Below are 72,089 nucleotides of genomic sequence, written 5' to 3'. Positions count from 1 at the left end.
TTCTACTCCATTCAAATATCTATAATTAAGACTAGTTTTCAAATATATTTCCATTTGATCACATTTGTTCTTGCTTTGACTTTTCTAAAATTTGGCAAGCAAAATCAACAAGATAATTTATTCATCATTATACACAAAAATATCTTACCATTCCTTTAAGGAATCATTTTAATCATTCACCAGAATTTACTTAATACTGAGCAATTCTTTGGATGTGCTTCTTTCTGGATAGGTCAAAATCACATCACACATCACAATCTCCAAATAATCATATTGAAAACGAAATACACAATCAACCAAGATATTAGAAGATAATCATATATTAAAAGTAATAAACTTCTCACCAGCATGCTCTTAGAAATATGAACATCTTCATTCACAGTTGCAGAAGCGGCATGGTGGGAGGCACGAGAGCGTTATCAGCGCGGAGACAACGCGGTGCGCAGCTTGCTGGTCATGGCGGCGTGGTGACGACGCGTTGCGCAGTGACGCTCGCTCACGATGGGGTTGGGTCACGGTGGGGTGTGCTCGCTCACGGTGGGGTTGGGTCGCAGTGGTGCGCACTCACTCACAGTTGGGTGCGCTCGCTCAAGGTAGGGTTGGCTTGCGGTGGCGCTCGCTCATGGTGGGGTGCGCTCGCTCACGGTAGGGTTGGCTCGCAGTGGCATGCCCTTGCGAAGGGGTTGGCTCGCGGTGGCGTGTTGGCGATGGGGTTGGCTCACGGTGTCGCAGCATCGCCGATCTGCTGGCTCGCGGTGTCGCAGCGTCGCCGTTCTGCTGGCTCGCGGAGAAGAAGTTGGTGTGGCAGCGAGATATGTCGCGGCGGTGAGTGAGAGGGCAGCGCAAACTCGTGAGAGGAATAGTGAGAGGGAAACTGCAGCGATGGTGAGTGAAAAAAGAAAATCAGAGTGTGGAATGTGAGTGAGGAAAAAGAGAGGGCCCGAGAACTTACAATCACACTAACATATAAGGACGGTTCCAAGGAGAACCGTCTTTGTAAGCTGACGCGCCACACATATAAGGACGGTTCTAGGCAGAACCGTCTTTGTAAACACTCACGGGATACATATAAACACGGTTCTAAAGAGAACCGTCGTGGTAAATGTCAAAAAAATGAAAAAAATAACAAAAATGTCACCGCCTCCCTTATAACGACTGTTTTTTACGAACCGTCTTTATAAGCAGTTGTCAATTACGTATTTTGCAGTAGTAATTTTAGATTCTAAATTAGTCTTTAAGAGATTAATAAAGACTAATTTAGAAAATAGAATAGTTAGTAACTAAAACTTTGGTAGTTAATAATTATAAACCAATCTAAAAATTACTTTATAAATTTTTATTAATAATAAAAACTAATTTAGATATTAATAATTTTTAAGTTCATAAGATAACATTTAATTTAGTCTAACTATTTAATTTTTTCTATAAAATTAATTTTTATTTAAAAAATTTATTATAATATTTGCAACAAGATAGGTTATGTTATAATTAAAAAGTAATTTATTTTCCAGAAATGATTATAAAATATTTATAACGTGTTCACCTCCTATTAACAATTAATAAATGCAATTAATAAATTCAGTTAAATGTGTATTTACCTAATCCCAGAATGTTCAGAAAACACTACAAGAAAAATCCAATTTATCTACGGACAAAATCCGTAGGTAAATCAACATTACCTACGGATTACCCACGGAAAAAAATCCGTATGTAATGTTGGCGTCGGTAATTTACCTACGGATATTAGGTCCGTGGGTAACGAAAACAGCATTACCCACCCCAAGTGCAGTCCGTAGGTAATGTTAATATACTTTATTTTTAAAATTTTAATTATTATTTGAATCTTTTTTTTATTTTCAATTATTATTATTGATAATTATTATATATGTTATGGCAATTATAATTAATGTTAGAACTAAACTGCAGCAGGAGGGACTCGAAGCCAAGTCCCTTGAGATATGTCCATAGAAGCTTTAACCACTACACCAGTCAAGTTTTGTTGTCATGTTGTGATTATTATTATTTTTATAAGTATGATTATCAATATTAATATAATTAATAAAATAAAAATTAATAAAATTCTTCATATATTAAATATCATTATTATTATTAATTATTATTAATATTGTTTAATATTATTAAATATTATTAATATTATTAAATATTACTAATATTATTAATATTATTAAATATTATTAAATATTATTAATATTATTAAATATTATTAATATTATTAAATATTACTAATATTATTAATTATTATTAATATTATTAAATATTATTAAATATTATTAATATTATTAATAATTATTAATATTATTAAATATTATTAATATTATTAATAATTATTAATATTATTAAATATTATTAATATTATTAATAATTATTAATATTATTAAATATTATTAATATTATTAAATATTATTAATATTATTAATATTATTAATATTATTAAATATTATTAAATATTATTAAATATTATTAAATATTATTAAATATTATTAAATATTATTAAATATTATTAAATATTATTAAATATTATTAATATTATTTAATATTATTAAATATTAGTAATATTATTAAATATTAGTAATATTATTAATATTATTAAATATTATTAATATTATAAAATATTATTAATATTAATATTATTTATATTATTAATATAATACTATTTATATTATTTAAATTATTATATTAATATTAATAATAGGTATAAATTAGTTATTGGTATTATTATTTATGAATATGAATTATGTTTTTATAATTTTTCATATTATATTAATGTTTTTAATATTATGTATATAATTATTATGATAATAGTTGGTAGGTAATAGAGATCAGTGGGTGATAGTTCGTAGGTAATAGAGATTTGTGAGTAATAGTTGGTAGGTAATAGAGATCCGTAGGTAAAAGTTGGTAGGTAATAAGATCCGTAGGTAATAGTTGGTAGGTAATGTTGAATTTACCTACGGATTCAAAATTCGTGGGTAATAGTTCGTAGGTAATGCTGAATTTACCTACGGATTCAGAATATGTAGGTAATGTCCGTAGGTAATGTTGTTCGTAGGTAATATCCGTAGGTAATGCTGAATTTACCTACGGACTCAGATCCGTGGGTAAAAATCCGTAGATAATACTGATTTTTTTTGTAGTGAAAACGTTACTCCATCCTTCAGTTACAATCTACATCACAGTTAAGAGGAAAAATATTTTTTTTTTCAAATTTAGTTGTTTTTTTTTTTCAAATTTAGTTGTTTTTAAAGTTGTCTTCTAAAAGTTAAGAATTTTTCTTTCAAAAAAGTTTGTTAATAAAGTAGTATAAACTATTTTGCTATCCATATTCTACACATTAAAAGAAGTAAATATATTTTTTTTATCAGAAATAAATATATTCATTAAGAATATTGAATATGCTCAACCTATACAAAAGTAATATAGAGCATAGATCTACTGTCTTCGAGTTATATATGTTCTCCCCCTTACTACCAAATCAGGATAACATATCTTTTTAGTTTGTTTAACAGTAACATATCTTTTTCATGTGATGGTAGATGATTGTTGTTACTTGAGGTGTCAGCTTAGCTGAGATGTCAAGTTGCATAGTGATGCCTAACACGAAAACTTTATAAAAATAAAAATAAAAATATATGATATGAAGTTCTCCTCTTAAACTTCCTTCCACACTGAATTTGTTTTTACCTTCCGAATGAATGGAAATAATATACACTACAGATAAAAAAAAACTTTTATAGGATATAAATAAGTTTAAACCTCCCCTTATAAATTAGTTTTTAATTACAAAAAGTAAACTAAATTTAAAATTTATATAAAGATACATATTAATTGAAAATAAAGATTTTTTATAATATATAAATAAATTTAAATATTATTTTATAGATTAATTTTATAAAATTAAATTAAATTTAAATTTTATGTTCTTGTTGGTTGACTCTGATGACAATCTCTAACTCCGTCTATCTCTTCACGAATCCATGCTATCTCTAGCTGCTCTTGAACGTAGCTCCGTTGAAACAGAGAGGACCCTACCTGTTGATTGCACTCCAACGGTCAAGTCAGTAGAAGGCTTATAAGAATTTAAGAAGTAGTAAATTCCAGTCTTAGAAACAACGTACCTTTACCTCAAGCCCATTTTCTGGCTTACCTCTTATAACAACTTTCCATCACGTATGAAGGATTTCCTTAATTATACGAAAAATGGCTTACTCATACAACTAGGGCCCAATCACATGGCCCATTATACTATCCCAATAGCCGAGCTGACCTGCCTGTGCCATGCACCGAGGTCCGACCACCGAGTGCTGAGTTATGAGTGCTCTGGTCCAGTACACAACCCCCCAAGCTCGAGCTGAGCTTGCTTCAGCGAAGAGGCTACTCGCGTGCACTGGTGGCTTACGTGTCAATCTCGCAATGGGCAGACATGGGACAACGCACAAAGCATTTTTGAGGTGAGATTTCACCATACTTAACTGGGAGCGTACACGTGACCTCTTCATCGACGGTGGAAAAGCGTTGTCGCTTGTTTTTCCCTCATTTGTTGAAGTTATCGTTCGAAAACCCTTGCCTCTTACTGTTTCATTTCTTTCACTTTCACGAAGCTTTCGCGCCCTTCAAACTCTTCGCAGCTCCTTCCACAACCTGGGAAACCTCCTTGCCCCCAACTGCTCCTCAAACCTAGGTATTTTTTCTTACCCGAACCATTACCTTGTTGTTCACATGATAACCTGCTTGGAATACCTGTTGTGATCTTACTGCTTGGGTTAGGTCATTTTTGGATTTATCTGCCTATGCATATGCTCATCGTTATCTTTGCTAATAATTTTGCTTGAATCTGAAATGCAACTTTAAGTGTGATTTTCTTTGTGTGGATGTATGCTTGAATGTGTGTCTGCATTTACTTGTTGTTTTTATTAGAATTAATGACTTAAACAAGAGGGGGGGAGTGAATTGTTTATCAAAGATTTTCACAAAGATTGAATAAGAATGAAGCTCTAACACAATTCACAGATTAAGCAATCAATTTTAACCCTTTGATCTGATAACTCATCCATATCTATTTTATAAAGATTTCCTCGTCTATTGGTCACAAATATTTTGGTTCCATCATTGTGATAGCTTGTTGAATGGTCTTTATCAAAGGCAACACTATTTCCATTGTGAGACACTCACAAAAGCTAGACAAAGAGAGAGCTGGGACCCAAATGAAGAATTTTGGTAGCATTTCATTAGTCTAATCCAAGATGAATTACAAGAGGATTAACACTTTTACTTATAGTGCTAAGTGGAGCCAAAGTTAAGAAATTTATCCTAAAAACTCTTAACTCACATGGTGACAAGTGGTTTCCTCTTATTGGACTAAATCCTCTCAAATTAGAGGTTGACAATTGGTCTTTCTCTATTGGTTGAAAATCCTCTTAATTAAGGAGATCTCATGTGGATGTTCATGCCATTCTTTCCACGCCTAGTTAGAATCGTCATGCCTTCCATGTCTCAAGGTGATGCTTCATGCTTGCTAGTGTTGGACATCAAGGGTCCAAGCTGTGTTTGATGAAATCTAAGGAAGTCTAGATAGTTTTTGTTTTAGGGTTTAGGGTTTATGAGATATATCTTTTGCTTTATGAGATGATGGTTCCAAGGAAAAGGTTTTTAAAATGATTAAAATGTTTTTGAATTTATTTATAAAAAGCCTTTATGAAAAGTTAAAGTTTTAATATGTTCTTTTCATTAATTAATTGATTGAATGTTTTAAACCTAATCTTTTGAATAATTAGTTGATTGAAAACACTTATGAAATATGTTCAATATGTTAAAACTGTATTTTGATATGTGTAAAATGATTAAATTTTCATTTTAAGGTTCTAACATTTGAGAAAAATTGTTTCTACACTGGTTAGCTTGCTTTAAGTGAAATCAACTGGTGCATTCGTGCTTTAACATATTGTTCTTTGAAAGTTGTTTTTTGAAAGATATTTTAAATGTATTTGAATCTACAAAAAGGATATTTTAGTTTTCAAAAGAATAGTAGAGGTCATTTTTCGTATTCAAACCTGTGAGATGTGTTTCTTAGTTTTCTGTATCAGGTGTTTTCATTTCTTTGTACTTGTTTTTAATTTTTTACATTGTATTACAATGCAATATATAGTTTCTTGGATGTTGTAAAGTGTAACAGGGTGTTATAGGAGTATAATCAATTCTTGTAGGGTTCAAGAACTACTTTCTTATTCGTTCTTTATAAAGCAGTGTTTGTTTTAGTGATAACCACTTGAATGTGAAGTGGTAACTGAATGTAACTCTTGGAAAAAGAGTGAACTAGTATAAAAACACTTTTGTTTTTTGTTCTTAATATTTATGCACTTTCATTTGTTGCATGTCTGTTGTTTTTTTTATTTTGAACCAATTTTTTTTTTGAAAAAGAACAGTTAAAATTTTCTCTGCCAATTACTGGTAAAATTTACATCAATTGTTTTTGAAAAATAATTTTGTGTATTTTTGTTTGTGTTGTCTGTCAATTTACATTTACATTTACTTGTTCCTTCACTATTATTCCACCATCATGATTAATCCATTCAAGTTTATAAGGCTTTGGATAGGGTTTAGTAGTTAGGGATAACTTTTCCACCAACCTAGAATTACACAAGTTCTAACAAGAGCCACTATCCACAATTATTGAACAAATATTCTGAAAGATTTTACAGCGTGCGTGGAAAAGATTTTCTTGTTGTGACTATTTTAGTTCAATTGGTTGGTTTCTAAGAAGCCTTCTGACCAATAACAACTCTCCCTCACAAGGAGGAGTTTCCACTTTAGTTACTAGAACTTCATCTTCATTGGGTGAAGATTTCAATTCATCATGGCTTTCAATGTCCTAGTATTTTGAAACCATAATTCTCTTGTTAGAACACTCAAAGCATAATGTCCTCTTTCAAGACAACAAAAACACTGTATGTCTCGAATTCTAGTTACCTTGAGGAACTTTCTTTATTTTTATGATCCTTTTCTATTTATCTTTCCCTATCTTTCCCTCATGACCCATCATACCTAGATTCGGAGGTGTAACCCTCCCTCTCAGACACTCTCCTAGAATAGGATGTGTTAGGAGTCCTCTATATCCTAACACGCAATTGAACTAATTCATTCAAATAATTAAATGGAAACAATTTAACCATATCCTGGATCTCAAGGTTCATGCTACTATGGAATCTAGCAATGGTTATTCTAGGCTCTTCTCTTATCATGGTAGGAGGGCACATGGCGTTTCCTAAGGCCAAACCTAGTTCTTTCCAGTATCTAATTTGAGGGTTATGATACCGTAAGGTCTTTCACTAAATACGTCACCCAATACATAGTTGGTCTCTGAAAGCTAAGTGTAGGCAGGGACACTTTCCTTTCATGATCAACCTGGTGGCACTCAAAGATTTTCCCAACCTTCATTTCCTAATCTAAATATTCTTCTACATTTTCTCGACTATAGAAAGGGGGGAAGTCTACCCTTAGTTCCTTAGGGAAAGTGTTATTTATGGGTCTATGATGGCGTCTTGGGGGTGGTTGATAGTAATCTTATTTGTGGTAACTACTATACACTCCCTCACTTTGAGACTTGGAGTCATGATTATATTTTCTTCTATGACTACTCCTCATCTCTTCTGCCCTTGCCCTTGTCTTGATTTTTCATAAACTGATTAAACATATCCTTCATTTCATCAATCTTTTTATCCATGTTTTCTATTATTATTCTTGCCTCCTCTCTACAACCATGTTCCTCCTTTAGATCCCTATTACTTCCTTGAACTCTTGATGAATGAGAATGATCACGCATTTTGAATATAAAATGAAAAATTTTTCACAAAAAAATTAATTGAAAAATGAATGATAAATTTTTTCACAAATATGTTTTCAAGTTGGAAATTTCCTTCAAGGTTAAAAATCAACATTTTTATGACTTCACTCATAGAAAAGAGTGGTGACTCATTGGGACCGCTTAAGAATCAATGTATGTCCTAGCTAGAGATTCTTGAAATAGTTTTAATAAATTTTCCTCAAAGAAACTTTAAAAATAATTTTCCCTAGTAGTGTGTAGGCAAGAGTCTAAGGGACGAAAATAAGTTCAACTAAAAAATTTGAGAGACACCGTAGGTATCACGAAGACTTAGAAAATATTAAAGAAAAATAAGAAATTAATAAAAAAAAGTAAAGCAAGAAAGTAAATGAAGAAAGCTAAACGATTCCCATGTGAAAGTGCAAGTGACACTTTCAACCTCTTGACACACTTTCACTACTACTGTAAATTTCTATTACGAAATTCTTAATGGGATTGCTTTGAGAGCTTTTCCCAAAATAGGCCAATATTTAATATTTGAACACAAAGGTTTTGTGATACACAATCAATGTACAATGAAATCTTTTTAATACCTCAACTTGTCAATTTTCCTCCAATGTGTTTAAACTTTAATCTTCAACTTTCACTTGTTGTCCCCTCTATGTGCACTTCTTTTCAGGTCTTATCCATATATCATCAATTAGAAGTTAGCTCCAAATCATCATAACCAAAAATTTCATACAATTTGAACTCACCTTAATAGGTCAACAAATAAAATCAACAAAAAGCACAACTTAAATTTCTAAACTCAAATGAATTTGAATTGGAAACTGCAAAAGTAATTTGAAAAACACAAAACAAGAAATTAAAGTTGGAAAAATAGTAAGCACTCAAATTAGGAAATCTAAGAATAACGCTATAGTAGACTACAAAACAAAAAATCTAGAATTAATTTTGACTAGTACGTGGCTGTTATAATTTTTTTCAGATATAATTCAGCTTTGAAATTTTAAACACTTCAAGATAAAATCAATTTGAAAACATCGCGAAATTTTCAGTTTAATTAACTTCTAGACAAAATAATTGACAAATCATGCATGCGTAGTTAAGAAGGCAGATTTCTCTTTCTCATATTGATGTTTATGCCCAATGTTGTGTATTAAAATGATAGCTAAATTATATAGGGTATGGATAGTTATAGCAGTTTCTAAAGTAAGGGATGAATGGATGAGGAGTATGTAAGCTTTATGTTAGTCTAAACCGAGAACAGATTATTTTTCACATGTTATGGTATTTTTCCAAACTTCTTTTCAGCCTGGATAGCTAGAAATACATTATCCTGTTTTGCAGACTTCAACTATCATATTTCCTCGAGAGACTGAAAATTATTAGACTATAACAACACTTATCACGAAATCCTCAGAATTTGTATGAAAATTTTCAGTTTTGGAGAGGAGGACTGCAACCAATACTATGAATGGAAATCTTTAAATAGGAGAAGTCTGATTATATGAAAAACATGATTCTTTATATGGATCGGTTCAAAATTTAATTTTGTTTTTGGTTACTTATGGATGGGTTAAGACAAGCTTTTGTGTTTTCTATTTATTTCATTATTTTGTACTGATTAAAAAAATTATACATATATATTTATATCATATAATATTACAATACAATACAATGTTATCAGATTTAAATAAATTTAATTTTTTAAACTAATAATAATAATAATAATAATGTTCTCGACGAAGGGGGCTCCACCTTTTGATCACATTCCGACGATCAAGTCAATGAGATTATTTAAACTATAAAATCTGTATCAGTGTAGAGTTCTCAGAAAAGCTTACCTTTACTCAGGGTCTCAAACCCTTTTTATAGACGTTCCTTCCAAAATTTTCATCAATAAGAATATAATTTCAACAACAAGAATATGATCTTTTCGTTAATGTGCACACCTTTAGTGTTAAGATACAATGCAACATTATTCCTAACGAATTTTATTTATATAAAAAATATATACACGCTTAACTACTTCAGTTATTAACGACATGGTTTTGTATTTAATTGTCTTTCAATATGGACTACCAATTATCTAGGTCGACCTCATGACATGTCATTGGGCCCATATTGGCCCTAGGCCGAGCTTGGTATTTCTCACATGGACTGTCTAACCAAGCTACTAACCTTAAGTGCTTGGGTTGAGAATCCGAGCACGTTCGACCAGTACACAAGCCCCCCAGGCTCAAGCCGAGCTTGACAAGGCGAAAAGGCTTACCTGCACCGACGACATATATGACGCTTCTCACAGGGGGTAGCTGGGCGCGGGTACTGAAGCGCTTCGTGAAAAGACACTTCACATTACTAAACATGGATCGTACACATGACACATGCATCAACAATGGGAAAGTCCTATTATTTCACCTTCCTTTTTAAAATATACGTTTCCCTTTCTCTTCACAATCACCATCGTATTCTGGCTTTTCTTCCCTTCAAAAAAACTTCTCCTTCCCTTCTTCACACCACCACACACCGCCGTCTCTCACCGGAAAACCAGGTATGCTTTATCCACTTATCTTCACTGAGTGCTTTAACGTTCATTTCTTTAATTGCGTCTTAAGAAATATATCTTATCTTACATTGATTCAATTCACTCAACATATGCCTTGCCCTGAACTATGTTCGTATTCTATCTTTATTTATGCTTTAGTTTTCTTTTAGGATGGGTTATAGTTTTGTGTATCCCTAAGCTAAAAAGGAACTTCTTAAAGAGACCTCTTACTATACCTCTGGTTTACAAATTAGGGAATCAGGGGGTTGTCTGAGCAAAACACATGAAAGTTTATTAAAGTCATAGAGTGTAGGGAAGGGAAGCCTATATGTAGCGATGACTCATCAGATTCTGATGGTCCATTTTGTTTTTTCTACACTACGTTCTTTAAAAAGGTCTCACTTCGTCTTCCCTTGTCCATTTTCGGAAAAGAGTTATTAATTGAGTTGAACATAGCACCCACCCAGCTACATCTGAATAAATGGACATTCATCTGAGATTTTATAATTTTGTGTTCCCAGCTCGACATTTTGTTGTATGTGTTGGTCTTCCTATATTTTTTCGAAGCTAAACACTTAGGTTGCCAACTATGGGTTTCTCTAAATGTTGTTCCTAGGAGAGGTTTGCTTACTCTTTTCCAGTCATCCTACAAAAATTTATATGGACGACTTATCAAAGTCTAAGCCTCGACAGGAGATATGTCCCTATTGGATGGCTTTCCTTTGTATTGGACACCCAATCCCCGGTTCCAGAGTGCTCCACACTTGGAAGATCTGCCCCCAAGGTACCAAGGAATTGGTGAATTTTTGGTGAATCTAAAAGTCATCTTTGATACTCCGACACTGTTGACTAAAGAATATCTCCTTGATGCTCTCAAAGCCTATATTGGTACATCTTTTTTCTCACCCTTGAAGGGAAAAGTTAATCCATGACCTCTAAATATATATATTTTTTTGCAGATAACATGCTTTTCAATATTAGCAAGGCTGAGTTGGCCGAGCTCACCAGGAAAATGAGGGCAGCTGCGACCTTGCACAAGGATTCTTTGCCGTAAAAGAGAAAAGCTCTAGTTGGTGTTGCTCAAATCCAATCTGACCAGGACGAGCATACCACCTCAAGCTTTGTCTTCAAGAGGAAGAGACCAGAAACAACTCCTCCTACCGAACATTCCCATTCGGATGGCCGAGCCCCCAATCACGAGGTCATCACCATCCAAGAGTGCGAGGCTGAAAGCTCGCGATGAAAAAGCTTATAGGACCCTAATTTTGACGTCCCAGCTCAAGACAAGTCATTCTTTTTGCCTAGCAAGGATAAGGCTAGACTAATGGCTCATGACGAAGATCACCTTCGTCACGATGCCTAAAAGCTCCTCAAACAGGCATTTGCTCTAACTTGTCTAGTCAACATCAAGGTAAAAGATAAAAAAAGAGTTGAGGACCAAAGGATCAAGGAGAACATGGACTTCATCAGGAAGTGGAACGCCTCCAGGCTGAGGTTAATCGTTTGGGTGGACTTCAACGAGAAGTTGCGCGCCTTCGAACCGAAGCTAATTGGTTATTAAGACTGATGAACATATATTTATTCACACTTAATAGCTTTAATCATAGATTATTGGACTATAATAATAAATAAATTTGTTGTTTTAATTAATATTCATATAATTGGGTTTATTTGGGCCTTAACTATTATTTTTGGTAATTTTGTGTTTTTAGGATAAATGATCTGAAGTTTTCTACCTTTATGAATAGGCCAAATATGCAAAAGTCCAAGGTTCTTCTTTGAATCGAAACAGAAAACAAATTCTGAGGAGAAAGAGAAAATAAAAGCTACAAGATCCCAAAAACAGAATTGGAAGCAAATCTTCTACAAAATAAAAAGAATTATAGAAAGTTGGAAACTGTTTACAAAATCTAAACTACAATATTTTCCCAAATATCATTGGAGCAGAAAAGCCTATAAAAAGACACAAGCCTCAAGGAGAAAAGGGGAGAGCTTCATAGGGTTTTCTTAGTTTCTTTTCTTCTTTGTAATTCTTTTGCCTCTGCATGGAAAGTTAAACCTTTTGGTTGATTCCTTTTTTATTCCCTATTGAGTTATGAAGTTTTGATCAATAAAAGTTTTCATTTTTCAATTCTTTATAGTAGTTGTTTTTATTGTCTAATCTCCTGGGAAACTAGTTTTTGTGAGAGGTTGTACTTGAACGCATGATTGAGAGTCTTCCTTATCTTAAACTTTGGTTTCTTAGTTAGTTTGTATTGTTCTAATTAATTTCTTAGCTGCATGATTCAAGAGAGAGGAGATAAGCATTCTCATAAAGTATACACATCGAACAAAGTGGGTATTGATTAAACTGGTAGACGTATGATTTATTGGTGAGCTTCAATTAAATTAGGTTTGGCGTATGTTCAATCTAGTTTAGCTCTGCTGAGGATTGAGAAAGGAATAATCTTTAGAGAACCTGTGAGGAATTCATTGGTGGAAGAACTTGGGAGTCAATCTGCATTCTTTACTGATTTAAATCATCATTTATATTTTCCTGCTTAACGATCACAACCCCTTTTACTTTACCATTATTTCTAATTTTCATTGATTTCATATAGGTTTTGAATTCTATTCATTGAAATCACTATTGGATTCGTTGGGAAATGACTTGGGGTCATCTGACCACTTTTATACTATCATCTCTCTAGCATTAGGAAAATCTACATTAGAATCATCTTAATTTGAGAGCAAAACGACAGCTATCAAAGACCCAAGATAGACTAAGTTCAACCGAAGAGAATAACAAATTTTCAAACGAGATTGAAGACCTAAAGAAAGAGTTGATTCGCAAGGAGAGAGATTTTACCAAGGCCACTGACTTTTTCATAAATGATGTCGCCCAATCCTACCTTGTCGGATTCGAAATTGCTTTGGAGTAGGCAACAGTCATCCATCCCACCATAGACTTCTCAGAGCTAGACCCAGGCAAGACCGTGGACGATGGAAAACTAGTGGGGGACTTTTAATTCGACTTTTATGGACTATATCTACTTTTGTTTGTCGAACTTACTGGACACTTTAACTCTTCATTGATGTTCATTTAGCGTTTTGAAACTTAAACAATTATAAACATGTTATTTACTTTGAAATCAAAGATTTTAACTATAGGGCATGAATATGTATCCGAACACTTTGCCATATAAGATGATTTTTCACTTAAACACAACGTGTCTAGCATGTTACTACATGGTTAGCCCATATGGAGTTGTAGTGTCTGAACATGCGAATTGAAAAAAATGTTTTTTTAATCAAGCTGACCTCACATCCCGAACACAACAGGATTAACATAACAGGTTTTGTTAACTTAGGTGAAACTAAATGTAGAAAGCAATGAAACTTTCTCTTAACGGTGAGACTAACCTTTTGATGAGTGACACCCTCCTGGTTAGAACAACCTTCCACTTCAACTTGACTTGTACCCCCTTTTTTTATGGGCATTGACTACATAGTTTTATTTCACGAGTCAGGTAAAGGGCATGACATCATGAATTCTTTGGAATATTTTAAGCTCAGGCCTGGTCGAGCTACCTTTTCCTTCGAATTGGGTTGTCTTATTGATGGAGATCACATAGGATAGGCTTTTATTAATGAAGGAAGAGGTTATTCATCCACACATTTAAAGTTCTTCCTTCTAGTCTTCTCAAAATTCAAAGAAGACATAAAATAAAGAGAGGACCAAGCCTAAAGCCAAAGAAGTCTATAAGCTTTCAAGAATAGGCTTCAATTAATGTCTCTCTTTAGTTTCTTTTGTATAAATTTGTAAATAATATAGAAAAGTGTTTAGGAAGGTGCTAAGAGGGAAACCTAAAGAAACCTCTTTTTGTAAAGCATCTTTAGGCATTAGTTTAGAATTTTCTAGAAGGTAACTCTTCATGTCTCACTTTAGGCGCTAGAGTGGGTAGCATGCAAGGGACTTTTGGTTAGCTTGTGGTGCAAGCTTTGTAGCCTCATGACCGGCCCTTGCTCCTATAAAAGGAGGGCTTAGGTCCTTCAAATAATAGAATTGATTTTTGATGTAATGAAACTCTCCCAAATTGTTGATTGAGTGTAGTGAGAACTTGCCTTCTCCTCTTCCTAGTCTCATCTTAAGTGCCTTGGTTCCTCAAGTGGCGGCAATTCACACTTATCTTGGAGCAATCACACTTCAAGTGGCGTGTTCATCAACCAAGTTCTTCAACCACATAAGTCTTCTCTCTTTTCCATCTATTTCTTCCATTTCTGTGCTCATATGAACTCTTAAACATGTCTTAGGTTCCTTTTTTGCAATTCTATTCGGTACTTTAGCTTTAATTCATGTTTTGTTAGGTTCATCTTCTTTCTTGCTGAGTTTGATCGGTTCATCTTCCTTCTTTCTTGCTTTTGTTCGGTGCATTTCAATTGTTAAGCATCTTAATCGGTTCTTTTGAATTCTTAAGCATTTTAATCGGTTCTTTTGAATTCTTAAGCATTTTAATCGGTTCTTTTGAATTCTTAAGCATTTTAATCGGTTCTTTTGAATTCTTAAGCATTTTAATCGGTTCTTTTGAATTCTTAAGCATTTTAATCGGTTCAATTGGCAAGAAATGGACTTCCATATGAGTTTTGGCTTGGTTACTTAAGTTTTGGTGAGTTCTTGAATGATAGAACATTGATCCAATTCTTAAAAAGTGCCTAATCATATTCCAGCTCAATTTGATTCCATAAAATGTCAAAGAATCATCTATATCTTGCATTTGGAATCATATCACTTATAGTGTGACTATTGTATCTATTCCACGATACCTCACCTCGCAGGGCACCTACTCGGATAGTTGTATCTACTTCGGGCTTGGTTGTGTTATCATGCACTATCTCAGATAATTCATCTGTTTAAACTAATTCCTCTCACAGTGAGCCTATACTCAGGTGACTTCATTCATTTCGAGTTAGGTCATCTTACCATGTGCTAAATAAGATAATTCATCTGTTGAAATTAATTCATCTATTACAGAGCACCTATACTCGGGTGACTTCGTTCATTCCAAGTTAGGTCGTCTTACTGTGTACCATCTCGGACAGCGTCACCTGCTTAAACCAATTCATCTCATGTGGCGTTTATACCCGGGTAATCGTGCTTTCACCAAGTTAGGTCGTCTTACCATGTGCCGACTACAATATTTAATTCAAATTAACTTATTTCACACATCTCTCCAAGGAACAAATTTACTACTCGGTGACCTCATTAAAAAACCCTTTTTGAGGGAAAAAGAGTGTCACCTCACACAAAAACATAATGTTTAAAGGAAAAAATGAAAATCTAGGCATCTTAACTTAAATAGAACTTGAGATTTTCCACATTCCACGTCGTGGGATGGCTCCTCTCTTCACGGTTTCCAACTTATACGTGTTGTTTCCTAGTACCTCGACTACGCAAAATGGGCCAGTCCATTTCGGAGATAACTTGTTCTCGATCTAATAAGGGTGAGCCTTCCTCATCACCAAGTCAATAATCTTAAACTGTCGAGGTTTCGTCTTGGTCTTGTGCTTTAGCTCCACCCTTCTCTTTAAGGCTTCCGAGTTTATACGAGCGTGATCACGTGCCTCTTCCACAAATCTAAATTCATCATTTTCCCTTTTTGGATTCTTCAGCGATGAAACTTTGGAACCTAGGAGAATTTTCTTGGACTTCCACTGGTATCATGGCATCAAACCTGTATACTAAACTAAACGGTGTTTCTTTTGTTGTTGATTGTGGGGTAGTGTGATAGGACCAAAAAATTCTTGGAATTTCTTCTGACCACTTTCCTTTTTCCTTTTCCAACCTCTTTTTCAATCCCCTCAGTAGGACCCTGTTGGCCGACTTGGCCTACCCATTCGTTTGTGGGTGTTCTACCAAGGCAAAGATCTACTTTATCTTGAGCTTTGTGCACAGCTTTCCCAGCTGTTGGCTAGCAAATTGGGTTTCATTTTCAAATACTAAGTGCCTTGGAATCCCGAACGACACACTATGTTCTTCCACACGAAATGTTGGACTTTGTGGGCGGTTATTTGTGCTATTGGTTCAACTTCAATCCACTTAGTAAAGTACTCAATGGTGAAAATGAGGTATTTCATCTGGCGTATGACCAAAGAGAAATGGCACAAAATGTCTACCCCCACGTATGGAAAGGTCATGGGCTGTAAATCGATCGCAACTCCTCGGGTGGTGCATGGCACCAATCGGCATGCTTATGAGATTTTTCACATCATTGGACATACTTCCCGTAATCTTCCTTCATCGTCGACCAATAGTACCCTGCTTGGATGATTTTCAACTAGTCGTTCAAGGCAGCATTACTGAGCCAAAGTAGTTTTGATCACACCCAAAAGAAAATAACAGGTTTTTCAAAAAACTGTTAGAGAAAGTCACAATCAACCGGTTGAAAAGACGATTTAACCAGTTTAATTGGTTAGGCAGTTACATAACCAAGTAAAAAACAGTTTCAAAACCTTTAAGCTAGTCAAGTGACAAACAACTGATTATTTCGATAATTCAACCGGTTCTTTTTCTCTTTGCTTAGAAAAACACTATGCTTTGTAAAACAGATTGAGCAAGCTTTGTGCAAGTGTCAAGAACTGATCTTTACATAGATTCTAAACATTCTAATCTAAACCCAAACCAAAAGCAGCATAGCTTCAAGCTTCATCATGGATTTGAAACATCAAAGCTCCCATGCTCTACAATCTCCCCCTATTTGATGGAGACAAATCCTTGGGATGCTTTTTGCAATGTTCTTGTTTAGAATTTGTACAACCTGCATTCATGAGCAAACATAGAAACACATGATAATATATTCCAATCAAATAAGCACCACAAACCAGTTCCCACTACGTGATTTCCAGATAGGAACATCCGCCAAAACATTGTGAGAAAGTCAACATACAGAGGTACAAACACGGATAAACAATCGGTTATTTCGCAGGAATAATTGGTTGAAATTTTGTATCAGAGTTTTAACAGTTTTAAAATTTCAAATCTAAACCAGTTATAGCAGTGTTAAGCAATATTCAAAGGAAGTAAAAGCACAAATAATAAGAACATTGCATCCCAACTGGTTACTTCTCCCTCAATTTGTCTTCACAAATAGACAAAAGGAAGGATTAAAAAAAACATAAAAGAGAAAAAAAATTGTTCAGAAATATAAACCAGCAAATTAGAAGGATTGTTCTCTCTTTCAAATTGTAGCTCCAGAATCTGATTTTGAACCTCTTCTAACTGTTCATCCAGGTTTGAAAAACATGAATCCATATGATTGAACTTTGACTCACACAAGTCATGGAGATTCCTTCGATTTCCAGCAAAAGTGTCAATGCGGTTGATCATCAATCTTTCAAAAGGAGACATTGTGGTCATCCTTTCTCCAATGTAAGCATCATTATGAACAGCCTCTTGAGTCTCAGCAGCAGGTTCCTCTTGAGTTGCTGAATCTTCAGGTTCATCACCATCATTGGTTCCACTTGGGCCAGCTTGATCACCATCTTTGATAACCCATCTTCTACTAATTTTAGTAAATCCCATTTTGCTTAGGGATCCACTCTTAATCTCACTTGAGGGTTTGATAATTCCAGCTAGCTCCTCTTCAATGTTCACTTCAAAACAGTGAAGAAATTTAGATATTAAAATTGCATAGGGATAGTGGAAGTCACATAACCTTATGGATTTTTGCATATGCTCCTTGATGATGCGAATCCAATTGATCTTCACTTTATTCATAATGCAATAGATCAACAATAGGTCTTCCTTAGAAAGAGTGGAGTGATTGCTCCCCCTTGGTGTGATGATCCATGACACTATGAAGGCTATGAGCCTTTCATAAAGCTTTAACCCTCCAACAGAAAAATTTCTCACTTTGGAGAGGGGATTCTTGAGACAACTCTTGTAGAACTGCGTCTTGTTGAATTCTTCAACTATCCCTAGGTTTCCTCTATTGATCCTCAACCCAGAGTACTTCAATCTAGTCACAACAATCCACGCATCATTGGTAATCACCATGTCTACAACTTTCACATGAGAAATAAGTGAGTCACCATTAAATTAAAGGTTAGTATAGAATACCTTCACAAAATCTAGAAAAATGTTTCTAGTGAGCTCAAGAAATCTCTTCAATCTTTGATCCTTGAGGAGGCTTCTCACAGTGGACAAATTTTGTTGCTTCATCTAAGTGAAGGAGACAAGCTTGGGTGTATTCACACTTTTCCTACTAGTTTCATGTAGGTATTTGTTGATGAGTTTAGATTCTCCTGAGAACCATCCTTCAAGCTTCCCACCACTTCTAACAACCCTGATTTTCATCCTTTTAGGAGATAGAGGAGTTCTAGCCATAGCTCAATTCAGAAAGGAGCTTTAGCACAATGCAGAGAAAAATTATAGCAGAGGAAAAAGAAGAACAACAGGTTGTTTGTGTGAAAACAACATCTAATTGCATTACTTATATAGCCATAACCCTTGGTCAAAGTTGGCATTATGTGGGTTGTTTTCAAAACAGTAAAAACGAATCAAATATGAACCATAAAGTTATTTTTGTCAGTCAAATAGAAAGTACAGATACTCACATGTTGATTTGACCAAACTTTAAAAGCAATTTTAGTTTCCAAGATAAGAGGAATCTGATTTATAAATAACAGTTATAACAGGGGCATATTGTATTCAAACATGTAATTAATACAATATTGACCACAAATATCACCGGATTTGAACAAAATTACAAATCAGAGATTAGAAATTAAAAACAGATTTGCCCAGCTGACAGAGAGATAACAATCAATTGTTTCGAGGAAACAATTGGTTGAAATTCTGCACTGATGAAAAGTTTTGAGAAAATCATATTTTCTAACAACCATGCTATATTCAAACGTCAAGGTTTATAAGGCACATAGATTTGTATAAAGAATAGAAGAAATACAAGTTAGTTATAATATAAGCATCGATGATGTGATTCCACTAGCCATATAGAGAAAGGTTCTTGACCTTCTTAGGAATCACCTTGAGTTGGACATTATAGATGCACTTTTCTTAGAGTTGGATCATTGTTCTAAGACAAGAACTCACCAAAAACTAGTACCAAATCCCAAACTCATTTGGATGAACCAATTATAGTCAAATTGAACCGAACAAATGAGCAAGAAAAGCAAAGGAACAAGATGAATGGACAGAATTATAAAACTGCCGAACCAAAAACTCATAAAAACAGCAAGAACATCTAACCAAAACTCAAGAACACAAGCTAACACAAACAATAGAAAGAGGAGAAAGGAAGGAGAGAAGAAATGCTCATGAAGATGGAAGGAGGATGGATGATCTCGCCACTAGAAGTGTGGAATGCTCCTAGATGAGAGTGATGCCGCCACTTGAGGACTCCATTGATCCATCAAGATAAGACTAGAGAAGAAGGCTCAAAGCTCTCCAAAGTTCACTCAAAATTTGAGTAGAGTTTTCTTAGATTAATTCCAATCTGAAATTTACAAAGAGAGCACCTCTATTTATAGCCTAAGGTGCTGAAATGTAAGCTACACAAATTCAAAAAACTCCCTCCTAAAAAGCTTCTAGAATTTGCACCTAAAACAAAGCATGAGGAAGGTGTGATCCCTTCTCTCACTTTGGCACCTCCTTATTTACTCCTACACCTATCTACTAACACCCCCCCCTAAGACTCTTAACTAAAGACTAAAAGATGCTTTAACAATAGAGGTTTCTAATGTTTCCCTCTAAGCACCTTCAACAATATTCTTTATTATTTAATACTTGGCCTTGCCCTTCATAGGATGGACTTGGGTTTGGGCTTGGGCTTTGGGCTTGGGCCTCTCTTTATTTTATGTCTTCTTTTAATTTTGAGAAGACTAGAAGGAAGAACTTCAAGTGTGATGGTGAATTGCCTCTTCCTTCATTAATAAAAACCTCCTTTACTTGACTCTCATCAATAGACATAGAGAAAATGGAATTGGATTTAAAAACTAATGTTCAACAAAGAGAAGAAGAAGAAAATTATCCTCAGATTTCAGTTACACAAATGTAAGAAGTACATAGAATTAAGACAAGGCTTTGACTTGAACACAAATCTTCTTGAGATCCTGATCTTTCTGACCCTTCAAGTAGACCTTTAAACCGGTTGTGAGAAAGTGTCAATCAGTTAACCTCTTCATGAGTTTCATTAAAAGCTTCAAGCAATTGATAATAGTTGTTACCTGTGATTGAAGATGATGAACTCATGCTACTGGATACAGATTCTCTAAGACACAGGTTTGTGTCTTCATCATCAAAAGAGCTAGAGGATGATACCTCATTGTCATCCCATGCCACATATGCCTTCTTGGCTTTTCCCCTTTTCTCATTTTTGAAATCTGTTTTTTCTTTGATTTCATTGTTGTGGCATTCTGCCTTGATATGACTCTGTTCACCACAACCATAGCAAGTGTACTTTTTAATATTAAAATCACTAGGTTTTTTAAAGCTATACCTCTTTGAAGCTTGACTTTTCTTCTTCAAGAACTTGCTGAATTTTCTTGACAGCAGACTCATGGTGTCTTCATCACTCCCACTTGAGTCTTGTTGTTGTTTGTGATTGCAAGCTTTGAGTGTTATACCTTTATTGTGTTTGTCCTCACTTTCTTGGACAACCAGGCTATTCATTTTGAGTTCGTGTTCCCTAAGCTTACCAAACAATGAAGCAGCTGTCATTGATGTCAAATATTCTGATTTTGAGATGGCAATGACCTTTGGCTACCATGTTCTATCAAGACATTTCAATATCTTGATGTTCAGCTCCTCCTTATCAAAAGTCTTACCAAGACTCATCAAATGATTCACTATGTGAGATAACCTTTTCTGCACATCACAAATTGTCTCTCCCTTCTGCATTCTAAAGAGTTCATACTCTTTAATAAGAGGATGCTTTTTGGCTCTCTTGACATCGTTTGTCCCTTCATGTGTGACTTCAAGAATGTCCCATATTCCTTTGCTGAGCTACACTGTGATACCTTGAAAAATTCATTACAACTCAAGGCAGAGGTTATTATATTCTTAGCAATCTAGTCAAACTTAGCTTTCTTGCTTTCAGCCTCAGTCCAATCAAATGAATGTTTATTAATTAAAACCTCATCTCTTTTGACTTGAGGTATAAAAAGGACCATTTTCAATTGTTTCCTAAATACCCTTATCAGTTGAATGCATAAAGATTTTCATTCACACCTTCCAAAATTGATAATTGACACCACGACTGTTTATGGAACCACCTTCCCCAAAAGGCAACTTGTCAGCCATGTAAAAAGAATTTTAAGAAAAAAACAGAAACTTGAATATTTTTCAAGAACCTAGCTCTTGATGCCAATTGTAAGATTTGATGGCTTAAACAAGAAGGGGGTGAATTGTTTATCAAAGATTTTGCCAAAGATTGTTTAAGAATGAACCTTTATCAAACAATCATAGATAAGCAACTAAGGAAAGCAATCAACTGATGATACATAAACTATTTTCAAAATTTTAATCGATTGAAATTGCGTTTTAATCGGTTGTTTATATCAGCAGCAGGAGCAAAATTAAAACAAACAATTATAAGGAGTTAGAGATAGAAAGATTTACACAAAGAATTTTATACTAGTTCACTCAACCTTTAGCTACATCCAGTACTCAGAACAACCTCTGAGTTCCACTAGCAATCAATTACAGATTACACCAACACACCACAAAGAGGTGACCTTGAAAACCACAAGACCCATTCACCATCTTTGCAACACCACACACCTCAAGTCAGAACACCCTCTAACTTTGTAGGATTTCACACACACTTACAAGTTTATGAAAGTACAATTATAAGAATCTTGAAAGGAATAGAAAACACATGAGATTACACAAACTAGGAAGTCCTATGATCAGATCTTGTACTAGTGCAAAGCTTAACAACAATCTTGCAAACCTTTTGAAAACTTCTTTCAAAAACTAATCTCAATGTCTCTTTGATCTCAAATCTGTGTAAAAACTTGTTCACTTTTGCTTTGAAAGAAGGGCTATATTTATAGCACTTAAAAACTAGTCGTTCAAGGCAGCATTAATGAGGCAAAGCAGTTTTGATCTCACCCGAAACAAAATAACAGGTTTTTCAAAAAACTGTTAGATAAAGTCACAATCAACCGGTTGAAAAGACGATTTAAACCAGTTGAATTGGTTAGGCAATTACATAACCAAGTCAAAAACAATTTCAAAACCTTTAAGCCAGCCAAGTGACAAACAACCGATTATTTCAACCGGTTGTTTTTTCTTTGCTTAGAAAAACACTTTGCTTTTTAAAACAGATTGGGCAAGCTTTGTGCAAGTGTCAATAACTGATCTTTACATAGATTCTAAACATTCTACTCTAAACCCAAACCAAAAGCAGCACAACTTCAAGCTTTATCAAGGATTTGAAACATAAAAGCTCTCATGCTCTACAGTTTCCCTTCCTATTGGCTGATCTACAAGACCTCCAGGTGGTCAACCTCGAATAACCCTTCTACAGTTGTCCTAGGCGATTTCAAGGTCTCCTAGATTACCGACCTTTAGCGACTTCCTTTTCCCGAGCTAGCCAACTTAGCCAACAAGTCCGCTTCAAAGTTTTGTTCTCTAGGGACATGAACAAGATCGAATGTAAAAAAGGTACGAGGCCAGTTGTAGGTCCTTGGCTTGATATTCGCTTATGACTTGCCTGGTTACTAGCAGTGAGTCATTTTTCACCAACAAGCGTTGAGCTCCTAACTCCTTTGGCAGCAACATTCCTGCTATCAAGGCCTCGTACTCAGCTTGGTTGTCGTTATCTTTGAATGCAAACCTAAGGGCTTGTTCGATTAAGAGCTTATTTGATCCTTCTAGAATGACTTCAGCTCCACTCCCTTGTAGGTTGGAGGACCTATCAATCGAAAGAAACCATTGGAAATCATTAGGGTCGGGCTGTGAGTCCTTGGACAAAAGCTCTACCATGAAGTTTGCGTATACATGGCCTTTAATTGGCCCTCGCGGTTCGTACTGTATGTCGAACTCAAACAACTCAATTGCCCAACGAACTATCTGACCTGCAATGTCAGGCTTTTGCAAAACCTTACAAATGGGCAGGCCGGTCATTACAATCATAGTGAAGCTTTGAAAGTAACGACGAAGTCGTTGAGCTGTGAACACTACAGCTAGAGAAGCCTTCTCGATAGCTTGGTACCGAACCTTTGGTCCTTATAACACCTTGTTTACGAAATAGACTGGCTTTTGCATCTTCTCTTGTTCTTGCATGATAACTGAGCTTATGGCCCGATCTGTTATTGAAAAATATAGATGAATAGGAATACCAGGAGTCGGTTTACCGAGAACTAAGAGACTAGCCAAATATTTCTTTAGTTTGACAAAAGTCCTTTCGCATTCATCAGTCCATGCGAAACGGTTATTCTTTTAAAGACATTGAAAATAATGATACCCTCTTTCTCCACTAGCCGATAAGAAACGGGATAGGGCGACCATGCGTCCGATTAGCTGTTGCACTTCCTTCATATTAGTCAGGCTTCTCATTTCTATAATCATTGTACACTTATCTCGGTTCGTTTTTATACCCCTCTCGGTTAACAAGAAACCTAGGAATTTCCCTGCTTCAACTCCAAACACACATTTATTAGGGTTTAGCTTCAGCCTGTATCTTGCTATCGTGGCGAATAGCTCCTCCAAGTCAGTAACATGTTGGTCTTCCTTCTCTGAGGTGACGACCATGTCATCCACATGTGCTTGGACGTTACGAACGAGCATTGGTGCAAACATCCGATCCACGAGTCTTTGATAAGTCGCCCCAACGTTTTTCAGGACGAAAGGCATGACCTTGTAACAATAATTGCCGACCTCAACCATAAAATTTATCTTACTCTCGTCCTTCGGGTGCATACGAATCTGATGTACCCTGAAAATGCATCTAAAATACTCAACAAACGACACCATGAGGCATTGTCTACCAAGGAGTCTTGCTCGGTAAAGGATAAGAGTCCTTGGGACAAGCCTTATTTAAATTGGTGAAGTCGACACATCCTCCACTTTCCACTTCCCATTTTCCCTTTTCACCATTACGACATTCGCCAACCACTCAGGGTATTGGATTTGCCTTATGTGGCCAACAACAAAAAGTTTATGAGTTTCTTCTCGGATGGCAACGCGTTTTACTTCATTGAATTTCCTTCGTCTGTGGACCAAGAGTTTAACCTTTTTGTCCATGGTAAGCCGGTAGCATAAAATTTTTGGATATATTCCAGGAATATCCACGGAAGACCATGCGAAAGCGTTCATATTCTCCAAGATGACGTTGGCTATTTTACCCTCTAATGATTTGCAAAGCTCGACACTAAGCTTTAATTTTTTTCTATTTATCCCCCTCTCCTGAACTTCTTCAGCAGGACCAGGTCGTCTTTCATCGATGATGTCGGCCTCTGTTATCCATCCTAGCTCTGCCGGTTGGATAGTGATGATGTAGGTTCCTCTGCGATTTTTCAAACTACTCTCGTAGCACTTTCGTGCCATCTTCTGGTAAGCTTTTTATCGTGATTATCCATCCTTTAGAAGAGGTCAACTTCATCTTCATGTGGGTGGTTGAGGCTACTGCACCCAACCTATTTAAGGAGGGTCGCCCCAAAAGTAGGTTGTATGCGGAAGATGCATTGACGACGATGTACTTGATAGTAATCGTCCTGGTTGTGCTTTCATCAGAGAAGTTGTCCTCAGCTCGACGTATCCTTGTACTTCCACCTGGTCACTAGCGAAGCTGACCAAACAACCATTGTAAGGCCTTAACTAATCAGGGGATATTCGTAAATTTGTAAACATTCCCCAAAACATCACATCGACTGAGCTTCCTTGATCAATCAGGACTATGTGCACCTTTTGTCCTACCGTGACAATAAATATCACCACTGGATTGTCCTCATGGGGAAACACATCTTTCAGGTCAAAACTTGTGGAACAGAGGGAGGGCTCTATGAGGCTATCATATCTCATTGTATATAGGAACATCACCGCTCGTGCGTATCGTTTGCGTTTAGAGGCTGAGTTTCCAAATCTAGAGAATCCTCTTGTGATGGTGTTCAAGTCCTGATGAAAACCAAGTAGAGGATGCTCAAGGCCATAAAGCCCAAGCCCAACAAGGGGCCCAAGCCCATCAAGGGGTCCAAGCCCAACGAATTACTAGGAGCATGGCAAGAGCTTTGGGACAAGAGTATAATAAAATGGTTCTTCTTATTTCTTTTGTAAAATAGGGGTGTGAATGTAATAAAAAGGTGTAAGTAGTAAGGGAGTCTAGGGGGGAGTGTAGATAGGAGCCTAGGGGGTGCCAAACCAAATTTCATTGCATTTGTGTGCCATTTAGCTTGCATTTTCAGCACCTCTAGGCTATAAATAAAGGTGCTTAGCTTGTACAATTCAGATTGGAATTTTATAGTAGAGAGACTATACTCAATTTTGGAGAGAATTTGTGAGTTTTGAGTCTTCCTCTTCTTTGCCTTATCTTGTGAGCTATGGTGAGCTTCAAATGGTGGCACTCCATCACTTATCTTGGTTCAAGGTTCCAAGTGGCGTGAATGGCTTCTTCCAATCCTCAAAATCCAGCAAGCATCTTCATATAAGTGTCTTCTTTCCTTTCTTCAATTTTCCATTCGGTAGTTTCATTTCCTAATGTGTTTCCTTCATTTTCTACCGTTTACATTCTGTTTTCCAGCTTTGTTCTTTGTTTCTTTTTCGGTTCAGTAGCTAGTTTCTTAATTCTGTCCAGTTTTAATTCTTGTTCTTCTTTCCTTTTGTTTTGATTCAATTTGACAATACATGGACTTTAATATGAGTCTTGGTTGGTGCTTAGTTTTGGTGAGTTCTTGAATTTAGAACATTGATCCAATTCTAAAGTAAAGTGCCTTTCAAATCCAGCTCAAGTTGTTCCTAAGAATGTCAAGAATCATGTGTTCTTGTAGTTACATTCACATCATGTGGTATCTAGAGTCTAGGCTTGTTTCTTGCTTAAATTTTGAGTTTTATTGCACTTTACATTTCAAGAGCTCTTAAATTCAAGTTGTTTACCATTCTGTTTTAGGATTTATTTTGAGTTTTCTTGCTGTTTTCTTTTGTTACACCATGTGTTTGTGAAAAGGTTTCTAGCACTCATTGTTCATATGAGTATGGCTGCTCTTTTGGAATGGCATTCTCCTTCCTAGAGCTGACCTTAAGCTTCCTTTCACTTGTGGTTATATCTTGTTATATGTCTTTTAATTTTGTAATCATGTCAAGTTTTGTCTTAGTCATGTTATTCCATAATTGTCATTACTTCTAGTAGTACTTTTATTGCTTTCATTGTTTCTTGCTTTGGTTTACTTTCTGTTGTTTTTGAGTTTATTGCTTGATCCTTTGTGCATTTTCATTTTTAGATATTGATTTCATGCTTGTATTTTCATTCTATACAAGTTCCTTTACACAATTTCCATTATGTCTTTGCTAGTTCATCATACTGTTTTTCATTCCTAAATAGGCTCCTCTGTTTTCTTACAAACGTGCTACTATTTTCAATTTACTGCAATTAATTGGCTCATAGGAAATTTGTGAAAATTTGGATTTACATACTTCAAAGTGTTAGAAAAGCATAGAAAAAAGAATCACTCAAAAATTCCAAGTACACAAAAAATGATAAATAAAATACGAAAAGTGTACAATACTGCCGAAAAGAATACGGTAATTGGGCAGCAATTTTGAAAAATTTATTTCTCTCAATTGGCTTACTGTTTTTACCTCATTCCAGTGCCATTTTTGAGTTAAGACATTGAAGTTTCTGTGGTTAATTTTTCAAATTCCAGTTCGCTTTCAATCGGTACAGTTAAATCTGTAAACATAGCACAGTTTGCTTTAAAAAAAATAAAAATTCCAGTAGCTGTTTTCTGTTTTCTTTCATCTACTCTAGCACTTTTCTTTAGGACTCTTTTTGTGTGCCTTCTTTATTCATTGAGTTCCTTATTTTTCTTGATTGTCTTTCATTCATATTCTTTCTAGTTTGTCATACATTACTCTCTGTTTTTGGTTTAGCTTTTATTGTTTACACCTTTTTCTTGCTTGTCTTTTTGTTCTTCTTAAAGTTGTGTGGAGACTTGTTCTTAAGTAAGTTGGTTTGTTGTGACATATTTCACTTGAAGCTATTCCATTCCACAAGAAAGGCTTGGTTGAGGACAGAATATTTTCATGGAGTGGTTTGAGTGCTTTCTTGGGCATTTTCCAGCAACCTATATCTCACTGTTTTTTTAATTGTCTAACAAGTTTCTTTCACTGTTTTGTTTTCTGTTTTTGTGTATTTTCTGCTCATGGCTCATTTCTCTAGTGGAGAGTCCTCCAAACCATGCTCACCACAAAAGGCAGCCCTTTATGAAGACTTAAAGAATGCCAAGCAATCCAATGCTCACTATCTTGAGGTGATAAGAAAGATGGAAGCACGACTCCAAAGTTTGGAGTTAAACCGAGAAGAAATGCATCAAAACCGTGAGAGAAGAACTCCTCCTCCTAGTCGGCATTCTTCAAGGCACTCCCATGGTTATTATGAAGATAATCCAAGGCCAAGACATCATCACCATGAAGAGAGGCGCCAACATGTGGCTGGCCCTTGTTCTCCAAATGTAAAACTTCCTAGTTTTAGTGGTGATAGTGATCCCAATGTATACTTAGGATGGGAGGCTAAGGTGGACCAAATTTTTGATGTAAATGGGGTTAGGGATGAGCATAGGGTTAAGTTAGCTTCTTTAGAATTTTTGGACTATGCCATGCAATGGTGGCATCAATACCTCATGGACATTGACCTACACAAGAGGCCGTCCGTGGTCTCTTGGAACGATTTGAAAGCATGTTTACGCGCTCGATTCGTACCCCCACACTTTAGGAAAGACCTTATGTTGAAACTCCAACGGTTTCATCAAGGCGCGCTAAGTGTGGATGATTACTTTAAACAACTAGACACGCTTTTAATTCGAGTTAATATGGATGAGAGTGAGGAGGCTAAGATAGCTAGGTTTGTGAGTGGACTTCGAAGGGATATTCAAGACGTGGTAGAGTTACAAGAATATTCTTCTTTGGAAAATGTGGTGCACCTTGCTAGCAAAATTGAAAATCAACTTGCAAGGAAAAATGCTTTCAAAAATTCTTCTAAAGATAACTACTACCACTCTTCTTGGAAAAATAAAAACTCTTTTTCAAACATCCCTTCTAAGGACTCTACTTTCAAACCTAGAGAGTCTAAGCCTTCCACTTCCAATGCTAGGCCTAAATCACCACAAAAATGGTCTAGTAAGAAGTGTTTTAAATGTTTAAGCTATGGACATATTGCTTCTAATTGCCCTACTAAACGAACTATGTATATGCATGATGGGGTAGATAGTAGTGAGCATGGGTCCGAATCTTCTAGACATTCCTCACCTTCTAGATCCCCAAGTGAGAGTGAAAGTGAAAGCCCACATGAGGGTGACCTATTAGTAATAAGACGCATGCTTGGACAAGTGTTAAAACCTTTTGATGAAACTCAAAGAGAAAATATTTTTCATTCAAGGTGTCTTATTAATGATAGAGTTTGCTCTTTGATTGTGGATGGGGGGAGTTGTGCAAATGTGGCAAGCACAAGAGTGGTAGACAAACTTGGATTGCCTACCATCTCTCATGCCAAGCCCTACAAGTTACAATGGTTGAGTGAGGTGGGTGAGATAGTGGTGAACAAACAAGTCCTCATTACATTTTCCATTGGCAAATATAAAGATGAGGTCTTGTGTGATGTTGTTCCAATGGAAGCTACTCATATCCTTTTAGGTAGGCCATGGCAATTTGATAGAAAAAATTTTCATGATGGCTTTACCAACAAAATTTCTTTTAACTTCCATGGACACAAAGTCATTCTCAAGTCTCTCTCTCCAAAGGAGGTACATGAGGACCAAGTCAAAATGAGAGAAAAGAGAGAGAAAGAAAAAGAAATTAAAAATTCCAAGAGAAGCCTTCTCATATCTTCCCAACAAGTTCAAAAGGTAATAGTTACTCACAAGCCTATTTTTTTAGCTATTCCTAGCCCTATTGAATATGAGTCGGCTAAGGATAGTCCCACATGTTTGGACCATTTTGTAAAGGAATATGAAGATGTGTTTCAAGATCCTCCCAAAGGCTTACCACCTCTAAGAGGGATTGAACACCAAATAGACTTCATGCCTGGGGTTTCTTTACCAAATTGCCCTGCATATAGGACCAATCCCCAAGAGACCAAAGAAATTCAAAGACAAGTTGAGGATTTATTAGCTAAGGGGTGGGTACAAGATAGCATGAGCCCATGTGTTATGCCTGTCATACTTGTCCCTAAAAAGGATGGGACATGGAGGATGTGTACGGATTGTCGCGCTATAAATAACATCACCATCAAATATAGGCATCCCATTCCTAGGTTAGATGACTTGTTGGATGAATTACATGGGTCTAAAATATTTTCCAAAATTGATCTTAAGAGTGGTTACAATCAAATTCGAATTAAACATGGTGATGAATGGAAAACCGCTTTTAAGACCAAATTTGGTTTATATGAGTGGTTGGTCATGCCTTTTGGCTTGACTAATGCTCCTAGTACCTTCATGCGACTCATGCATCATGTTTTAAGAGCATTCATTGGCAAGTTTGTTGTGGTTTACTTTGATGATATTCTTATATATAGCTTGTCCTTAGAAGATCATGAGTCACATGTTAGACAAGTTCTAGAAACCCTTAGGAAGGAGAAGTTGTATGCTAACCATGCTAAATGTTTCTTTGCATTAGATCATATAGACTTCCTAGGGTTTGTGGTTAGTCATAAAGGGGTGCATGTAGATCAAACAAAAGTTGCAGCAATTCAACATTGGCCTACACCCACCAATGTCAATGAAGTACGAAGCTTTCATGGCCTTGCTAGTTTTTATAAGCGGTTTGTGAAAGACTTTAGTACAATTGCCACACCTTTAAATGCCATAGTAAAGAAGGATGTGGTTTTTAAGTGGGGACAAGAGCAAGAAAACGCTTTTCAAACTTTGAAGGATAAATTAACTAAAGCCCCCATTCTAGCCCTTCCTAACTTTGCTAAGACATTTGAAATAGAGTGTGATGCCTCTAATATAGGCATTGGGGCCGTCCTCCTTTAAGAAGGACACCCCATCGCTTATTTTAGTGAGAAACTCAAAGGGAGTCATCTCAATTACTCCACTTATGATAAAGAACTTTATGCTCTTGTTAGAGCTTTGCAAAATTGGCAACATTATCTTTTTCCAAAGGAATTTGTGATTCATAGTGATCATGAGTCCCTTAAATATTTGAAAAGCCAAAGCAAGCTTAATAAGAGACATGCTAAGTGGGTGGAGTTTATTGAGCAATTTCCTTATGTGATCAAACATAAACAAGGTAAAATTAATGTAGTGGCCGATGCTCTTTCACGAAGATATACCTTGTTAAATGTTTTAAATGTTCAATATTTAGGTTTTGATCATATAAAGGAACTTTATCATGATGACTTAGATTTCTCTCTAATCTATCAAGAGTGTTCCAAGGGAGATCACAAAGACTTTTTCTTACATAATGGTTTTCTTTTCAAAGGAAAAAGACTTTGTGTTCCCCAAGGATCCATTAGACAATCTCTTGTTAGAGAGGCTCATGAGGGTGGGCTTATGGGACATTTTGGGGTAGCTAAGACCTTAGAAACATTGCATGAACATTTCTTTTGGCCTCACATGCGCAAATCCGTACATACCTTCTGTGATAGATGTATAGCATGTAGGAAGGCTAAATCTAAGGTCCAACCCCATGGTTTATATACCCCTCTTCCTATCCCTACAATGCCTTGGGTTGATATTTCTATGGATTTTATCTTGGGACTACCCAAGACATCGAAGGGTAAGGATTCCATCTTTGTGGTAGTGGACCGTTTTTCTAAAATGGCTCATTTTATTCCATGCCACAAAGTGGATGATGCATGCCATATTGCAAATCTCTTCTTCAAGGAAGTTGTTCGTTTGCATGGACTTCCTAGAAGTATAGTATCTGATAGGGATTCTAAGTTCTTAAGTCACTTTTGGCGGACCTTATGGGGGAAACTTGGCACCAAACTTCTGTTTTCTACTACCTGCCACCCCCAAACTGATGGTCAAACCGAAGTGGTTAATACAACTTTGGGTCAATTATTAAGATGCTTTATTTCTGGGAATCCAAGGGCTTGGGAGGATTTACTACCTCATGTTGAATTTGCCTATAATAGAGTAGTGAATTCCACCACTAACCATTCTCCTTTTGAGGTTGTTTATGGGTTTAATCCCCTCACACCTCTAAATCTTCTTCCCATTCCTGTCCTTGATGAGGTTCTATGCAAAGACGGTTTTGAAAAGGCATCTTTTGTTAAAGATTTGCATAACCGCATCAAGTTACAAATTGAGAAGAAAGTTGGTAAGTATGCTGACATTGCCAACCAAAGGAGAAAGACATTAATCTTTGAGCCCGGTGATTGGGTTTGGCTTCATTTAAGAAAGGATAGATTTCCTTCTCTAAGGAAGTCCAAACTTATGCCTCATGGTGATGGCCCTTTCCAAGTCATCAAGAGGATTAATGATAATGCCTATGAGTTAGATATGCCCTCTACTTATCTTGGTAGTACTTCTTTCAATATTACTGATCTCACTCCTTTTGCTGCAGGTTTCCCAAATTCGTGGACGAATTCTCTCCAACCCGGGGAGTATGATGGAAACCAAGTAGAGGATGCTCAAGGCCATAAAGCCCAAGCCCAACAAGGGGCCCAAGCCCATCAAGGGGTCCAAGCCCAACAAGGGGCCCAAGCCCAACGAATTACTAGGAGCATGGAAGAGCTTTGGGACAAGAGTATAATAAAATGGTTCTTCTTATTTCTTTTGTAAAATAGGGGTGTGAATGTAATAAAAAGGTGTAAGTAGTAAGGGAGTCTAAGGGGGAGTGTAGATAGGAGCCTAGGGGGTGCCAAACCAAATTTCATTGCATTTGTGTGCCATTTAGCTTGCATTTTCAGCACCTCTAGGCTATAAATAAAGGTGTTTAGCTTGTACAATTCATATTGGAATTTTATAGTAGAGAGACTATACTCAATTTTGGAGAGAATTTGTGAGTTTTGAGTCTTCCTCTTCTTTGCCTTATCTTGTGAGCTATGGTGAGCTTCAAGTGGTGGCACTCCATCACTTATCTTGGTTCAAGGTTCCAAGTGGCGTGAATGGCTTCTTCCAATCCTCAAAATCCAGCAAGCATCTTCATATAAGTGTCTTCTTTCCTTTCTTCAATTTTCCATTCGGTAGTTTCATTTCCTAATGTGTTTCCTTCATTTTCTACCGTTTACATTCTGTTTTCCAGCTTTGTTCTTTGTTTCTTTTTCGGTTCAGTAGCTAGTTTCTTAATTCTGTCCAGTTTTAATTCTTGTTCTTCTTTCCTTTTGTTTTGATTCAATTTGACAATACATGGACTTTAATATGAGTCTTGGTTGGTGCTTAGTTTTGGTGAGTTCTTGAATTTAGAACATTGATCCAATTCTAAAGTAAAGTGCCTTTCAAATCCAGCTCAAGTTGTTCCTAAGAATGTCAAGAATCATGTGTTCTTGTAGTTACATTCACATCAAGTCCCCATGGATCGAAGTTTCATGAGTTTGATCCATGGATGTGGCTTCTTCTTTTGGTTCCTCCTGGTTGACCTCGAGATATTCCTTCAAGAAACCATATTTGACTAAATAAGCCAGTTGATAACTTAAGGTTATGCATCGTTCGATGCCATGCCCATAGACCCTATGAAAGTCGCACCAGGTATCTCTTCGCGATCCCAAGAATCGATCGTCTTTGGTGGAAACTTTAACCTATCCTATACCTTTTCCATGCCTGAGTTCTTTACAGGGTACTCAAAATCTAGGCTTGATCACCGTTTCCTCCCTGGCCTTTGTCGTAGGCTCGTCCTTCTTGGCAACATACGGGACATACCTCTGATCCACTCTCTTCTCGGTGGATGCTTCATTTTCATGGCAGAATGTTGTCGGTTGTTTTCCTTGTGCCTGGGTTGTTTCGACCGTGAGCTACCATTTTTCCTTAGCACAACCTCAATATGGGTTGTAGCTCGTTCACACACCTTGGACAACGTCTCTGCCGGATTCCTGATTAATGAATCACTAAACGGGCTTGTTGCCATTCCTTTTACAAAGGCAACGACCACCATCTCTTCATCCTGAGTTTGAAGTCTTACTGAGACTACATAGAATCTATTCAAGTATTCTCTAAGCAACTCTCCTTCCCTCTGTTTGACGTTGAAAAGATCATACAATCGTGGAAGGTTGACCTTATTAGCTAAGATCTGCTCCTTAAACATTCTAGAGAACCAAGGAAAAGAGGTGATGTGACCATCCGGGATTCGACTAAACCATTGCAAAGCTCTTCCTATGAAGGTACCCATGAGCATTTGACATCGGATTGCATCCAACCCCCAGAGATGATCATTTGAGATCTGAAAAAAGCGATCCTGGGTGTGATATAATGGGGCGACACAGGCTCTTCCATGATTTGCTGAGAGAACGACTTGGGGTCATTTCTTGATGACAAGTCTGGGGAACGTTCCTAGGTGGGACGTCGACCCTGTCGGTGCAAGTTCCTCTGCAGTTCCTCGTTGGTCTTGCGCAACTTCTCATTGGCTTGTGCGTGCTCCTCCATAGTTATTCAGGAGGCCTCAATCTTTGCCATAAGGCACGACAGGCTCAACCGTATCTCCTCTTGAAGGCGTTTTTGGTCGGCTCGGGCATTTTCTCGTAGTCGTTCTTGCTCGGCCTTAACTTTTTCCCGAAGTCGCTCTTGCTCACGTCGGTATTCTTCGTTTGCCTCCTAGAGAGCCCTCATGGCCTCCATAATTTGTTGCAAGGCGAGGGCCTCACTTCCTTCAGATACCAACGGTCCTTGCCTTGTGTTTCTCATCACATTGGAATGCTCAGTCGTAAATGTAGGCAGGATCAAGTTTTATCAGGTCCCACAGTGGACGCCAAATGTTCTTGCTAGTTGACTTCGGTCGGATTTCGTAGTGAGCTCCAGGTTAAAGCGACTTTGCTTGGTGTATTGAACTGAGATGAAGACGCTTTATGACGAAGGGGGCTCCACCTGTTGATCGCACTTCGATGATCAAGTCAGTGAGAGCATTCAAATTATATAATTTGCATAAGTAGAGTTCTAAAAAAAGTTTACCTTTACTCAGGGTCTCAAACCCTTTTTATAGACGTTGCTTCAACAATTTTCATCAATAAGAATATAACTTCAACAACAAGAATATAATTTTAACAACAAGAATATGACTTAACAGCGAGAATATTTCGTTAATGTGCACCTTTAGTCTTCGGGTACAATGCAACATTATTTCAAACGACTTTTATTTACATAAAAAATATATACATGCTTAACTACTTCAATTATTAACCATGTGGTTTTGTCTTTAATTATCTTTCAATATAGACTGCCAATTATTTAGGTCGACCTCATGACATGTCATTGGACCCATACCTACTTGGATTGAACTCAGTATTTCCAATATAATCTATCTAACCAAATTATTATCTTTAAATGTTTGGATTGAGGATCGAAGATGTCCATACAAATAATAATGTCACTATTTGTATAAAGTAGAGACTCACCTCGCATGTTAATAAAATATCAAATTTTATTGGCATTTATGTGTGAGAACGTCCACAAGTTGGTTACAAGTAAGGCTCCACGTGACTACGTTAGATTCACAAAAAAAAGTCTATTTTGTATAGAGCAAATTTAATTTTATAGTTGAAATTCATAAGTGATAAATAAATATATGTTTTTCCATTTTTTGTTGTCGTAAATAAAAGTAAGATTGCGTCCAAACATGAGAAGGATAATTTATAAATAAATTATTTTAATTTTATTACATCCATAAATATTATAACAATTTTGCTAAATTGTGTTAATTTAATTCAAACGATATTTTATGCTAATAATTAAATTTTCAATCTACATAATATTGTATACAAATTATTTATTATAAATAAAATCTATCTATCTAGTTTTATTTTAAATTAGTATTTAATTTCTATATTTATATTAAATTTTAAGGAATTCCAAAGAAAAAAATTATAAAAAATTTCTTACATAATTGATCTAAAATACCTAAATTTTTTATTAAAAAAAACCGGGTTCAAACTGTAACTACCGTTCCCTCTGACAGTTACACTCGCCCGCGTGTCCCAATGTTATTCGCCACTTTAAATACTGCCTTCATCTAAAGCAACCACTCAATTTTCATGCCAAAATATATGAATTAAGTAATTAAATAAATAATTAATAATAATAAATTGAAAATAAATTTTGACCTCATTCTCCCTTTCCCACCAACCCAAGAGCTTTAATACCAAACAATCCATCACACGTTTTCTTCACCATCTCCTTCTTCTTTCTCATTATTTCGTTTCCATTGGTTTTTTCGTAAATACAACTAAATTCGATTTCCCCCAATTTCTAGGGTTTCCGAGAAACCCTAGTTGGTGCCCTTCTTCCTTCCGACCTTGCTTGGTTGAAGGTCTGTTTGCTTCTTCTGGTTCTCCTTTTTGCCCTCTTCGCTGAAGCGAATTTGGTCAAAAAAATGATTCAACAAATAAAATGAAAATCCAGTGATTGATTACTTTTAACGTTTTTTTGGCTGTTCTTTTAATTTTGTTTTTTGTTTGTGTACTTGTGTTGTTTTTGTTCTTGGAGCTTGGTTTGAAGTTCCAGTGTTTGTTATTTTAAGTCTTGAGTTTTGCATTTTTTGTTGCTTTTTGGTTAGTTATAAACTGGGATGACAAGTGGGAGTTCATTGTATTTAGCTTGATGAGGAGTGAAATTGAAGAATTTTCTTGACGTGGTAAGCCAAAGGAGTTGGTCGCAGTTTAAGAAATTAACAGGATGGTGTAGTTTCTTGCTCTCCAAGCAGACAGTCCCTATGTTTTATTTAGTAAAGTTCCTGTTGCTTGAGTCTTAGGTAGAGGACATCATTTGGCTTTGTTTAACTATTGCATTTGCATATTATAAGGTTTTTAGAGGGGTTTAAAACTCACTTAGCTGCGGCACTGTCGTTTTTGTTGAGACATTGCTGTTTGGATCCATGGTCATGGTTGAAAGGGAGATATGTTGGTTTGTTTTGTTTCATACTTTCATTTGCTAGTAATGCCTTTTTGTGGGTAAGGCTATCCTTGTTTGTGTAAGCTGAAAATAAGGAGGTTGAAATTTGGAATGAAAATCAATTTAAAACCCTTTCCATTTATCTGCATTTGTATCTCCTTACATGATAGCAAAATGTTACCTGATGCACGTACTTACTCTCAATATCTTTTGCCAGTTCCCTTTTAATCGTTCAGATCACCATGTCAAGTTTGGAGGAGCCACTTGGCCTTGACAAGTTGCCAAGCATGAATACCATAGATAGAATCCAGAGGTTCTCATCTGGTGCTTGCCGTCCCAGAGTAGATAATTTGGGTATGGGAAGCTGCTGGATTGAAGGACCAAGCTGCAGCTCATCAAACAGCTGCAAGTGAGTAAAAATTGCAGTTTACCACAAGTGTACACTGATGCATTTATTGTTTAACTTATTTCTGCCTAAGTCATAACATTACCTGAAGCCTATCTTTGGTGCAGTGAAGACAATGAAGAGTATACAACTGAGACATTTCCATGGAGAAGGCAAACAAGGGACCTGTCCCGAGGTGACTCTTTCAGTCAAAAGACTATGGCCATGGGGAGGAACTCGATGAAATTTGGTGCGATTGATAATTCATTTTACGCCTCAGATTACCAGTATAGTCCAAAGAGCAATAACAAAAGTGTACAGGATACGGCATACAAGGTAATGCAATGGCTGCAGTTCTTTTTGTTAAAGAATTTATTTCCAGCTACTAAATTATTTATCTATATAGTGCTTCTTTTTGTGTTTTCATGTTCTGCATTTGCACCTTCTGTGTTTAGTCGGTTGATTTGATCATATTTCTATGGCTGATAAGTAACTTAAAATTTTTAATTGGGCAATGCAGTTTATGAAAGGTATACCAACGTTTGTAAAGATAATTGAGGTTGGTCCAAGGGATGGATTACAGAATGAGAAAAACATTGTACCAACAGATGTAAAGATTGAACTGATTCATAGATTGGCGTCTTCTGGGTTATCTGTCATTGAAGCTACTAGTTTTGTATCTCCCAAATGGGTCCCACAGGTATAATAGCTTTACAATATTTATTTAAGCTCATTGATATTATGAATGACTGTTGTGGCAAACCAGGTGCAAATGCATCAAGTCAGTTTCAGTATCATGAAATTTTACAGTGTGATTTGAATTTTACCTGATTGAATAACAACCTCTTTCTGTACCTTTCAGTTGGCAGATGCAAAGGATGTAATGCAAGCAGTTCGTAATCTGGAAGGATTTAGATTGCCAGTTCTGACTCCTAATTTAAAGGTGCTAATAACTAGAACAACTATAAACGGGCAGATTTACTTTCTTAAGTCTGACTGATCTGTTACATTTATAGGGTTTTGAAGCTGCTATAGCGGCTGGCGCTAGAGAGGTAGCAGTTTTTGCATCAGCTTCGGAATCTTTCTCAAAATCAAACATTAATTGTAGCATTGAAGAGAGCCTTGTGCGGTATCGAGCTGTTACTTGTGCTGCTAAAGAGCTCTCAATTCCTGTACGAGGGTATGACTTTTGCTTTCTTCATTATTCTAACCATCTATCAATCTTATCTATTTCAATATGTTTATTAGTGTGCATTTATTCCAGACAGAAAGCTCTAAACAATTTTATTTTCCATTGTGATATTTTCTGATGGATTTGCTTTTATTGCCCTGCAATTTATTTTCTTTTTGGGTAGTACGGTTATCTGTATATATTAATTAATTAAAACAATTTATACCCTACATTGATGGGGTTTTCTACATGTGTTGTTCCAGGGATCTGTTTTTGTATCTTAGTTTTAGCAGTTTCTTACATATATGACTCTAATCTGAAGTGAAGCATGGATAATAAACATACCAATAATTTAGTTTTATTTTGTGCTGTATTAATTTTGTTGATCTCATTTCTCTCTCTTTCTTAACAATTGAATGAAAGAAAGAAAAAAAAAATCTGTTTTGCTTATTCCAGTCTGTTTCTCTGTATTGAAATTTCATAGGTATGTATCATGTGTTGTTGGATGCCCAGTGGAAGGACCAATCCTGCCGTCAAAAGTGGCATATGTAGCTAAAGAACTGTATGATATGGGCTGCTTTGAAATCTCGCTGGGGGACACAATTGGAGTTGGCACTCCTGGTAATCAGTTAGATATTTCTTTTTGAAAATTCGAAACTATTCATACCTGATCCAATACTTCTGTTGAATTACTCTTATTTGGAGATATTCTTGTACAGTTCACTTCTATAATAAGGAAGATTTCAAATCTCATTAGTTAGTTAGTCTAAAACAGTTTGTTTTGTAGTTATTTGTCCCGTAGTTATAGTACAGAGCTCGATAATATCCCATAGTTCTTTGGCATATTATTAATTTTGCAAAGTATCTTTCATTGAATCCTCATTTATTGTTCTTAAAAACTAAAATCGTGGCCTTTTTGTCTCTTCTGGTAATTAGTTCAATCACCTAGGCTTCATAAACCAAAACTTTCTTTGGTATATTTTGTGCTGGATATGAATCCATCTTCCTTGGAAAACTAATTATAACCATAGAGTATACAGTCTAGACTATAATTTCTAAGAGGAATTTTTTTGTGATTCATTGATATGTCCTTTTCTTCATTTACATTCCAACTCCCAAGTATGACAAGCATGTTGTCCTTACCTACTCTACATCTCTCCCTTGTCCAGAACAACATCTAGCCATCTTTGTAGGTTGTCAAGCATGCAGCATACTAAGATCAGCTTCATGATTGCATTACCTTGTTTGGCATGTCTTCAAACAACTCTTACTAAGCAATTAATTATTACTCGACCTTTCTTGTGCTTTGTGTTGATTGTGATGTACGTTATCTTTATTTTGAACTTGCAATATAAGTTACCTTTTCATTTGAGAATGTTCAGTATCAAAACAACATTTGCTTACCTCTAGGCTCTGTCCACATTACCACGATGAGTTTTAAGCTCTATACCTATCTGAGTACTGACTTTTTTTAATTTTTCTCATTTTTTGAGACTGTGTGCCTACGTCTGCTATGCTTTTTAACAAAGTAAATAGTGTCAAATCTTGGCAGATTTTCATGATTGTTGTATAGCCCTTTATCTAGAATATGAATATTCTTTATGAAAACTTTCTATTGGTTACTCAATTATGAGCTTAGTACTTATATTGTTTTCTGTTCATTCTGTTGTGATCAGGAACTGTAGTTCCGATGCTTTTGGCTGTAATGGCTGTTGTGCCAGCAGAGAAGCTTGCTGTCCACTTCCATGACACTTACGGGCAGTCCCTTCCAAATATTCTTGTGTCCATCCAAGTAAGTCAACAAATTCATTTGCATGTCCCTTGATGGAGTTTATTGAACCTTTTATCTCCATCACATGCAATAAAAGTTCTTAACTGCTGTGCCTACTTTTGAACAATTATAGTTAATGGACGCTCTTTACCATCAATGAAAAAATTATTTTCCCATATAAGTTGGTTTTGTATAACCAAGATTAAACTGGCGCACATTGTCTTTCGGCATTCTAACAAAATATTTAATTAACACTGATTTATATCAAAACAGATGGGGATCAGTGCAGTGGATTCTTCAGTTTCTGGTCTAGGTGGCTGTCCATATGCTAAGGGAGCTTCAGGAAATGTAGCTACTGAAGATGTTGTGTACATGCTAAATGGCCTTGGTGTGAAAACCAACGTTGATCTTGGAAAGCTCATGTCAGCTGGTGATTTCATCAGCAAGCATTTGGGGCGTCCATCGGGCTCGAAGACCGCTATCGCCTTTAGCCGAGTCACAGCTGATGCTTCCAAAATATGATCCCATATTTTACTATTAAAAGAAGTATATTTAGATGCTTGAAGAAGTAAGAGAACACTAAGTGTTTCATCTTTACCCTATAATTTTAGTGAAAGAATAAAATGCCCACTCACGTTTATGAGTTGGGAAGGAAGAAGTAATGCATGTAATCTGCCAAAAGCAAGTGAAAGCTTTTCATTTGAATGTAAGCCTGCAATTTTATCCCAAATTTTTTTGTTTCAAGTTCGACATCATGGATTTATTGTGTACGATGTTTTGTTAGCATACATCCTTAACAACATAATTAAAAATTATTTAGCCCCATTTTTAGGTATAAATACATACATTTATATTTATATATACATTTATATAAATACATATATATATATATATATATATCTCTATATATATATATATTATCATTTTTTGGTGATAGACTAACCATCTGTGACTCTGCTTTTAATTTATTTTGATGAGGGTGGATGGATCGTTACTTCTCGACTTGTGTGTGGGAAGGTCATTGTCCAGCCAACTTTCTTTGACTTGAAGTTAAATTTGTTGGTTGCTATGCATGGTCTGGACTTTGGATTCACTTTTAAATGGCTAAACGTGTTTTTGAAATGTGAAAGAAAGTTGCTTAATGTATTTTAGTAAAGTTTTGGTGTTTAAGCTATATAAATTATTGATTTAAGTGGTTCTTTTATATGTTAATCTCGAACCAATTTATACTAAGAGTCTCGATAGCATAAATAATACAAACGTCTTATTGCTACAAAATGAGAAATTAGTTTAAAAATGAAATGCATGTTTGGTAGTGCGTCCCCTTCTTAAAAGGTAAACCATGTCAAAGAGTTTATGATGTAGAAGTTATAACTAGGAGTTTCAATTTTGTTAGAGCAAAAGTTTAACACTGTGATTTTAATTAAGTACGGAAATCAATAAACATGGTCATACTTCGATTATACGACAAATATTTTTAATAATGAATCATGTAAAATGTAAGTATTTAGTGTGTTAGACAATGTAATATTGTCTAGACTTTCTTTATGTTTGATAAAACATTATATGTTTAGATGACGTACATTATATGTTTAGATGACGTGTATAGTATAAATTAACCTCGTACTACAACTAACATATACATAAGCTTATTTTTGTGTTGCAATATAATATTGTCGAGTCTTTCTTTGCATTTGATAAAACATCTATATCTTTAGACAATATGTGCATAGCCTAAGCTAATCTCATACTACAACGAACATATACATATGTTTATTTATGTGTTGCAGGAAATATTCGTTGCTTCCATCTGGCCAAATAGATATGTTCAAATTCAAGTACAACTCTACATCAAGATCTCTTGGAGCACAAGCTAAAACTACTTTATTCAGCAACTTCTTTACACAAAGAACATTTCCATTCCAGACCATTTATCTACCTTGTACGGTGTGCACTTTTACCATGTGTTGGTGCAAAATGCTATGCTACCTAAGGATATAAATACTGTCACCGATCAAAGATGTTGTATAGAAGAAGAGTAATTAAAGTTGCACGAAGTGAATTTAATGCAATGCCTATATTCAAGCTTGTCACGTTGAAAAAACATTCAAAAGAGCTCAAGCTAACTGCTAAAAATGATATCTCAATGGATAAGTTCTTATATTATTCAATGCCAAATCACTAGATCTGAAAAAACTTCAACAAAAACACTTTGAGTGCTTATGTAGCTAACCCAAAAAACGCACCTAGTCTTGTATTTTCCAAATGATGAAATCCCTCCTTAGTGATGGTGTTGCATGTTAGAATTGATGGCTTAAACAGGAGGGGGGGGGGTGAATTGTTTTATCAAAGATTTTCGCAAATACTTGCTTCAGAGTGAATCCTTAACAAACAACTCAGATAAGCACTTAAGGAAGACAATCAAACAATCCAACAAAAACAGTTATAAGAATTTCAACCGGTTAAAGTCACGATTTAATCGGTTGTTTATAGCAGCAAAATATCAAACAGTTAGAGAGTTTGAGGGAAAGAGAGATTTACACACAGAGATTATATTGGTTCACTCAATCCCTAAGCTACATCCAGTTCTCAATCAAACCACCGAGTTCCACAAGCAATCAATCACAGATTACAAGCCTACACCACAAAGAAGTGACTTTGAATCCCACAAAGCCTACTCACCCTCTTTGCACACACAACACCTCAAAACAGAACACCATCTGTCTTTACTAAACACAAACAGTATGTAAAAGATGTACAATTACAAGATACTAAACAGGATAGAAAGCACCTGGATTTACAGAACCAAAGATTCTATGATCAGCACTTGTTACCACACAACAAAGCTTGAAAGCAATCTTGCTTTTTAAAATTCTTTCTCAAATCTGAATCAATACTTGTTGTATTTCATGTCTATATTGATTTGAAAACGAAGCTATATTTATAGCCTTTGAAAAGCTACCGTTTAAGTTAGATTTGAACAACTGAATCAGTTTAAAACAGGTTTTCAAAATACTATTATGAAAACACACATTTAATCGGTTGAAATCACGATTTAACCGGTTGAATGAGTCAAACAATTACACAACTGATTCAAAAAACAGTTTCACAACTTCCAGCCAGCTAAGTGACAAAAAACCGATTATTTCGATAAATCAATCGGTTGTTTTCCCTTTGCTTGGAAAAACACTTAGTTTCTTAAAAACAGATTTAATCAAGCTTTGTGTAGGCTTCAAGAACTGATCTTACAAAGATTCTAAATACCCTAATCTAAACCCAAACCTAGAAAGCAGCACAACTTCAGGCTTCATATGGATTTGATACATCAAAGCTCCCATCTTCAACATTGCCTTCATGACCGATTGGTTTCCTTGGATTTTTGATGTGGTTGGCGGAAGCTTGATGGAAGAGATGGAACAAGGATGGCTCCATTAGAGCTATGGATTCCTTTAAGGTGTATGAGGAGTAGGGACAGTGATTAGTTGGGCCATATCACTTGGAGAGGTGTAAGAGAAGACCAAAGGTGCCTAACCTAGAGAGATTTAGACAAGAGAATGCAAGAGCTAGCTTGGCAGCATAACACTCATAAAATTGATCTCAGTAATTCATGAGCCAAGTACCTCAATTTATAGGAGAGAGAGTTGAACATTTTGGAGCCAAAATTTGAAAATTCAAAATAAAACTCTTTAGTGAGAAGGTGCCTTGTGGAGTCATTCTTTCCATGTTGAGGTCACACCTTCCATGCTAAATCCTCTCAACTCCTAGTGATGTGATTCCACTAGCCATATAGAGAAAGGTTCTTGACCTTCTTAGGAATCACCTTGAGTTGGACATTATAGAGACACTTTTCTTAGAGTTGGATCATTGTTCTAAGACAAGAACTCACCAAAAACTAGTACCAAATCCCAAACTCATTTGGATGAACCAATTATAGTCAAATTGAACCGAACAAATGAGCAAGAAAAGCAAAGGTACAAGATGAATGGACAAAATTATAAAACTGCCGAACCAAAAACTCATAAAAACAGCAAGAACATCTAACCAAAACTCAAGAACACAAGCTAACACAAACAATAGAAAGAGGAGAAATGAAGGAGAGAAGAAATGCTCATGAAGATGGAAGGAGGATGGATGATCTCGCCACTAGAAGTGTGGAATGCTCCTAGATGAGAGTGATGCCGCCACTTGAGGACTCCATTGATCCATCAAGATAAGACTAGAGAAGAAGGCTCAAAGCTCTCCAAAGTTCACTCAAAATTTGAGTAGAGTTTTCTTAGATAAATTCCAATCAGAATTTTACAAAGGAAGCACCTCTATTTATAGCCTAAGGTGCTGAAAAATAGGTGGGAAATTTCAAATAAACTCATTTGAAATTCCCACAAAAAACAAGTCACATGGGAGGTGTGACCTTTTTCTACTATGACACCTCCCAAAAACTACACCTACACCACTCTCCTAAGTCACATGGGTAATGTGACTTTATTTTACATTTTCACACTCCTTTATTTAATAACCACACCTCCTAAAACTATACAAGAGTATTTCAAAGCTTGGCCTTGCCCCTCATGGGATGGACTTGGGCTCTTTGGGCTTTGGCCTTCTTGGGCTTGGGCTTGGGCTTTGGGCTTGGGCCTCATCTTTATTTTATGTCTTCTTTTAATTTTGAGAAGACTAGAAGGAAGAACTTCAAATGTGAGGGTGGATGTCCTCTTCCTCCATTAATAAAAGCCTCCTTTATTTGATTCTCATCATACTCCTCGAGTTGGAGAGAATTCGTCCACGAATTCTGAATCCCTGCATATAACAAAGTCAGTTTAGTTTTACAATTAAAAGTGGAAGAAAAATGTAAACATGGCTTAGCATTTGTAAATAATGGGATTTCAGAAAAGGAGGTTCTATTAATCGACCAAGTTGGAAAAATTTGTTTGGGAATGATGTGATGTTTTGGAAAAAGACCTCTTAAATGGTGACAACCATTAGGAGGTATGAACAAATTATCCCTAACAGTTTTTAACCAAGATGGTGGTGAAATAGGAACCTTGGGTAAGGAAAAAGATAAGGAAGGAAAACACCTTGGAGGTGAAAGGATTAGATCCATGTCAACTTGGCCTTCTTTGTCTTTTTCTTGTTTACTTGTGGTAGGTGGGTGAGGTAGGTCTTGTTTTACCTTTTTTATCATTAAGATTTGCTTTTGTGGACAATGAAGAGCTATGTGCCCAAAACCTAAACATTTAAAACATTTGATATTTGAAGGTTGGGTAGGTGACTTAGGATTAGAAGGATTTGTAGTAGAAACTTTCTTTGGAAACATGGTTTGTTTGGAAAAATTGGAAGGACAATTTTGAGTAGACATTTTGTTGGCATCCTTCCTAGAAGAGTTGTAGAAATTATAATCATGAGTATTTTTGAAAGTTGTTTTCAAAAGATAGGATTCTACCTTGATGGCTTGGCGAAACACTTTCTTTAAAGAAGAGTACTCATTTAATTCTACAATTTCTCTAATATCTCTTCTCAAACCACGTACAAACCATTTTAGCTTTGACTCTTCATTAGCATGCATATTCATTTTAGTCAAAGTTGTTTCAAAATCTTTAATGTATTCTTCTACCATCCTATGTCCTTGAGGAAGCCTTTGGAACTTCAACAAGTGTTCCTTCCTAGAAGGAGGAACAAACCTCGCGCGCATACACTCTTTCAAAGCATTCCAAGAAACCACGGGAGGTTTCTTGCGATATATAATGTCCATTACAATTTTATGCCACCATTCTTTGGCATAGCCCAAAAAGGATGAAGAAACTATCCTAAGTTTATCGTCATCTTGGACCCTATACACATGAAAATAATGGTCAACCTTAGTCTCCCAATCTAAATACACATTAGGATCACTATCACCATTAAAACTAGGGACTTTTTTACAAGCAATGTTGAACACTTGGTGATATCTTTGGTCACGGTTATAGCTCTCTTCATGAGAATGATGGTGATGCCACCTTCTTCTATGTTCTTCTTCACCAAGGACTGAAGGTTTGGAAGGAGAATGCTGCTTGTAAGATGCACCACTTGAATAGCCAGCCATTTTGCAAATGAAAAACAGCAAACACACAAAAATAGGAAACAAGTTAAGAAACAAAATTAGCAAAAACAGTGAGCTTGGCAATGAAATTGCCGAAGGGAATTGAGGCAGAAAATAGGTCACTCTCAAAGAAATAATGTCCTTGCACCAATCTGATCTTGAGGCCTTGGAATCCTCAAATGAAAGATGTCAAAGCAAGCACACCAATCTCGAAAGCAACCACCACAAAACCAATGAAACAATAAAGACAAACAAGAAAAGGTATAAGCAAAGAAAGGTAATTGCAAAAGGAAAAACTATATGTAAAACAAACTCAAAGAGTAAGGAATGAAAGACAATCAAGAAAATAAAGAACTCAATGAGAAAAGTAGGCACACAAAAGAATACTTAAGGAAAAGCTCTAGAGTAGATGAAGAAAACAAAAAATTAGCTACTGGAAAATTTTTTTTAAAAAAAAAATGCAAACTGTGCTTGATATTCACTGATTTAACTGGAATGATGTAGAGCGAACTGGATTATGAAATTTAAACCACAGAAACTTCAAGATGTTAACTCAATAATGGCACTGGAATCAATTAAAAAAAGTAAGCCAATTAATTGAGATAAATTTTTTAAAATCGCTGCCAGATTACCGTATTCTTTTCGGCAGAATTGTACACTTTTTTTATTTTATTTATCATTTTTTGTGTACTTTGAATTTTTGAATGATTCTTTTTTCTATTCTTTTCTAACACTTTGAATATCACAAATCCAGAATTTCAGAATTTTCCAGTGAGTAAATCAATTGCAATAAGGAAAAACAGTAAGCACTTTTTTCAGAAACAGAGGAATCCTAATAGGAATAAAAAACAGAATTATGAACTAGCAAAGACATAATGGAAAATGATGTATTGGAACTTGTATAGGTCTAGAATACAAGTATGAACTCAATTCTAAAAAGAAAATGCACAAAGGATCAATATCAATTCAGAAAATTATATGACACCAAAGCAAGAAACAATCAAAGCAATAAAAGTACTACTAGAAGTAATGACAATTATGGAATAACATGACTAAGACAAAACTTGACATGATTACAAAATTAAAAGACACAACACAAATTTTAACAACAAGTGAAAGGAAGCTTAAGGTAAACTCTAGGAAGGATAATGCCATTCCAAAAGAGCAACCATACTCATAAGAAGAATGAGTGCCATAAACCTTTTCACAAACACTTGGTATAAAAGAAAAAAAAACAGCAAGAAAACTCAATTAATTCCTAAAACAGAAACTTAAATTGCAAGAAAATTAAAGAGCTATTGAAATTAAAGTGCACACAACTCAACAATTAAACAAGAAGAACCTAAGACTCATGATACCACATGATGTGATTCCACTAGCCATATAGAGAAAGGTTCTTGACCTTCTTAGGAATCACCTTGAGTTGGACATTATAGAGGCACTTTTCTTAGAGTTGGATCATTGTTCTAAGACAAGAACTCACCAAAAACTAGTACCAAATCCCAAACTCATTTGGATGAACCAATTATAGTCAAATTGAACCGAACAAATGAGCAAGAAAAGCAAAGGAACAAGATGAATGGACAAAATTATAAAACTGCCGAACCAAAAACTCAAAAACAGCAAGAACATCTAACCAAAACTCAAGAACACAAGCTAACACAAACAATAGAAAGAGGAGAAAGGAAGGAGAGAAGAAATGCTCATGAAGATGGAAGGAGGATGGATGATCTCGCCACTAGAAGTGTGGAATGCTCCTAGATGAGAGTGATGCCGCCACTTGAGGACTCCATTGGTCCATCAAGATAAGACTAGAGAAGAAGGCTCAAAGCTCTCCAAAGTTCACTCAAAATTTGAGTAGAGTTTTCTTAGATTAATTCCAATCTGAATTTTACAAAGGAAACACCTCTATTTATAGCCTAAGGTGCTGAAAAATAGGTGGGAAATTTCAAATATACTCATTTGAAATTCCCACAAAAAAACAAGTCACATGGGAGGTGTGACCTTTTTCTACTATGACACCTCCCAAAAACTACACCTACACCACTCTCCTAAGTCACATGGGTAATGTGACTTTATTTTACATTTTCACACTCCTTTATTTAATAACCACACCTCCTAAAACTATACAAGAGCATTTCAAAGCTTGGCCTTGCCCCTCATGGGATGGACTTGGGCTCTTTGGGCTTTGGCCTTCTTGGGCTTGGGCTTGGGCTTTGGGCTTGGGCCTCATCTTTATTTTATGTCTTCTTTTAATTTTGAGAAGACTAGAAGGAAGAACTTCAAATGTGAGGGTGGATGTCCTCTTCCTCCATTAATAAAAGCCTCCTTTATTTGATTCTCATCACCTTGGTTGCCATGTGGACATCCATGTTCTCCATGCCAAGGTATTTTTTGTACTCTAATATACCCTAGATGTTTTATGTTACATTGGGCGCAAAGAAGCCCAATTGTTATCCTAACTAGTCACTTTTAACCTTAACTAGACCTATTTTACTATTGTCCCAAATACAATCGAAAAACCTATGTGACTTGGCCCAAATATTTGCTCTAATTATTTTATGATAATAGGCCCAATACATGGCCCATGAAATCCTAAACAACTTTATTATTTAAGCTAAAGCTTGACCCAAAAATAATATTGACTAGTCAATAGAAACTCAGTCTTCTTGTGTTCTTCCAACCAAAGCTATAGTTTATGTTTTCATGAGTTGGAGGTCTTCTTGGATATGTTTGTACATTCCTTCACCTTGTCTTCTTGATTGGTTCTACAAAAATAAACAAAAGCCCAATTAGACCCATATCTGCAAATAAATCCATAAACAACCTTTAGCTTTTCATCCTCCTTATTATGTAGTTGTGTGTGGCTGGGGGCTCTGCCATCATCCCCTCCTTCTTGAGAGAATATGTTCTCAGATCTACAGGGTTGATCTCGAACGACAACCTTATTCCGGCTATGAAAACTATGCTCATCCTCCAGGATCAAATGACCATCCGCTGGAGTCATTAAACAAATTAAATGAGTTAGTTTAAACAATTGTATAAAAATTAGTTTTAAGTTGCCCTGCTTGTTTTTCTATTGGTTTTGGAAAATTTTCACAAGATTTCATTAGAGAGGAGTACATAATTTTATTTTCTAAGTTTTCCCCCCTTGTTCTAGATTTTTATTACTAGACTCTTTAAACACAACCTTTTGTTCTAAAAGAGCTAGTGATTTTTCAGTTTAACTTTTTGTTTTAATCTTATTTGATCATCTAACACCTGATAAGGTGTTAAAGGATAAAAAAATATATTTATTTGTTTCATGTGTGAAGATAATCTCGTTGGTACGACCATTATGCATGGAGTTTTTATCAAATTTCCATGGTTGTCCCAATAAGACATGACAAGTTTCCATAGGCACTCATCACATAAAATTTTATCTTTATATATGCCTACAGATAACTCGACCTTCACTTGTTGGTTAACTGTCAATTCCCCTTCATCAGTTAGCCATCAAAGCTTATAAGGTTTGGAATGAGGAATGATAGGAAGATTTAACTTTTTAACCAGTCTAGTACTACAACAATTACAACACCCCGCTATCCACAATGAGGATTCTCTGTGCTTAGCCCATTTGAATTCTCTTAACTTTTTGTACTCTGGATAACTTTAATTCTTTTGGCCTCAATCCACTTAGCGCATGGCAGAATGCTCAACATTTTAAGTGTTTTCTTAAGACTTGTTCTCTGGTTAATCTGCTTAGCTATTCTCTGTGCGCTAGGCGAATTGTCCTCTTTTACTCTTTCCTTTGTTTGTTTTTTTCTTCATTTTCTACAAGATTTCTACATACTTCTTCTATTCTTCTTTTCTGAGTACAACTAGCTTTGTAGGGGTTTGTCATGCTTTTCATCTCATTCTTCCAATTTTTATGCAAAATGCATGTCTTATGTACTATGAATTTCACTACATTTTGACCCTTATCAACTCCCCTAACTTAGCTCTTTGCTTTCCCTCAAGCAAAGTTGTTACAGGTGCAGGTCTTGAACAACAATGATTAACTTGAAATTGTCAAAGTTAGTTTAGAATTGAAAGACATCAGTACTTAATGATTTTAACATAAATTTTGTATACCAAGTGTCAGAACACATGAAGATATATTAAAAAAGTTTCTAACTCAAGCACACAACTATTTTTCCCTAATTTAATTCATACCCATCCCAACTAGCTGTTTGCTCTAGTGATTTCTAGAATTCTAAAATAGTTTTATATATCATTACAATTATAAAGATAACACAATAGCAAGGATTAGTCAAGGTTTTGTTTGGCCTGTGTAAGTGTGTCAACTTTCTTCCTTAGACCTCTGTGGTGTACATGTTTTATATTCAAGACACTGGTTATTTCTTTTGTTTATTTTTTCAGCCAACTATTTTCCTTTTCCTACTTCTCATATTGCTTCCTTCTAAGAGTATGATTCTGTTAATGCTCAGGGTATAAGTCAAGCTTTTTTCAATTTGCACAAGGATTTTGTAAGCACTTTTCAGGTTGGTTGTTTTGGCTGTTAGGTTTTGAAAACAACTATTTGTATATATTTTCATGATCCATGTTGTGTAATAACTTTTGAACTTAAAAAAATCAACACAAAACTAGCTCTAGAGTTTGGGATCACTTACCTTTTTTATTTCATTGCTTTGTGGCTCTCTCATCTCTTTAAGTGGTTGCTCAATTGTAATGACTCAGAATATTGAGTTAACTTCTGTAATGTAGTATTGATGACTTTTTACGGCAAGTTCACCGCTTTGTCAAAAGTAATAATTGTCCCTAAGGATGGATATTGATCCCACAAGGAACAGTGAATTATCAAGTACAATAATCGCTAAATATAGAACAAAACAATTAAAAGTGTGTTCAAAGTGATTGGTTGGCGATGATCAATAAGAAAATAGACAAAGAATTGGTTGTTTCAAGTTGGAAAAATAGGGATTAGGTTTCATCTCTCTCACTCCCATGTATTTTGATGCCCGTATAAAAATCATTTATATCGATTCCTCTTATATAAAATCCTTAAGAATGTTCCCTAACTATCGATCCTTCACATAATTATAAGAACAACTTAGAACGAAGCTCAGACGTTTAATAGCAATTAACATTTCAAGTCTATTCCTAACACTCAAATATGTTAAGTATTTTATTTAGGTCAGAACCCTAAAAATACTTTCCAGACAGATTTAAGATTCTTAATTTGTCACGGATAATTAAAAGTAAAACAACAATACCAATAATCAATCAAGAATTGAATATTTTAATATAAGATATCACCTCAATACATAAGAGTTCGAGCAGATTACTCCCAATCCCAAAGGGTAGAATTAGCCACGCATACTTCTAGCCACGCATTATTCACTCTATGGTGTTTTCCTCTCAATCTGGCACACTAGGGTTGAGCCTTTAGCCCCCTATTTAACCTAATTTTCTAGGGTTAGGTTGCTTCCTGTGTTGCACTAATGGGCTAAGTGATAAAACATAAAAAAGGCCCAATCTTTCTTTACATCTTTTTCCATTTTGGGACCTTTCAGGTTTCTTTTTTTAGCTCAAATTATTCTCTTTTACTCCAAATCTTCAATCCTCACTAAATATCTGCAATTAACACCAAATTTGGGAATAAAATGCTCTTATTCAAATAAAGCTCATAAAAAATGTAAAAAGGTATAAATTCATAAATTAGGGATTATTTTATATGTAAATTAGCAATAAATCCTCATAAGTGCCTATATTTTAATATGAAATATTACTGAAATTAGACACTTATCAAGTATGCACTGTAGCGTGTTTACTTTCTCGCTCTTCTGATTCCTTGAAACATGTTAGTTTAGTAACCCATGACTCACGAAGCATATCTCATAAAATTCATACAATATTGTTACTAAAAACCAAAAAATATGTTAAAAGAGTTCAATATGCTTAGTTTATAAACACCAAAGAAAATTCTCGAAACTGAAAATTAAAGGAAAATGCAATTCATTTGTCTTCATTGGCTCAATTTTCAGTTGCAGGTTCATCAAAGGCTTTATCTCCCTCATTTTCTGATGTGTATGAGCTTTTCTCTCCTGGTTTATGTACTACAACTTCTTCCTGGGTTTTTTTCTTCCTATTGGGATGACTCTTCTTCCATTTCTTTCCCTGAGCTTGAAGTTGTTGATTTTCTTTGTTGCATATTCTCATATTGATCTGAGTTTATTTTAGATTGACACATTTTAGAGGTTTCACTTTTGTTTAAGCCTTTTGAATTTAGCAGAATATGATGATAAACTCAGAGAAGATTGCTACTGAACACGAACATAATCAAGTGGTTAAGTAAGTGAGTGAGAAATGTTCTCTTCTAGAAAGCAAAATAGAAAACATAATGATAAAGTGAAGATGATAATGGTTTGCATAATTGAAGACAATATATGGTACATAATACAATATAATGATCGAATTATTAAAGAAGAAATAAGAACACAAATGAAAGAGCAAAGGCATAATGGAATAAAGGAAAAGATGAAGAGAAAAGGAAAGCTTATGGGAAATTGTGGAATTAACACGCCACTTGGAAGGATGGATGGTTCCAAGATGAGTGGTGAAGAATCACCACTTGGAGTATGCTCTCACAATTTAGGAGAAAATACTCATTAAACACTTAAAAAAACTTTCTTTTCTATTTCAAATTCAAGGTGAAAATACAAGAGGCAAGAAACTCTATTTATAAGAGAGAGTGCCTTGAAAAACAAGAGAGAGGGAGGGAGAAAAGTGGGCAGCTAGGTGAAGCTTCCCAGTTCAAGCTTCCCAGGTCAATGTCGCACCCTAGGAAGGTTTATAGAAGGTAGGGTAATGAAGTGTTAAACCTAGGTGGCATACGGAGAGAAAGTGGGCTTGAGATACAACCCAACTCGACAAGCAGATGACCAAAGACCCCACTAACACTTCACACCTAGAATTTGAATTAAGAAAAGAAGCTATGCTTGAGTGATTAGTGAGCTTTGTCTCCTAATTTTTTCTTGGGTCTTATCTTGATAGTAGTGCACCTCAAGTAGCGGCTCCTCACCACTCATCTTGGAACCTTCCACCATTCCAAGTGGCGTGATTCCTTGCTCCATTTCCATAAACTTTCCTTTCTCTTCATCTTTTCCTTTTCTTCAATTGCACCTTTACATTATTTTATGTTCATCGATGTTCTTTATCTTTTCCTTTAATTGGCTTTCATCTTGCTTCATTTTATCTTCTATGTTCTTTAATTTCACCATCATCATCATGTTCACCTTATATTGTATATTCTCTTTTTCTCTATAGAAGAGAACCTTCACACTTACTTAATTGCATGGTTAAGTTTGTGCCCAGCGGCAATCTTCTTTCATCTTATCACCATATTCTTCTTAAATCAAAAACTCAAACAAAATGCAACCCATAAAATGTGCAATCCTAAAATCAACTCACATCATGTGTTTTTCAGAGCATGGTTATCTTGTGCTTAAATGCTTTTGAGTTGATTTTTGCCTTAAAATTTCAGCACATTTCAATTATGCTTTGATCTTCAAGCAATTTGAATTCTGCCTTTCAATTGAACCTTTACATTCTTGTCATTTACAGTTGCACCTTTTTATTCATCAAGAAATTTAAATTCTGTTTTTGAATTAATTGTGTCATTTTTTTTACCTTACCTATTTTGCTTGAGTCTTGTGTTCTTAGTGCTTTAGGAGTCTTTAAATCAATTATGCTTATTTTAACTTTAATTTTAACTTTAATTGAGAAGAGAAAAAGCAATTCTAATTTGTTTAAGTGGTAGTTGATTTAGTTTCAAAGAAAGAATTCAAGTGATCATATCTATTAAATCCTGATCTATTTGTGAAAATTGTAAGTGAATTAAAAATATGCATGCCAAGATTATGGACATTTTGAATCCATAAAACAAAAACAAAATTAGTGCAATTCACTTTTCAGGTTCAAAATTTTCTAAAAAGAGGATTCATTTTATGTGGCAAATTGTTTTCATATTTGTGGAATTTTATCCTTCTTGCTTTTACAGTTTCTAAGAAAATCAAACTTCATAGTTAAAAAATTAAGAGTTTCTTTGAGTCTTAAACGTGCTTTTCTTGTTTGTCTTGCAAGTTTTGTCATCATCTAAAAGCCATTTGTGGTTAACTTTCTTTCTTTCAACTTTTATTGCTTGTATTTAATTTTTTTCTTAAAAATTTTTGTTGGGGTCCTTGTATGAGCAAGTGATAAGAGCTTTGACCTCTTTCACTTGAAGTGTCACTACCAAATGTAGACCCTTTGGCAAAAAAAATTGAAAACATTTCTTGAGTTCAACCTTTTATCCATCCTTTACTAAATAGGCAAGTGATACACGTGAGTGAGTGCAATTTTTGTTGTGTAAAACTAATTGTTTAATTTTTTTTTGTGCACAAGTATCCATCATTTATCCTCATGGAATATTCCAAACCATTCTCTCCACATAAGGCACACCTTTTGGTGGAACTTGGACAGGCCAAAAGGAGCTTGGTTCAAAAGGAGGAAGACATGATATAATTGGTAGAAAGGATACAACGCCTTGAAGACACCCAAGAGAGACAAGCCAGGAAAAGGAGATGGGAGCCTAGAAGAGCTACTAGACATTACATGCACTACGGAAGTCAAAAAGAAGAAGAAGATTGGAGAGTGCAAAATTTTGAAGCTAAGCGCCATCAACACGAAAATCAACAAAAGAAGTCCATTCCTTTTGTAAAATTACCTAGTTTTAATGGGGATAATGACCCAAACATTTATCTAGGATGGGAAGTTAAAGTAGAACAAATGTCTAATGGTCTAATGTTTACGAGGTCGAAGAGGATTAAAAGGTTAAGTTAGCTTCCCTAGAATTTGAGGATTATGCCATGCAATGGTGGCATCAACTTGTAATGGACATTGAACTAAACAAGAGGCTAATTGTGGTCTCTTGGCATGATTTAAAGTAATGTATGCGCACACGGTTTGTTCCTTCTCACTATATGATGGATTGTGCCTTCATGACCGAATTCTTTGATTGAATTTTGGAGAAGATTGGCGGAAGCTCCAATGGAAGAGGCGTGCAAGGAGGCTCACATGGAGCTTGCAGTTTCCTTGGAGGTGCATGCTAAGTATGGAGAGTGATAGGTGAGGCCTAATCACTTAAGCTAGGTGGAGAGTGGAAGACTAAAGTGTCTATCCAAAAGAGGTAAGACAAGAGTGAGAATTGGCTCAATATTTTGGCAGCAATTTCACTCATTCATTAATCTTGAAAATACATGAACCAAGCACTTCCTTATATAGGTTTAGAGGGTCAGATTTGAATAAGGAAAATGGTGGGAATTTTAAATGTAAATGGTTTGAATTTTGGCGCCTCTTTGGAGCTCACATGGGAAGTGTGACTAGGTGTGATTCATGTTGTCGAAATAGGTCTACATGACCGGTCATGGTTAAATTAGGTGTTTCTAGAAACCCTAATTTAACCTAGGTTGGCTTTTAGATGCCTAAATTCAACCTAATTACAATCAGAAAAATATTACACGTAAAATTCCTATTGTACTTTTGACAAGAAAATAAATTCTACTACAATATTTAAACTAGGGTCTTGGCTTCTTCAAACATGTAGAGAAATGTTTCTATGCCATCAGTAGCAACATCCCAGCCCTCTTGTATCTTCTTTACCATAGACCTAGTTGTGGGCTCTGATCTTCTAGTTGTTGGGCTTGTGCTTGGGCCTCTTCCATCATCCCCTCCCTCTTGAAGAGGATTTGTCCTCAAATCCAATGCTTCTGCCTGTTCATCTTCACTACCTATAAAAGGGGTTAAATCCATAACATTGAAAGTAGTATGTACTCCATATTCTTCAGGCAGGTCTATTTGATATGCGTTATTATTGATTCTTTTGAGGACATGGAAAGGACCATCTCCTTGGGGACTAAGTTTGAATTTCCTCTTAGTAGGGAATCTATCCTTCCTAAGGTGAAGCCAAACCCAATCCCCTTCCTAAAAAATTATCTCTCTTTTCCCCTTATTACAATGTTTCAAGTATTTCTCTATTTGTTGCTGTATTTGATCCTTAATTCTTTCATGCATTTTCTTAACAAATTCAGCCTTTGTTACTCCTTCCTTATGCACAAATTCTTGTGGATTAGGTAGAGGTAACAAATCCAAAGGAGTAAGAGGATTGAATCCATACACAACTTCAAATGGAGAAATATTAGTAGTTTTATGAACTACCCTATTATATGCAAATTCAATATGGGGAAGGTACTCATCCCTAGATTTGTGGTTGCCTCTCATGATTTTCCTAAGCATAGTAGAAAGAGATCTATTTACAACTTCATTTTGACCATTCATTTGAGGATGATAAGAAGTTGAAAATTTCAACTTAGTTCCAAGCTTTTCCCAAAGAATCCTCTAAAAATGGCCTATAAATTTTGGATATCTATCCGAAACTATGCTTTTAGGTAAACCATGAAGTCTTACCCCTTCTCTAAAGAAGAGCCTAGAGATATTGTTAGCATCATCCACTTTGTGGCATGAAATAAAATGTGCCATCTTGCTAAACCTATCCACAACCATAAAAATGGAATCAAAACCTCTTGTTGTCCTAGGAAGTCCTAATATAAAATCCATGCTTATGTCTTCCCATGGAGCACTTGCAAAAGGTAAAGGAGTATAGATTCCATGAGGCATTGCCTTAGATTTAGCTTTTAAACAAGAAATGCATTTATGGCAATGTTTTTGAACATCTTTTCTCATGTGTGACCAAAAATATTTTCCTTTTAAAAGCTCTAGAGTTTTATCAACTCCAAAATGGCCCATGAGTCCTCCTTCATGAGACTCTTTAAGAAGTTTTCTATGTGTTCCTTTACAAACCAGGAGGCCTGAAGGTTGTTCAGAAAGAAGTATCTTTTGAATTTTATTTTCAAATTTTTCTTCTTTCTAAATGACCTTGTGGGAAGGAACACTCTTTTTCCATGCCTCTTTTTCCTTAAGGGTTTTTTCTTGATTTTCTACTCTCTTTTTTCATCTTTTTTTTTTCTTTTGTACTTGATCCTTTACCACTTGTGAAGGTGATAAGGGATATAGTACAAAATTCTTTTTCCTATGAGTGAAAGTGATCTCATTGGTAAGACCATTGTGCATAGTTTTCTTATCAAATTGCCATGGTCTACCCAACAAAATATGACAAGCTTCCATGGGAACTACATCACATAAAACTTTGTCTTTATATTTTCCCACAAAAAGTTTGACTTTCACTTGCTTGTCTATAGTTAATTCCCCATCTTCATTTATCCATTGAAGTTTGTAAGGTTTAGGATGAGGTATTAATTGTAGATTTAGCTTCTCAACCATTCTAGTGCTACAACAATTGCAGCAAGAGCTACTATCCACAATGAGAGAACAAACATTTTCTAAAACTTTACTTCTTGTGTGGAAAATGTTCTCTCTTTGTGTCTCTTGATTCACTCTAGATTAGTTGTTGAGGGTTCTTCGGATCATCATTAACTCCCCCTCACATGGATATGCTCCCTCACTATTTTCTTTTTCTTCTACCCCACTAGGCTAATCTTCTTGGCTGCTATAGTCATCCCTCCCTCTTAGGATCATAGTTCTCCTATTTGGGCATTGGGCTTGTACATGGCCTGTACCATAACACTTAAAGCATTTGACATCTCTATTGCGGGTTTGCGGGGTTAGCACATATTTTTCTATACTCTTGGGAGTTTCCTTTGATAGGTTTTCCTCCCTTTTATACTTCCCTTTGGGATACAAGTTAGAGTATGAGCTTTCCTTACGACTTGATCCTTTTCTCAAATTTTGTTGTTCAACTTTGATACAAAGTTGGATCAAATCATTCAAGTCTCTATAGGGAAAAAGTTCAACTCTATCTCTAATCTCAAGGTTAAGCCCACTTAAAAATCTTGCTATGGTGGTGGTTTCGGTTTCCCTAATTGAGACTCTCATCATGTATAAATCCATTTTCTGCCTATATTCCTGATGTGAGTTGATTAGGTAAAAACCCACTATATGACACTTTCAAGAATTTGGATCAAGATTCTACAAGCAATTCAAGAACACAAATCAAGAAACCCATTTCAAGAACACAAATCAAGAAACCCATGGGAAACCCATTTCAAGAACATGAACATCAACAAGTAATTCCAACCGATTAAAACAAGAACCAATGACAAACTATTGATTGCAAACATTCAATAGTAACATTTGACCGATTGAAAATCAAGAACAAGAAACAAAACATGTTTTAGATTTTTTGATATAGAATGGGTATGGAAGAAGAAGATGAAGAGTTGAAGAAACTTATGTGGTTGAAGACAATGAGAGTGATCACACCACTTGGATGGTGGAAGGCTCCAAGATGAGTGAGAGTGCCGCCACTTGAGGATTCCCAAGACCCACAAGATAAGACAAAGAGAATGAGAGCAAGTCTCACAAAGAAACCACTCAAATTCTAAAGAGTAACTTCACTTTCAATTTCAATATTGAACTTTCAACCGGTCTTGTAAAGGTAAAAATACATGAAAAGTCACTTGTAAATGAAAAGGCAAGGTATATGAAAAGACAAGGTAAATGCCACCCCTTTTCAAGTCACTTCCTTATTCTAAAAAAGTGACTTTTCCTACTACTTACCTTTTAATGTTCTATCTTACATATATTCTAAAGATATTACAAAGAGATATTAATTGTCTTGCGCCTCATCTTTTGAGAAGACTAATAAGAAGAACTTTAAATGCTTTAGGCCTTGTCCATTTCTTCTATCAATGAAGTCTTTATTTGCTTGTTAAGATGACCCTTCAAGTATAGCATCCTTGGTCATCTTCATGTATTTTTGGTTCACATCATGCCCTCCAAGTTGGAGAAAATTCGACCACGAATTTAGTACTCCTGCATAAGACAAAGTCAGTTTACCGTCAAAATTAACAGTTGAATAAGAGAAAGGCAAACATGGCTTAGAACTTGTAAGCATTGGGAGTTCAGAAAATGAGGTCCTATAGACAGACCAGGTTGGAAAAGATTGTTTGGGAATGATGATATTTTTTGGAAAAAGTCCTTTTAAATGGTGAAAACCATTAGGAGGCATGAAAAAATCATCCGTAACATTCTTTAACCAAGATGGTGGTGAAGTAGGAACCTTTGGTAATGAAAAAGATAAGAAAAACACCTTGGAGGTGAAAGGATAAGACCCATGTCAACTTGGCCCTCTTTGTCTTTTTCATTTTCACTATTGGTTTTTATTTTAGGTTGGTCTTGTTTAACCACGTATAACATTATGGTTTGCTTAGTTGGACAATAGGAAACTATGTGGCCAAAACTTAAACATTTAAAACATTTGGTGCGTGAAGTTTTGGTGGGTGACTTAGGGGTAGAAGGATTTTGAGTAGAAACATTTTTGGAGAAGTGGTTTGTTTGGAAAAATTGGAAGGAGAAATTTGAGTAGAAATTTTGTTTGCATCCTTCCTAGAAGAGTTGTAGAATCCATCATCATGAGTATGTTTGAAAGTTGTTTTCAAAAGTTGTGATTCCACCTTGATGGCTAGGTGAACCACTTTCTTTAAAGAAGAGTACTCATTTAATTCTACAAAATCTCTAATATCTCTTCTCAAACCACTTACAAACTTAGCTATCTTGGATTCTTCATTATCATGCATAGGAATTCTAGCCAAGGTTGTTTCAAAATCTTTAAGTAGTCATCTACCGTCCTATGTCCTTGATGAAGCCTTTGGAACTTCAACAAATGTTCCTTCCTATAAAGAGGAGGAACAAACCTCGCGCGCATACATGCCTTTAAATCATAACAAGAAACCACGGTTGGTCTCTTGTTTAGCCCAATGTCCATTACAATTTTATGTCACCATTGCATGACATAGTCTATGAATTCTAGAGAGGCTAGTTTCACCTTTTGGTCATCTTTGACCTCATGAACATCAAATATTTGTTAACATTTAGCCTCCCAACCTAAATACACATTAGGATCACCCTCACCACTAAAGCTAGATAATTTTACAAAAGGCAAATAAGGCTTAGCCACATTTTGGCGCCTTTCTTCATAATGTTAGTGATGATGTTGTCTCCTCCATTCGGTTTCCTCTTCATGACCTTTGTTCCGGCCGGTTGACCTGGGACGTCTTTGTGCGCAACCTCACCCGTCAGCTAGGGACTCCTTCCTACTGGTTACCTGTGGATTCTTGCAAAGAAGGACAAAAGGGCACCCTAGTGGCCGTTTGCACTCCGACGCTCAAGTCAGCTAGCAAGAAACACCAAAAGTCTACACCTCCGTATCGGAGCACCGTGAATGTCACTCTGAAGGTGGTCAAAAGAAACTGTGTATTGTGTATCTTTCTCCCTCTGGCAAATAACCTCCCTCTCTTTAGTCCCTTGTGCGTAATCTTAAGACTCGAGCAAGCAACTAGAGTGTACTCTGGGAAAGTCTGCCAAAAGTTCGAACCCCGTTTCCAACATTTAAGGTGCTATTTAAACTACCCCCGCATTCAAAGCACCTTAAAGCGCATTTAATTATAAAACGTCCAGCGCATTTAAGACGTTCAAACCGCTTGGGAGCATTTATAGTACCTTAAATGCTCGAAACGTAAACTGTGTTAAATAACTTTAATTACCTTGTACTTGACAAAATGACGTTTCTATTCTGACTTGGCTGCTGTACACGTGGAGGGCCTCACAACGCCGTGACCTCATCTGGGGGTATTTCCTCGTGTGAGTCCTCCTACCTGGGAGTGCATCTGCGCAAGGGGTGACTTTCTGGGTGCCAACTCATGCCCCCAAACCTCTAGTCACTCACTTTGAGAGCGTATCTACCTTCCTCTCGTACCCTGCACCTGGCTGCCCCCGGGCGTGACCCTTCTCATGAGTCGTAACTATCCCAAGGGCGTCTCTGGGGCGGCATGGGCACTTCACGAGTCAGATTGCTCTACACTGGCGCTATTACTATGGCCTTGAAGCCACCTTTCTCTTCTCTTTATTGCTACCCCGGGTTATCGGGGTTTGAGGCCTTCTCACGGTGTCACTCCCTCCATGGTCTTTCCTACCCATGGGTATCGGGGAGCAACACTGTGATTGCCTTGCTTTTGTGACATTTGACCTTGGCGACGCCCTAGCTGGGCGACGCCTTGACTTGGTGATGCCTTCACCTAGGCGACGCTTCCTCTCGGCGATGCTTGGACTTGGCGTCTCCTCACCTAGGCGATGCCTTATGTTGACTTTGACCTTGACTTTGTCAACGCCCGGATACGGGACTGTACAACCTTGATAGTTGGAAGAGCTTTTTGAAGAATGTCTATGATACGGCTTCCATGGTTGGAATGGTTGGACCTCTCATTAGTCACCTCAAGTCTTTGTAATCTTTCCTCCAATTGGCTTATGGCGTCATGTTGTTGTGCAAGGGATCTTTTCGCTTCCTTCGATTCACCAAGGAAAAATGCTCTTTGTGGAGAATGTGGCTTGGAAGATTCACCACTTGAATAAGTAGCCATTTTTAAAAAAACAAGACAACAAACACAATGAACAAACAATTAAAGAAAACAAGGTTAGAAAACTAGAACAAGTAGTGTTGCGGTAATGTCAAATTAAAGGAACTCAAACCACTTCAAGAAATGATTCTTTCCTCAACCAAGATTCTCTTGGGATTTGGGTAATGCTCAAATGAAAGATGTCAAAGCAACCCACTCTTTCTCAAAGCCAAAACACCACAAAACTTTAAGGAACAAGAAAAGACAAACTCAAAGAATATATGACAAACTCAAAGAATATTGAATGAAAAGACAATCAAGAAAATAAGGTACTCCAAAAAAGATAGCACACAAAAGGAACCTAAAGAAAAGCACTAGAATAGGAGGATGAAAACTAAAAAAACAACACTACTGGAAATTTGTATAAAATATGCGTGACTTTACAGATTTATGGTAAACTGGATAATGCAAACTGGAATATGAAATTTAAACCACTGAAACTTCAAGATGTTATCTCAATTTGGGCACTGGAATCACACAAAAACAGTATACCAACTAATTGTGATTTTTGATGTACTTATTTTTTTCACTCTTTTGTAACACTTCAAACTACATAAATCCAGAGTTTCAGAAATTTTCCTCCAACAATTGTAATTTGCATAAACGAAAACAGTCAGCACAGTTTCAGGAAAACAGAGAAAACCTATTCTGGAATTAAAAACAACATTGAGAAATTCAAAAGACACAATGGAATTGATGTATATGAACTTATATAGATCTAACACACAAGTATGAACTCAAATCTAAAAAGAAAAATGCACCAAAGGATAAAAAAACAGAAACATAAAACTGCACTCAAATAAAATCAATCAACCAAAATTATAAAGAAAAGTACTCTATAGAATTGATGACATTTTGGGAGAAACATGACTTTGAAAAAACTTATAGGGATTCAAATTTCAAAATGAAACAAACACCATGAATTGCAACAATTAAAAACAACAAGAATGACCCAAATACAGTAAAAAACAGAACAGCACAAACAAAAAGGAACCTAAAAAAAATCTGCACAAAATAAGGTGCTGGAAAATAAATTGCTTGAATTAAAAGTGTCAAATTAACTTAAAAACAAGAACAAACCCATGGCTCTGATACCACATTGATGTGAGTTGATTAGGGAAAAATCCATTATATGACACTTTCAAGAATTTGGATCAAGATTCTACAAGCAATTCAAGAACACAAATCAAGAAACCCATTAGAAACCCATTTCAAGAACACTGTCCCGACCAGTCCTCGGTCATCAACCCAGTGACTGACCTCAGACATCGCGCACCGATGCTTGGTAATGGAAGCGGGCCACGTGAGGTGGGCCCCAGTCGAACCTACCAGGGGATAGGTTAGTCTTTGGACATTGATATCATAGACCCCGATGTTGAAGATCGACATCGAACCTCGCCAGCAGAGGGAGAAGATCGGACATCGGTGGTATGAACGTTGTAAAGGGCCATGTAAGGTGGGCCCCTAGAGTTATGCTAAGTTAACAGTTAAGACATGAGATATGTGGAAAGCCTAAGTCACAAAGGATCCATGCACGCGGTGTATATAGCGCATGAAGGCGCGACACGTATGAATAATCCTGGGAGGCGCTAAGGCCCATTAGGGTTAGGGTTTTCAGGAAAAGCTGCATTCATGGCACGTGAATACTTAGGGCACCCGCAAAGCAGATGGCACTAGAGATTAGGTGCACAAGTTGGTCCCCAAGCGACCACTCTGTTATGCGTTGCACTCCAATTAAAGGGAGTTCATGTGCCAGATTCGCTAAGATTATGCAAATAGCGGCGCAAGGACGTTCCCCAAGGAACCCTAGATAAGAGTAACAACACCAAGGTAAACCCTAGTTTCAACCTATATAAAGGGTGTCAAGAACCCTAGTAAGGTACGCAGTTTCTAAGACTGAAGCTAATATACAGACTTGGTGTTTCTTTGCCCTAATACCGACTTGAGCGTCGGAGTGCAAACGACCGCTAGGACGCCCTTTTGTCTTTGCAGGTGAGAGGTTTCTTGATTAAGAAAGCAGGATTCTCAGGTGGAGATAGAAAGGCCAAAGCAGCTGTTAGAGTCAACCGATGAAGTTAGTCAACCGGCAGGAAGAAACACAAATCAAGAAACCCATGGGAAACCCATTTCAAGAACATGAACCGAATAGAACATCAACAAGTAATTCCAACCGATTAAAACAAGAACCAATGACAAACTATTGATTATAAACATTCAATAGTAACATTTGATCGATTGAAAATCAAGAACAAGAAACAAAACATGTTTTAGAGTTGTTGATATAGAATGGGTATAGAAGAAGAAGATGAAGAGTTGAAGAAACTTATGTGGTTGAAGACAATGGGAGTGATCACGCCACTTGGATGGTGGAAGGCTCCAAGATGAGTGAGAGTGCCGCCACTTGAGGATTCCCAAGACCCACAAGATAAGACAAAGAGAATGAGAGCAAGTCTCACAAAGAAATCACTCAAATTCTAAAGAGTAACTTCACTTTTAATTTCAATATTCAACTTTCAACTTATGTTTACAAAAGCAAGGCTCCTCTTTATATAGGCATAGAGGACCAGTCATGAAAAGGTAAAAATACATGAAAAGTCACTTGTAAATGAAAAGGCAAGGCATATGAAAAGACAAGGTAAATGCCACCCCTTTTCAAGTCACTTCCTTATTCTAAAAAAGTGACTTTTCCTACTACTTCCGTTTTAATGTTCTATCTTGCATCTATTCTAAAGATATTACAAAGAGATATTAATTGGCTTGCGCCTCATCTTTTGAGAAGACTAATAAGAAGAACTTTAAATGCTTTGAGCCTTGTCCATTTCTTCTATTGATGAAGTCTTTATTTGCTTGTTGAGATGACCCTTCAAGTATAGCATCCTTGGTCATCTTCATGTATTTTTGGTTCACATCAATTCCTCTACACTCATGCTCTTTTGTTGGAGTCTCTGGAGCTTGTCCATTAAATCCCTATTGTAGTAGAAGGGAATATGGCAGCGTCTTAAGGCTCCCATAAGATGATTCCAATACTCTTTGGGAGGGTCCTTATGAAGGCGCTTTTCTCTCTCAAGGGCAGTCCATCAATTGATAACATTACCTTGAAAACTTACGGTGGCTCAGGGTACTTTTCTTTCCTCACTCACATGGTGACAAACAAAAAGTTGTTCTACCTTGATTTCCCAGTCTAAATATGTTTCAACATTTTCTTTTCCATAGAAATGAGGTAAATCTACCCTGACCTCCTTTGGGCTTTCTTTTCTTTCCCTTCTAACTCTCTTAGGTTGAGGTTGATAATATTCATTCATTTGAAGGCTTTCCTCTCCATATGAATCATTCAACTTAGAGCTAGATGCATGTGAATATTTTTTTATTTTTTTGGTGTATTCATCCTTTTCTTTAACAAGTTTCAACTCTTCTTCTAATTTAGCAAAATGAGCATCTCTTTCTTTTAGTTGGGCCTCATGTTGCAATTGTCTATATGATAGTGATTGAAAGTCTCTGGATAATTGTTTTAAAAAAGATTTTATAGACTTTCTATCACTTTCATTTGGACTAGAAGAATGAGAAGACATGTTTAAAGTTATGTGTTTAAAAGTAAGTTACCACAAGAAAGATAGGTGAAGTAATGTAGGTAGATTCCCAAGAAAGGGAGGTGGATCACTTGGATCACTTAAGTACCAAGCCTTTCCTAGCCAGATTCTATCCTCCAAGACTTTCACAAACCTTTCTCTAAGTAATTCACTTAGAGCACAATCAAGAATGAAAACACAAGTTTTACGCAAGAAAACAATGCAAAGCAATAAAACACACAATTGAAAATTGCTAACTAGAAAGCTTTAAACTAGGCGAATAGTTTAAAGACACACTCACCTAAAGATGAGGCTTCTTGGCACTTAGAACCTCAAAGACACACTCACTGTCAAATTGCGTCATTAATCCACTAGTTGTTCAAGGTTTAACAAAATACAACTCAAAGAAAATACAATGACAATTGAAACAACAATTTTTTGAAGCACCAAAAATTTTAAATCCTAGTCTATACACTCCTTCTTTTTGCACTCCCTCTTTGTGTATGTTTTGGCACAAACTTTGAGTATTCAAATCTGCACCTCTTTGAGTGATAAGGATTCTCACCGAAAATTGTTAGCTCTAAGCTCAACAAGGCACTTTTGAAGTACTTCCACCAAGAAAGAGATCAACAAAATTTTAAAGCAACAAAAGTTTCAATTTAAAATTGGACTACAACAAAGAGAGTAGATATATGACAAAACTTGAAAGAGTATTGAATGAAAATGACAAGAAAACAACTTAAGGTACTCAATAAAAGGTGGCACACAAATTGAACCTAAAGAATGGTACTAGATTTGGATGAAGAAAACCAAAAAACAACACTACTGAAACTTTGATATTTGTGTGACTTTAACAAATTATGCTGAGCTAGATAATTCAAATTTGAATTTGAAATTTAAACCACAGAAATTTCAAGATCTTAACTCAAATTTGGCGTTGTAATTACACCAAAATTATGCACCAATTAATTGTGATAATTTTTTCAAATCTACTGCCACTTCACTGTTTTTTTTTTCGCGCCAGAATTGCACACTGATTGTATTTGATTTATCATTTTTTTTGGTAAATTTGAATTTTGATTCAATTTTTTTTCAATTTTTTCTAACACTTCAAAATACTCAAATCGAGAGTTTCAGAATTTTTCTCCAACGAAATTAATTTTCACAAATATTTCCAGCCAGCACAGATTTAGTTAAACAGAGGAAACCTACACTAGAATTAAAAACAGAATTGAAAAACTTCAAAGACACAATGGAATTGATGTATATGAACTGGTATGGATCTAACACTCAAGCATGAACTCAAGTATAAAAATAAAAATGCACCAATAACTCAAAAACAGAATTATAAAACTGCACTCAAATTAAAATCAATCAACCAAAATTATCAATAAAAATACTACACAGAATTGATGACATTTTAGGAGAAACGTGACTTGACAAAACTGAATTGGATTCAAAAATTAAAATGACTCTAACCAAACAATATTCACCAATTGAAATATCAAGAAGACTCAATTAAAATAAAAAACAGAACACATACAATTACTCAATAGAATCCTATAAAATTTGCAAAACAGATTGTTCAAAAGCAATTGAAAAATTGAACTGAACAAAATTTTAAAAACAACAACACAAACTAAAAATCAAAACATAAACAATAAGACAATTCAGGATCATGGTGAACAACACGAAAATAAGAAGAACACAAAAATTAAAAGAACTGATCATGTAGTTGTTGGGCTTGTGCTTAGGCTCTTCCATCATTATAGGAAGGAACTCTTGTTAAAGCTCCAATGACTTCATCAAGGACCAAGGAGTGTAGATGAATACTTCAAAGATTTAGAAGTAACTTTGACTAAGATTAATATGCATGAAAATGAAGAGTCAAAGATTGGTAGATTTGTAAGTGGAATAAGAAGAGAAATTCAAAATATTGTAAAACTTTATGAGTTTACATCTTTAGAAAAATTAAGGTTGAATCAAAACTTTTAAGAAAAACTGTTGAAGATGGGAGCTTTGATGTATCAAATCCACATGAAGCCTGAAGTTGTGTTGCTTTCTGGGTTTGTGTTTAGTTTAAGCTGTTTAGAATCTTTGTTAAGATCAGTCCTTGAAGCCTACACAAAGCTTGATTAAATTTGTTTTAAGAAACTAAGTATTTTTCCAAGCGAAGGGAAAACAACCGGTTGATTTGTTGAAATAATCGGTTGTTTGTCACTTGGCTGGCTGGAAGTTTTGAAATTGATTTTTGAATCAGTTGTGTAATTTCTTGACTCATTCAACCGGTTAAATCGTGGTTTCAACCGGTTAAATGTGTGTTTTCATAACAGTTTTTTGAAAACTTATTTTAATTGATTCAGTTGTTCAAATTTGCCTTAAACGGCTGCTTTTCAAAGGCTATAAATAAGGCTTTCATTGAAATCAAAATATACAACAAGTATTGATTTAGATTTGAGAAAGATATTTGGTTTTTGAAAGTGTTTTCAAAAAGAGCAAGAGTGTTTTCAAGCTTTGTTGTGGTGACAAGTGCTGATCATAGGATCTCTGGTTTTGTAATTCCAGGTGTTTTCTAGCCTTACTTAGTGTCTTGTAATTGTACTTATTTTACATACTATTTGTGTTTGAAATTTTGTAAAGACAGAGGTTGTTCTGTCTTGAGGTGTGAAGTTTTGCAAAGGAGGTGAGTAGGCTTTGTGGGATTCAAAGTCACCTCTTTGTGGTGTGTATTTGTAATCTGTGTTGATTACTAGTGGAAACTCAGAGGTTTGTCTAAGAACTGGATGTAGCTCAGGGATTGAGTGAACCAATATAAACCTTCTGTGTAAATTCTCTTTCTCTCAAACTCTCAAACTGTTTGATATTTTCGCAGCTATAAACAACCGATTAAAACGCAGTTTTAACCGGTTAAAATTATGATTTCTATTTCTTTTGGATTGTTTGATTGCCTTCCTTAAGTGCTTATCTGAGTTGTTTGTTAAAGATTCATTATAGACCAAGCATTTGCGAAAATCTTTGATAATACAATTCACCCCCCTCTTGTTTAAGCCATCAATTCTTACAAAAACATCTTTCAAACATAATCATAATGATGGGTTTTACAACTCATCTTGAAAGGATAAAAATAAATTGCCAAAACAAGATAATCCTTCCACTTCCTCTACAGAATCCACCCCACAAACTTCTAAAGACAATCTTTCTCCTTGTAGGACTAAATTGCCAACCAAAACCTCAAATAAAAAATGTTTTAAATGTTTAGGTTTTGGTTATATCGCATTAAATTGCCCTAGCAAAAGAACCATGATGGTAAAATGGGAGATAGTAGTAAGTGGCCATAGTGATCAATCTTCTACCCCTTCCAAAACCCCTAGTGAAGATGAATGTGAGATACCTTGTGAAGGTGACTTATTGGTGGTAAGGCGAATGTTGGGTACTATTCAAAAACTTTTTGATGAAATTCAAAGAGATAATATTTTTCACACTTGATGCCTTATCAACAAGTTATGTTCCATGATCATAGATGAGGGTAGTTGTGCTAATGTGGCAAGTACATGAGTAATGTAGAAGCTTGGATTACCCACTATCTCTCATACAAAGCCCTATAAACTACAATGACCTAGTGAAAAGGGTGAAATTATGGTTAATAAACAAGTCCTCATAACTTTTGCTATAGAAAAGAATAAAAATGAGGTTTTAGTGATGTTGTGCAAAGCAACACATATTCTATTGGGAAGGCCTTGGCAATATGATAGAAAATTTTACATGATGGCATACCAATGAGATTTCTTTCAACTTCCAAAGGCAAGAGACTATATTAAAACCTCGTTCTCCCAAAGAAGTTAATAAGGACCAATTCAAAAAGAAAACAAAAAGAGAAAATGAAAAAATATGAAGAAAGAAAAGATAAAACGGGTATCATCACCTCACCGTACACAGTAAAAACAATAATGTTGAACCGTACAAAAATATAAACTGCACCTTAAAGGTATTCCTTTTCCTTCTGTTTTTCGTTACCTAATCATTCTAAATACTTTAAATCTTTGATAAAGAAGTTTAGGGATGATATTCAAAAACCTCCTAAGGTTTTTCACATTCTAAGAGGATTTTTACAAACAAACCATTCCTCCCTAAACATTCTCTAAAAACATGGCATGTATCTAGAACACAACAATGCAAACTCCCAAAACTCAAAGAACATAAGTTTGCTTCACATACAACCTGTAGAAATATTTCTATCTTTCATGTGAACAAACTAACTATGTTATTTGCAGGAGTTCTAAATTCGAGGTCGAATTCTTTCCAACTTGGGGGCATGATACAACCCAACTCGACAAGATGATGACCAAGGACCCCACAAACGCTTCACACCTAAAATTTGAATTAAGAAGAGAAACTCTGCTTGAGTGATTAGTGAGCTTTGTCTCCTAAATTGTTCTTGGCTCTTATCTTGAGAGTAGTGCACCTTAAACGGTGGCTCCTCACCACTCACCTTGGAACCTCCCCCATTCCACGTGACGTGATTCCTTGCACCATTTCCATAACCTTTCCTTTCTCTTCATCTCTTCCTTTTCTTTAATTACGCCTTTCCATTATTCTATGTTCATTGGTGTTCTTTATCTCTTCCTTTATTTCGGTTTGATCTTGCTTCATTCTATATTCTATGTTCTTTAATTTTGCCATCATCATCATGTTCACCTTATATTGTATTTTCTCTTTTGCTCTCTAGAAGAGAACCTTCACACCTACTTAATGACTTGGTTAAGTTCATGTCCAGTGGCAATCTTTTTTGAGCTTATCACCTTAATTGCGAATCCCAAAATCATAAAGAAAAGAGTAACCCATAAAAATGTGCAATCCTAAAACACTACAAAAAAACTTGTAAGTTGTGGCGATTTTAATATGGCGGTTATTAAAAACTGTCGCAATTATCCGTATAATATGACATCTTAATAACTGTCGTAATTTTCCTTCAAAATGTGACATTTCTAAATGCCTAAAATTTCCTTTCATTCCTTCCATCGTATTTACTTTATTTCCCTCCAAAAAATTTCATTTTCCACACTTACTCAAAATTTTGATTTTCCAAAATCTTGTTCTCTCGTTCCATTCTAAAAAATTTTCCAACACTCTTCCAACAGCCTTCCCCCGCTAAGTTCTAGAGTCTCTTGCCCCTTGAGACCACCCTCTTCCAACACTCTTAAGCATAAGCTTGCCACCACCGCCGATGCTCTAACCGAGCGTTCAATATCGCGCCCTTCACTATTAGCCATAGCCGCTTCCGCGCAAGGATTCAAAACTTTTTTCCGCAAACCCTACCTCTCTTCACTCTCGCGTTCTGCCACGATAGACTGAGAAATGACGACTCTCCGCCACTGTCCGTAAACCCTACCTCTCTCCTATTTCAATCTTTTCTTTGTTTTACTTTAATTATGGACGATCTTCAATTCGGTTGCTAAATTGTTCGTTTTGTTTGTCAGTACATCGAGATCATCAAGCTCGTGAAAGGAAGGCCACTGGATGACTGCGATTCTTTCAATTCCGGACAGAATAAGTAATCCAATCTTAATTTGATTCTCATGCTTATTATCGTTGCAAATTCCTATTTAAATTTGCTGAAATTAGCTTTCAGGATTAAATGGTTGCTTTGGATTGATAATAAGGGTTTAGATTGAAATTCTAACTGACCAAGAGAAGAATCCTGTGAACTTTGGATTCTTTAGTGCAATGTTTTTGGTATTGCTGATATAAATTATTTGAATTAAAAATACTGAATGCTAAATTTTTGTAGTTAATTCTTTGGAGAGGAGACAGGTTTGCAGAGGAGGAAGAGAAATGAATAAGAAATCTGCAAACACCCAAGCCTTTGAGTGTTTTTTACTATGTTCTTATATGATAAGTATTTAGAGCAAATGTTGTCAGGCTAAGATACTTTTTTTTTTCTCGCAAGCAATTTAAGAGGTTCAAACTTGAAATTAGTAAAATCTGATTGAAACTGAAATTTACTGAGACCAACTCATTTTCACTTCTAGGTTCTAGTCAGATCATTGCTCAATATTATCAACTAATTCATCTTCACCAAGAGGTGAGCTCCTACAGCTAAAAAAAGGTGAAGTAAAAACTGACTTGAAAAAACAAAGAGACTAGTAACTTTAAAAATGGATGGTTGGTGTTTCATTCTTTATTTGCTTTGAATGAATGTCATTTACAGATAATGGATATTAGTGATTTGAGAAAAACAATGGAGGAAGTGGAACTAGTGGATGCTCATGCTCATAATATAGTTTCTCAGCACTTCAACTTTTCCTATTCACGTCTTTTCTGAGGCCAATGGTGACGCCTTTACTTTCTCACCCAACTCTCTTTCTTTCAACGTAACTAAGATGATATTATCCAAAATTGTGCTCTTCTCCCTGCAGTTATTTATTTTAAAATTTGTTGTCCACTCTTAGAGCACTTCCAATCATATGATAAAGGTGGTACAACCCATGGAAAATAAAACATTTTTTTCTTATATATAATAAATTGACTATTTTTAGTTTTATTTATTATGTCATTTGTTCTTCATATCACAAATTAAATTTGTTATTGTACTTTTTAACAATCCATTAATTTGCAGAGAAGATACGGTTTGCAAAAGACTTACTGCAAAGGAAAAATGGTAATGGCTATTTTCTGAAGGTATGAAACTTAACAAAATAAATTAATGAATGACATTCAATGTTAGTTGTTTTGTTTGTCCTGTTCTGATGATATTATTTTTGCATGAGTTTATGCTAGATTCTGTGGTATGAATTATCCTTTTAGCACATGCTTTAAGTGGTGTCACGTTCCTGGGTTGGTGGAATGACCTTCTTCATGGGAAAATATATAAAGAGATCGATCACAGTGGCAAAATGGTTTTGTTGATGGCGATATTAACTATGAGTTCTGATGTGGGTGATAAGGTATTAGTTTTTAGTCAGAGCATACCGACCCTAGACCTCATTGAACTTTATCT

General features: G+C 35.7%; 2 protein-coding genes across 2 annotated transcripts; both read left to right on the top strand.

Annotated features, from left to right (window-relative positions):
- The first annotated feature begins 27,042 nt into the window (after positions 1-27,042).
- LOC137833025 (uncharacterized) lies at positions 27,043-32,193 on the top strand. The gene is made up of 2 exons (XM_068641419.1): positions 27,043-29,438; positions 32,107-32,193. The coding sequence occupies exons 1-2, from the start codon at positions 27,741-27,743 to the stop codon at positions 32,164-32,166; spliced, it is 1,758 nt and encodes a 585-aa protein (XP_068497520.1). The 5' UTR covers positions 27,043-27,740; the 3' UTR covers positions 32,167-32,193.
- A 3,615-nt stretch (positions 32,194-35,808) lies between these two features.
- LOC137831025 (hydroxymethylglutaryl-CoA lyase, mitochondrial-like) lies at positions 35,809-40,655 on the top strand. The gene is made up of 9 exons (XM_068638508.1): positions 35,809-35,997; positions 36,796-36,987; positions 37,092-37,299; positions 37,484-37,663; positions 37,826-37,906; positions 37,980-38,143; positions 38,619-38,755; positions 39,811-39,926; positions 40,179-40,655. Exons 2-9 carry the CDS (start codon positions 36,821-36,823, stop codon positions 40,425-40,427), a joined length of 1,302 nt encoding a protein of 433 aa, XP_068494609.1. The 5' UTR covers positions 35,809-35,997; positions 36,796-36,820; the 3' UTR covers positions 40,428-40,655.
- The last annotated feature ends 31,434 nt before the right edge of the window (positions 40,656-72,089 follow it).

Source organism: Phaseolus vulgaris, chromosome 6 (assembly GCF_000499845.2).
Source record: "Phaseolus vulgaris cultivar G19833 chromosome 6, P. vulgaris v2.0, whole genome shotgun sequence".
In the NCBI taxonomy this organism is placed as follows: domain Eukaryota; kingdom Viridiplantae; phylum Streptophyta; class Magnoliopsida; order Fabales; family Fabaceae; genus Phaseolus; species Phaseolus vulgaris.
This window is presented reverse-complemented; position numbering and strand designations above follow the sequence as displayed.

Bases quoted from the DNA above. Each gene is read 5' to 3' on its own strand.
- LOC137831025 (XM_068638508.1), top strand. From the start codon at position 36,821: ATGTCAAGTTTGGAGGAGCCACTTGGCCTTGACAAGTTGCCAAGCATG. The intron at 38,144-38,618 runs GTATGACTTTTG...GAAATTTCATAG, and splicing joins CTCTCAATTCCTGTACGAGG to GTATGTATCATGTGTTGTTG. The intron at 38,756-39,810 runs GTAATCAGTTAG...TGTTGTGATCAG, and splicing joins AATTGGAGTTGGCACTCCTG to GAACTGTAGTTCCGATGCTT.
- LOC137833025 (XM_068641419.1), top strand. From the start codon at position 27,741: ATGGCTCATTTCTCTAGTGGAGAGTCCTCCAAACCATGCTCACCACAA. The intron at 29,439-32,106 runs GTAATAGTTACT...CTTTTGCTGCAG, and splicing joins CTTCCCAACAAGTTCAAAAG to GTTTCCCAAATTCGTGGACG.